Here is a 67,088-nt window from a genome sequence, read left to right on the forward strand (position 1 = left end):
CTATAGCTTGGAAGAATCAGGTGAACTTCATTGAAACTTACAAGATTTTTCAGGGATTTGACAGGATAAATGCAGAGAGTATGTTTCCCCTCATAGAAGAGTCGAGGACCAGGTGGCATAGTCGCAGAATAAAGAGGTGCCAATCGAAGACTGAGATGAGGAGGAATTTCTTCCCTCAGATGGTTGAGTGTCTTCAGATCTCCTTACCACAGACAGTTGTGTGGGGCAAAGTTCATATCCATATTTAGGATTGAGATAGATACAATTCCTGATTGTAGGGTTATGGGGAAAGGGCAGGAAAGTGGATGTTAGGAATATCAGATCAGCCACAATCTGTTGAATGGCAGAGAAGGCTTCCTACTTGTTATTGCCTTTTGGTCTTTATCATTGATTCAATTAGAAAAGCAAAATAAGTGCGTTGAGACAATCAAGTAGAACAATTTAGAAACTGCTTTTGAATTTAAACCTTAATTCAATTTGATTAGATAAACAAGACAATTAAATTGATGTCAAAATATTTGTGAAATATAAATTAATGAATATGGATCTTAATTTTATTGAAGTATTAAGATTACAGCTAAATACAAATGGGGGGAAATGAGTTCAAAGTAAAACATGCATTTTTAAAAAGGAATTTGAATGTTACATAGAATGGTAAATACTGAATGTTCAGGAAAAGAGATTAGACCACAAATAAAATAATTGGATTGTTTAAAAAGCTAGAAAAGAACTTGAATTTAAAAAGTGTTAGAGGTTTGTAGCCAATGGTACATGTTGCAATATTGTATTAAAGAAAATGCAGCAGTTAATTTGCACATAAAGGACCCACAAATAACTGCGATAATAGCCATTAGTGCTAAGTGTTATCTGAGGATTGAATTCCAGCTAGGACAACAGGAAGAATTCGGAGTTCTGATTGAAGGGTCCCTGGACTGGAAACATTAACTGTTTCACTTTTCACAGATGCTACAAACCTGCTGAGTTTTTCTAGCAATATCTGTTTTTGCGTGTTTCAGATTGCCAGCATCCGTAGTCCTCTGAAACACAGAACATTGAACAATGCAGTTCATCCTCAGCACCTATTAGGAAACAGTGAGGTCTGCAGATACTGGAGATCAGAGTTGAGAGTGTGTTGCTGGAAAAGCACAGCAGGTCAGGCAGCATCTGAAGAGCAGGAAAATCATCGTTTCGGGCTGGAGCCCTTCATCAGGAATGAGCATTTCTGATGAATGGCTCCGACCCAAAACGTCGATTTTCCTGCTTCTTCTGATTTTCCAGCAACACACTCAGTACTTATTATCTTAGGTAACACAGTCAAGTCTCTAGAATGGAATTTGAAATCATGCTCTTCTGACTCAAAGTGAGAAGCAAAAGTAGCACTTTAGATTTAAATGGAAACATGTATTTGAATTGTTCAACACAATCAACATTTTAAATTGAAACACAGAAACAAGAGTTGGCCATTCAGGCCCTCTAACCTGTTCCCTCAATCATTTCAATCTCAAACAGAAAAATAAACTTAATTTAGGAAAAGTACATGATGAACTGAACATAAAGTTTAGAATGGATCAACACAATTATACAGTTTTTGTATCTTAAGCATTATCACCATTAGAACCATAATTCAAGTTCTTTCTAGGAACTTGTAATCAAATATGCACTATAGCAAAAGGGAAATAATTACAAAAAGGAAAAAAAGGAAATCTGACTGTGTTAAATAGGACTTTGAACATACGCTTGAAGCACATTTTAGTTTCATAAGATCAACTCTGGCATGAAGGTTATCCTATGAGAGGCTGAGTCAAATGGGCACACATTCTAGAGTTTTAGAAAAATAAGCATGACCTTGTCAGAAATAATACCACTTTTGTCATTTTAGTCAAAAGCTTTACGTAGGTAAGAATTCATACCATTCACTAATTGAAGTTGGGGATTTTATTACAGGCATTTTACTATAAAATGGCACTTTAACAATGAACAGTATAAATGCAACAACACTGACTAAAATGAAGTATTAAAATCTAACTTCTGTATTATTAAAAAAAGTACACAAGTGACAAACCATTAGAACATGGTCATTCACACAAATGAACAGCAACTTGAAGAAGGTTCTTTTCCCAACAAGTATTACCTTATGTTGAACTCTCTTTAACATAATCGCAAAGAACATTTTTCAAAAATTCAAGTCGCACAAAAGCAATATGTAACTTAAAATTCATGTAGCATCCTTCACACATCTTTTCATGAGGGCTAGAAGTTATGTTACACTTGCATAAAGTTCTGTTTAGACCTTATCTTGAATGCTGTGTTCAATCCTGAATACTGCATCTATATTTGCATAAGGCTATGGCTCAACATTATGTCAGACTATATCCAATACTGGACACTGCATCCCAGTCAGAATACAATGGCCTAAAAAAGCATTCTGAAGACTCACCAGAATGATTCCAAAATTTAATTTATGAGCAGAGGTTGAATAGATTTGTATTGAGTATAATAGTTTAAGGAGTGTTAGAGAAATTTGCCCAACAGGTTAGTGATAACAAAACACAGCTCGAAGTGAAACTGACAAATAGTTTATTACAAGCGATATCACTGGAAGAGAAATCAAATTCTCTGTGCAGACTGTCAGTTCTGTGTCAGCTAGTCTGTTTTCTCCTCCAGTGATATCATTTGCAATAAACTGTTTGTCAATTTCACTTCGAGCTATGTTTTGTGATCTCTAACCTATTGGGCAAATTTCTCCGACAAGGAGTAATCTAAGTGTTTAAGATAAAGGATTTAAAAGGGACAAAGAGAGAAATTATTTACTCTTATAGGAGGATCACATACAAAAAAGGGCATAATCTTGAATTAGAGCTGAGTCATTCAGAAATGATGGTAAAAACAATGCCTGCAGATGCTGGAAACCAAATTCTAAATTAGAGTGGTGCTGGAAAAGCACAGCAGTTCAGGCAGTATCCGAGGAGCAGGAAAATCAACATTTCGGGCAAAAGAATATTCCTGATGAAGGGCGATTTCCTGCTCCTCGGATGCTGCCTGAATTACTGTGCTTTTCCAGCACCACTCTAATCTAGGATCATTCAGAAATGATGTCAGTTAATACATTTTCAGAGTAGTGTACATCTGCAACACATCCAAACTAACAGCATAAGTTAGATCAATTGAAACAGGTAAGATTTTTGTTCGGTAAGGATATTAAAGCATGCAGAAATAAGGAGAGTTAAAAACTAAGAAAAGGTCAGCCTTGATTTAATTGAACTGCAAACATGTTGGAAGGATTGACTGGCCTATTCCTGTTCCTACCCATTTCTACAGGATGTCGCAGAAGGTGTTTACAGCAATCTCTGAACTGCAATTATTTTTCTAACAGGGAAATAAAACACCCAATTTGCAGGCAGCAAGCTACTCCCCAAAACAGCAAAGAGAGAATGATCACATAAAATTAGTTGGCACATATTTATGCACCAAACGATATTCTTTGCTCTTATTCAAAATTGGCATGGTATCTTTCAATTGTACCTGAGGTTTGAGTGAGTGGGGGCCGAGCTGGAAGACAGAAGAAGATAGGTCTTCGTTTAATGTCTTATCCGAAAGACAGTATTTCCAAGAGTGCAGCACTCAATCAGTATAGTATCAAAATGCCTGTCTAAATTGAGAAATCAAGTCTCTGGAATGGGGTTTGAAATCAAAAGCCTTTTGATTCAGAGGCAACAATGCTCAAGCTGAGCCAAAACTACAATGATCAACTATTTAAAATTGCAGGTTTGCATACCTAAAGTGCAGTGACTTTTTAGACAATGGAATCTCCCCATTGTGAATTCCTCCTATTTGCTGGGAAGGGACAGAAGCAGGTGAACCAGTAACTCAATGATCTAATGGCTGGGTTCTGGGTGGCACAGGACAGGGGAATGCCCAGTTATTCTCTTGGCCAGACTGCTGCAGAATTTCGCAGAAACGATTCTTCTAAGAATTAACAGTTCACTTTTTTGCTGTATTTGAGGGCTGGAAAATGTACTGTAAAAAGATAATGCACATCTCAAATCTAGTGTAGAGTACAAGGGACGTAAAAAATGGTTGAAATTTAAGACAACCTGGAAAAACTGATTTTATGCTAGATTTTACATTGAAATGAAACTGATGTAGTTCAGTCAGAAATTAGAATCTCTAATCTAAATGAAGGAAATCATGAAGCTGTGAGGGACAAGTTGACTATAGTGGATTGGGAAACTACATTTAAAACGTACAACAGGAGGCAGGTGATAGCCAAAAATTAAAGAATGAACATGCACTTTACAAAAATACATTCTTTTAAAGCACAAAAACCCAACAAGGAAAATATCCAAACCTAGGCCAACAAAAGAAATTAAGGTTTGTTTTAGATCAAAGGAAAAAGCCTATACTGTTGCCAAAAATTCGTAAGCCTGAGAATTAGGAGGATTTTAGAATTCCAAATGGACAGCCAAGAAAGGGAAAATAAAATTGGAAAAAATAGCGACAACTGTATAAACAATTTGTAAATTGCAAACTGGAAAAGATCAGCCAATTGTGGGTCCATTGCAGGTAAGTTCGGAAGTTATAAAAAGGAATAATTAAATTGGAGAGAAACTAAACAAACACTAAACACCTCCCAAAGATAATGGAGAGTCTGGTAATGTGTAAACAAGAAACTACAAGATTTTAATTAAAAATAACACAATACCAGACATTTAGAGGGACTTAAAGCACATACATTTCCTAAATCTAAAGATTTCCAGCATATTGCTGAAAATGTGGCTACAGAGATATTAGAAAATTCTATATATTCTGGATTGGTCCATCCCTGCAGATTGAAAGTTGGCAAATATAACCCCACTACTCAATAAAGGAGGGAGAAAACAGTAAACTAAATCCTTTGGCCTAACATAAGAAAGGAAAATGAGAATCTATAAGAATGCAAAAACAGAACACAAAATTGGGTGGAGTCAACACAAATTGATGAACAGGAAATCACATTTGACATGTTGGGAGTTTGAGGATGTAAGCAACAGAATAGATATTGGGGGGGGGGGGGGGGGGAGAGGTGTGGAAAGAAATCTAGTGGATTTGGTATGTTTAGATTTTCAGAACACTTATGGTAAGGTTTCAAACAAGACCGAGGGAAACAAAATTAGAGCCCACAGGATGGGAGGAATATATTGGCACAGATTGAGAACTGGTCACAAGATAGGAACAATGTGTAGGAATAAATGGTTCTTTTTCAGGTTCTGTGGTACTGCAAAGATCAGTGCGTGGGCATGGCTATTTACAATGTTTATCCATGATTTGGATATCAGGATTAAATGTAATATTTCAAGTTAGTAGATAACAAAACTAAGGAGTGAGCATAACTTGGCATATAAAATACACTGTGGAGAAACTGGGGTTATCCAGTTTGGTAAGAAAAATAATGTATTTCTTATTAGAAAGCAGCTGGGAAATATCCAACTTCAAAGGGACAGATATGTCCTTGTATGAGTCACTGCGTTAACATGTAGGCAAATGTTATGTTGGCTTTTATTACAATAGAATTTGTGTACATGAGTAAATAAGTCCTTTTGCAATTACTTACAGCCTTAACTAGATCACAGCTGAATCATTGTTTGGTCTCCTCACCAAAGGAGATAGATACTTGCCATAGAGGGAGTGCAAAGGTTCATCAAACTAATTCCTGAAATAGACAAATTGTCATTGAAGATGATTCAATAGAATAAGCCTATATTCTCTGTAGTTTAGAATAACAGGTGCTCTCATTCAAACATAATTCTTACAAATACTGACATGGTTGATGCAGAAGGATGCTTCTGTGGCTGAGGGGACATAGAACCAGCGAACAGAGGCTCAGAACAAGGGTCAGGCCCTTAGGAGTGAGACGAGAAATTTTTTTCAGAGGGAGTGGTAAAGTTTTGCAATTCTCTGCACCAGAATCCAGTCATTCAGTATGTTCAAGACTGAAGTTGATTAATTTCCATGTTAGAAACATTGGTTTCTTCCTAGACACCAATAAACTTGCATTGAGCACTCACTTTCAGTATTAGCCAAATGACAAAAGAATGTAAGTTATAGATTATAAATGGTGTCCTTGTGAACATCGGTTTTCATGCACAAAATTCCAAAGATACAATTTTTTGAGGGAAGTTTTAAATATACAATGAACTATGCCAAACACATTCAGATGCAACAGTAGTCTTCCTACGTGACGGTCTTGTTGATGTTAGAAAAGCCAACACCAATGCAAGTCATTAGCACTTTATCTCCACCTTTCTGTTCTTCCATGGGCTGGGCTTCAATTTTGAAGATTATTCGGAAATAACTTTTCAGATGCCGCAGAAACTCAATCCTTTAAAAAATAAAAATAGTACACATTTTCAGGAAATGCAAAATGCAGTATAAGTAACATTTCATTATTTCACTCAAAATACCTAACAGATATCATGCCCTCAGAACAAACACTTTCTAGATTACACAAATGCAAATCACAGCATTAAATGAGAAACTACAACATTCAGTATTAAAGTAAAATCCCCTTAAACTTTCAGCTTCTATTACTTTTTATAAATATACTAAATATTTTATTGTGAAAAGTTGCGTTCATTCAATTCGATAGAAATAGCTACCGAAAGGTGTAATTAATGCATTTTATAGCAATTAGCTGTAAATGCCAAAATGAGTTCATAGAATAAAACCAAACCCATCTGAGTTGTCTGTGGTCAAAAAATAAATAAAATCTCCATGAGGACAACTTGTGGCAGGTGCGAATAAAAAATGTTCCAATAGCAAAGAAATAGAAAGGTGCAAACACACTACTTCAAAACAAAAATACTATAGGTCAAAATAGATTACATCTGTTCAAATATTCAAATCATCTATGCAAAAACAAAAGAAAGTTTGCTGCAAAATAGAGATGTCCTGCAAACAATAAAATACACATCAGCATACAAAGTAAAAGCCTTCATTAAAACTGATCAAAATTAGGAGAATACACGGAGTACATTTAGGAAAAGCAGGATTGCAAAGGGTGGTGAGGGAAACAAAATCTACAGGCAGTCATATTGCATAATGCACCAAGATAAAGTGGCATCCCATAATTTGCATATTTTTATATCGGTTTCAAATTGAGACAGTGAATGAAAAAATATTTGAGCAAAGTTAGTAATATACATTGCATGGGCAAAACAATTCACAATATTGTAACTCATTCTGTTCCCCAATGCCTTTAAAATCAAACTTACTGAACTAACCAATACTACAGGAACTCTCACCTAGGGATTCACAGCTTGCTCTGATTTTACAAGATGTTGTTAAGAGGTCTCCAGAAAAGCAAGTTACACAACACACCAGGGGTGCTTAACATCAATGTTTGGATCCAGAATACTGCTACCATCAGGTCACTATCCCAGGAACTGCAGCTACCATGATCTCATTATTCAGTTTAGAGTCCCCAAATCTTCCTCGTTCTGAGCTACCAACCCACAGTTAATTTCCCTTCAGTTGGAGGCTGAAATGACACATCCAGGGAACAAGTGAAACAGACTGAACTGTCACTCATGTTCAAGCATGCTTAAAACATATACCTCTACTGCAAAATCAGAATTTATAGTCATGGGATGATGCAATCCTCATAAATAACCATTTAATCTCCTGAACGTACAGAAAAGAGGAACAATACCCTAAAATCCTAGTAGCCCTTTCGAATCAATATTAAATGCAATGTGATAATTAGTGCAGCTGCACAGAAAGGGAACATGCCAAGGGAAAAATAAAGAAAGCATTTGATCCTTCTCGGAACTATGAACTTTAAAAAAAGACAGTGACAGAATCGGAGGCGCACAGTGCAATGCTGCATCAGAATTGGGGGGAGACAACTGAAAAATGGTGCCAATAAATGTTTCAAGGAACAAATCCAAAAGTGGACACCAAACTCTTTCCAGACAGAGACAAACTATTGAAATAGCAACAGGATGTTTAGGCACCAGCTGAGAGGTTAGAGTCACCCAAATACAGTAAAATGTCACACTGGTGTTCGCAAAGTGTGCCCATGCTCATTTCCAGTACAAAGAACTGGAAAACTGCAGAGATTTCCCTTTTGCTGTAAGAGGCAGTCTGTCTTCAGATTGATGGGTGGGGTAACACAGGCCAGTTATGTGAATTCAAAGCTAATTCATGAGGTTCACCAACCAGTAACGTAAGACATGGGAGAAACACAGCTCCAAGGCATGCTGCTTTATAGAGGGGTCCTCATCTGGGGGATAAGTTTCCTTCCCAGTAACTCCAAAACATTTTACCAGAGACTTCCCCTCTTTGAAGAGATGAATTCCTGTTTCTTTTTTCATTGCTGAAATCATGCAGAAGGGAATTTTCCAAGACATATCTAGCTCAAAACTTCACAAGTTTGCCATTCAGCATAAGGAATAAATTTCATAAGTAAAATAAAAATATTTTACATTGCATAACTAATTTCTGCACTAAAAAACAGACTTGTATATTTGGGACTCTGAATTTTACTATGAAAGGAGGCAAAAAAAGTCAAGAGCCCTTGCATTACTCAATGCTTAGCTTTCTGATCCAAAAGAAAGTTAACAGAAAATGGTTACTACCTCCAAAATGACAAATGGGGTAGCAGAATGCAACTGATTTGAAAGCAGATTTTTAAAAATACGTATAAGGCACATTAAAAGCATAAATAAATACCCTTTAAAACTTTTGACAAACCACTGAATTTTAAATATTTATTAATTTAAAAATATATCATACATCTTTATTCTTGTCATCTAGGGTAACTTCCACATTGAACTACTCCTTGCCTAAATGCTAAACCAATATTTATACACAATGATTGAATTCATATTCATGATCAATGATTAACATTGAGGTACAAAATGGTTTCTATACAGTGGACTTTTGCTTTTATTTAAAAAAAGGTTAGCCAGTTCATTTTGCTGAACATTCAATCATTTATTCTCTGCTGCAACATTAACAAAACGTTGACGACATGTCAAATTCAAATACGGCATGTTCTCACAATCATACTAGGCTAAGAGGAATCACAATACTCCTGCAGAATAGGAAGCCATTCAGCCCATTACATTCGTCCTGATTCTTTTGAAGAGCTGTACAATTTGTTACTGAGGCCCTGCCCATTCCAGAGTCCCATAAAATTATTAACTTTTCAAATATTTACCGAAGTCTTTTTGAAAGTTGACATTCTGTCCGCTGTCAACACCTATTTGGGCAGTGCACAATAGATCACCTGTATTTGCTGCAAAAATAAAATCTTAGCAAACCCATTTCCTTTATCATGTTATAAATATCAGGAACTACTTGATCTGACAAGGTGTTTACTGGGTTCATAATACTAACGTAGCATATTTTGTTACTTAAGAAGTTTGCCATTATTTCCGCACCTGTAGGAAGCAACTTTTTATAATGAAAAAAAATTACATTTTTGAAGAGAAATTAATTCATACTGCTCCCCGTGATTAAAGCACTGTTATAATGGTGTATTTAATAGCAAAAAGACAACCAAAGTTTTTATAAGTTGTACTCTGTCTTACTGAGCAATTTGCAAAGCACTGCTACTAATATTGCGAATTACTTTCAAGCAGATATGGCTGGTGAGAGAGAGAGACAGACAGACAGACAGACAGACAAAGAAAATGTATGAGGGGAAAGGGAAGAAGAGGTGTGAATCAATATCAAAAGCAAAAAAAAGTTAATTAATTAGTTGGGAAAGGAGAAAAATTAATAAAACAAACAAGATTATCAGAAATCAAAGCAAGTACATCCCACTGGGCACTAACACCAAATCGTGTGACAATAGTAATCTGCAAGATGGATAACAATCAACCTGATCCATTCATGTGACTTTTACCCAATTCAGTTTTATTTCACTTAACTTAATTCATGCCAGAGAGCTTGGGGGGGGGCGGCGTTGGGAAATTGCTTCCTAAACTTCACTAAGAAGTGAGAAATGAGGAAAACTTCAAGTTCAACAGTCTTGTGATGGCACTGCCACTCTTCAGTTATCACAGTACTGTACCTCTTCAAGAAACAGCACCGGTACCGTGATAACTGAAAAAGGACAGTTCAGAGTTCCTGAGCTTCAGATCTCCGGTTATGGCAACATTTAAAAAACTGAATGAGGCATTTAAAATCAAAACATCAGTGAGAAGTAGAGAAATCTGGTCTTTTTGCATCAATTCATTTCACACCATATACATCAGAGGCTTTCGCTTACGTGTATGGCGACAGTGAACCAATCTGAAGTTTTGAAACATCCTGCTGTCCAAGGGCCATGTACAGTAAGGCCAAGCTCTGGTTTACAGAATCTACACAGCCACCCTGCAAAACAAAATCAGATACAAAGTTACAGCTGCCCAACTTTACCTCAGGAAGAAAATTGAAATCAAACTGACACAAAGGGTTAGTTACTAGTACTCCAGAGAGTGTACATCATGTTAAAAATAAAGGCATTTCTACTAGGGCACAGATAAGAATGTTTTTTTCCTCCTGGTTCTGTACGTTTCAGTGGGTAGTAGGACCCAGGCCGAAACTTCAGTGTTGTACTAAGGGAGTGCTGCACTGCCAGATATAATGTACTTGCATTGAGATGTGAAATTGAGGTCTTTGCAGTTGAATGCAAGAGAATAACATGGCACTATTCAAGAAAGTGCAATGGACATGAACTCATCCCTGCATACTACCAATATCTATTTCTCAATTAGCTTAATGATTAGAACAATTCTGGTATGATACCCAGATGGAGGTTAAATTCTGTTCAAGATTTTGAAGGATCATTTTCAATTAGTCTGTTACCATTGAGGCAAAAGATTCAAAGTCACATGCACTTGGTGAAAAATTCAGTGAGCAGGGTCAATTAAAGCCCTATATCCAGCTGCTATCATCTGCAAGATTTGGCTCTCGTGATTTCAGCACATGATTGGAGAGGAGTGTTTTGAAGCATATTAATCAACAAGTGGTGCAATGATATATGCAAACTTCATAAATATTTGAAACTATTATAAACTAAATGCACACACCTCCACTATTCTCAACTAAAATATGCCCTAACAAGTCAAACTAGACTGATTCAACATCTTACAACAGAAATCTGGTATAGAAGCTGGTCAAATATTATACCAGGAATTGGAGCAGACAGGAATTAGAGCCGAACAGAATAATCACAGGCAATGTTTAGTACAGATCAACTAGGTATCACCTATTGGAAGGAAAAATAGCTAAAACACAAACTTGCATGTAAAACACAAACTTGAAGCATTTGAAAGTATTACAATACATGTAGTACACAGTAGGAATATTTGAAAGAGTATCTCAATTGGTCAAAAAACCTCAAATGCAACTTAGCTATAAATTTGTCAAAACTAAAAGTACCAGGCATTTAAATACAAAAAATAGTCCAAAAAATACAATAAAAGGCATTTGATCTTGTCTTCAGCAACTAATCCAGGTAAGCGCAAACTATATCATTTTATATAGTACAATCTCCCAATTCTGCAGATTTGGGGGTGCGAATTGAAATCAATATAAACAGCTTATAAATTCTTGCATTAATACTTATCTACCTATGTATCCAGTTCCTTAATTTTCCTTTCAATCTTTCCAAATATGAGGGACTACTCTTTAGGTGGACCAACATGTAAAAGTCAAAGCTAAAAATGTCAAATGGGCAGTTAGCAGGAGTAGTAAAGTGGCTGGATTACTGAACTAGTGACCAGAGGTCTGAGCTATTAATCGTGTGTTCAAAGTCCATGATGTAAATTTCACTAATTTGAATTGTTTAAAAATGGATCAAGAGGAGCAGATAAGGTAAAACCTCCATGACAGTAATCTGCATTATCTAGAGAAGCAGGCAGTCAGCATCAGCAGGGGAGCAAACAACAAAAGGATCCAGAGACAGGCAGTCAGAGACACAGCTAGATTTATTGAAGTTGACTGAAATAGGTTCTTACTGACCAAGATGGCAGCAGAGTAAGACACTCCAGTTGGAGTTTAGGATTGTTCTCTGTGATAACAACGTCCGCTCCATCACTCCTCACACTGCCCTAACCTACTACTAACATGGCACCTTCTCATGCAATCACGTATAGTGCAACACTTGCCCTTTTATGTCCCCACTCCTTACTGTCCAAGGTCACAAATGCACCTTCCAGGCAAAGCATTTTACTGGCACGTCTTGCAAATTAGTCTACTATATTCACTGCTCACTATGTATTCCCTTTTGCACTGGCGAGACCAAACACAGACAGGGTGACCACCTTGTGGAACACCTCCACTTTGTCCATAAGCGTGACCACAACCTTCCAGGTGCTTGCCATTTCAATAAACAATCATGGTCCCATGCCAACATGTCCGTCTCAGGCCTGCGCAGCGTTCAAGCAATGCTCAACACAAACTGTAGGAACAGCATCTCATTTTCTGCTTAGGGATTTTACAGCTTTCAGGGTTCAACATGGAGTTCAATAATCCTCAGCAAAGCAATCCCATTTTCCTCTTTCTGCAACTATCATTTACAACTATTTTACATCTCAAGTGTTGCATTACCATTACTAGCACTCTTTGTACCCCTTCAGCTGCAAAGAATCTTTGGATTCGGGGCTGTTTCTCTCTCCACAGATGCTGCCAGACCAGAGTTTCCCCAGCACTTTGTTTTTATTCCAGATTTTCAATATATGCAATGCTTTGCTTAGATAAAAGCAAGGATATTGTTGTTAGGCAAGAAAATCAAGAGCTGTCATGAGTAGATGAGAATGTTGAATTCGAAACAAATAGATTAGCCATGATCTTATTGAACGACAGAGGGCCAAATAGTCTACTTCTGCTATTATTTCATATGTTTTTAAGCTATTGAGTTTCTTTCTCAGGGTATCTAAGGATGGGCAGTAAGTGACCATCTTGCTAGGAATGGTTATGCCAAGCACAAATGGAAAATTAAAGCAACATAAAGTCTGTAAATTAAAGCAAATAAAATTCAATAATTTATGCTAGCAAAGATCAACTCAGCTTTAACCAGTGAGTAACATACTCCTTCTGAAATGCAATTTTATTTGCAGAATAATTGAAGTACATTTGATCTGAAAGAGATTTGCTGCCTATTGGGAAATACTATTTTCTTCATGAAGGAAATTATGAAGTTGATATGGACCTGTTATGAGCATATAGTTTTACAAGTTGTTTGGGATAAGGAAGGAACTAAGAGGGTCATGTGATCTGATTGAGTTCTCCACAAGGTGACTGAATAGACTGGTCATCATGGGCCTAAGGAGAGAGAGCTTAAAACTTCACAGAGCAAAATGCAAAAGGTTCACATCTGGGTTCACAAAGGACAAATTGACAGTGGGTCTTACTTTAGGAGTCTGTTAAATTTCTGAAAATTTTCAAAGTACTTTTCAACAGTCACACAGTGTTAGGAATTGACAAAATTGGGATACTTGAACCCACTGGAAACAGCAAGTGAAGTGAATTGATTCTTACAAAGACTGTGACCCTCTGGAGACTATGCTTTATTTATATATAAGATGTGGGGGATTTTCAGTAGTGCTAAAGATTTTTTAATCAGTAGTTTATAGAAACTCCTCTCCATAGTTTACAAGTATTCATTCTCTGCTAGTTGATATCGACAATTTTGTTTTCAATTTATTTGTTACACTAACATAAAATCTGATGTAAGCCAATAACCAGGAATTCAGCTATCTACTTAAGTGATCTTTCTCTACAAGGACTGTAAGCGCCCATTTTTCTGCCTCCAATTTCTTCCACACTCAACCACTGCTCCACTCCCTATTGCAACAGCTCTGAACTTCCTACCATTAAAGACCACAAAATAGTTTAGCAGATACTCACTCTGTAGATTTCTTCTAAAAGAAGCTTTGCACAGCTCTTGCCAAGGTCTTCGGGGAGGACTGGTGACCCTTGACCTTGAGGGTTTGAAACGAGTTCAGCACTGAGAAAGGTTCCATTTGTTGTTTCTGCCACTAAAGAGAGGCCAAATCCTGGTGACCTAAAACATAAATGCGGTTGTTAAAAGAAACTCTTACTACAGTCAGAGTTTATCAATCCTACCTCTGCACTTCTATGGTATTTAGAATGTATAATCCTAGTCGCAGAAAACAATCTGTAGCTATATGCAGCACAGAGTGGTGACATTATAACAGACTGATTCTACTTTCAGTTACTTCAACTTTCTGGGCTTTTCTCCACCCAAATCCCAACATTTCTCCACATACCAAACAACATATGCATCTCTTTAACAACATACTGAGAGAACAATATGTGAAGTTGACAAGAAATTTCCTTTAACAGTTCCAGGCTTGAATCCCAACATAAACATTTGAGTTATAATCCACTAGAGAGAATCATGAGTTCAACATCAGGCAAGCTGGCTGAAAGCTTTTTTCTCCCCTAACTATCACCATTAATGCAGAGACAACAGCCTGGCATTTCAACAGTAGACTGCCATCAAAGACTGGGAAAGAGAAGGGCACAGATTAAAATGATGCACAAATGAAGCAAGGGTGATGTGAGAAAAATCTTTTTCACGCAGCTATTAGTTAAGGCGTTGGTTAGCTCAATTGGCTGGATGGCTGGTTTGTGATGCAGAGTGGAGCCAATAACAAGGGTTCAATTCCAATACTGGCTGAAGTTATCATGAAGGTCCAAACTTCTCAACTTTCTCTAAGCATTGTGGTAAATCACCACCTTTCAGATGCAAGCAGGTATGGTCCTCTGGGACTATAGCAACTTTACCTTACTTAGTTCAGGTGATGAAATGCACCAACTGTAAATGTGGTAGAGACAGGTTCAAGAAAAACAATTAAGTGGGCATTGGATGATGATTTGGACAGAAACGATATGCTGGGATATGGGAAAGGAGATTGCCATTAAGTAATCAAACCATTCAGGGATGATTGTCTCCTACTGTACTGTAACAATAACAGAAATTATAGTGAAAAGCTGGTAACCCACTGTATTAAATTTAAAATGCTGGGCTGCAACTTGAAGCTGCATTGTGCAAAAATAAAACATCCATGTGGACAATTATTTGCTTGAAGTTTCAACTGCAATCCTGGTGAGTGTTCACCAGAGCATTTCATTTGGCTTTGTACAACGTATATTTCAAAATTATTGAAATATTTGAACTCTAACATAAAAATAAGTGGACCTCGAGTTGCCCAGGTCAGACTCACTTTCCTGAATGTGCTCCTTTCATGTGATCAGTGAAGATGTAGATATCTGGTAGGAACTTGTTCAAGATGCTTCTGGCCGAATCAACAATCCTGTTGGCCATCTGTGGAGACACCCTGACAGAGTATCTGCAGTTTTCAGTAAAGGAAAGTCACACAGGTACAAATACATGGACTGGAAACAGCAACTCATGGAACAGATTAGTTTTAAACAAAACTTTCATTCATTTTGCACAGTAAACTTAATCAATTTCTCCACTGTAATGGATAGTTCAATCACAGTGTAAGCTAAGTGAAATCGTGTAGCTGTATCATACAAAGCTAGATGTATTCATGCTATTGTCGCTCTCTTTGTCCTTTCTGCTTGCTTCGAGTCCTGCGGACAACTCACCCCCAACATCACTGCTGTACAATGCAGTGCCACAAGGCTTTTTTAGAAAATATACCCCAACTCTGGAAATAGTACACAACCTTAAGATCCTTTACTTACCTCAGATTACACAACCATGCATTTCTAATCTTAATGGGCTTTTGAACAGAGGAAGCAAGAAGGGAGACGATAAACCATGTTGTGACATTTTAATTTCTATCAATCTTGGCAATGAATTTAATTTAACTATAAGCAGAGGATGCCACAAACCTCATACTTGACACCACTGAGGAAAAACAACTGAATTACTTGGAACAAATTATTTCAGCATTTGTCATTCAGTATTTGATAGCAGTCAGCTTTTGTTCAATGACAGACAAGCAGACAAAACACATCTAGAAACCCGAGCCACTCTCCCCTACATCAAAGACATCTCAGAAATGACAGCCAGACTACTTGGACCTCTTGGCATCATGGTAGCCCACAAAACAACCAACACAATAAAACAGCAGCTAATGAACTTGAAAGACCCCATACAGACAAGCAAAATGAACACCATTTAAAAATACCTTGCAAGAACTGTAACAATCACTACATTCGACAAACAGGCAGAAATCTAGCCACCAGGATACATGAACATCAACTAGCCACAAAAAGACATAACCCAATATCACTTGTAGCATTACAAACAGATGAGGAAGGAAACCACTTCAACTGGGACAATACATCCATCCTAGGACAAGCCAGACAGAGACACGCACGAGAATTCCTAAAAGCATGGCATCAACAAACACATCGACTTGGACCCCATTTATCACCCTCTGAAAAAAAGAACAAGAAATTACATAACTGCAGGAAATGGCATCACTACAGGAAATGACACCACCAACCTAATGAAACCCAAACACAAATAGAACTCGGGTCATAACACCAGTGCTTCACCATTGACTTACTGATGATGTTACCTAGTATGGTGATGAAACATCTGAAAACAAACCCTCCAGCTCAGCGAGCAAACTTACATCCAAAACCTCAACCTGAGCTATAAATCTTCTCAAAATTTGCTAACACATCTCGTTTCTAAAGTCAAAGGTTGTAAATTTGAGCCCATAGATCAGTATACTGTGGTTTGTTAGTCAACAATACGACAGTACTGGGCCATTAATGCACTATAGGAGCTGTTGCCTTTCAGATGACCAGCAGCAAACATTCCTGCAGTACCTGGACTGTAGACTATTGGGTTATTTATTATACATCATAAACAGCAAGAGTCACAGGTCTACAGCACAGAAAAAGGCCCTTCAACCCTCTGCCAAACACCTAACTATTGTAATTGCAATATCTGGCACTTGGCCCATAGCCTAGACATTGCAAGTATATCTATATGTTTCTTAAATATTATGAGCATTTCAGCCTCTACCAGCCTTAGAGACAGTGAGCTCCACATTCCCAATACCCTCTGGGTGAGAAAATCCTTCCTCCACCCCTGTAAACCTCCTGCCCCTTTTCTTAAACCTGTGCCACCTGGTCATTGATCCCTGCCACCATGAGGAGAAGTGTCTCAGGGAGAGATACCAGATGAAGGGAAAAACCATCTAGTGAATACAAAGAAAATTCACCCAAAGCAAGCCAGTTACAGCTTTCTCAGCCCAAGTCTGAGCAAATGCTCTCAGCAGGGAGATCATGATGACTATTCACAGAGGTTTCGGGATTTTGCTGAGGTTAAGGTTAACATGCATCAGCGTCTTTTTATAATGTCTGTAATGAAACTTGCAAACTTTTATTTTTGAGATATACTTTATGTTTTCTTCTTGTTTAATAAAGGTTTCATTCTGATAGAAATACACTAGTAACCACTTCAATATTTGGCCTGTACAGTTCAAAAAGTTTGGATCTAACAAAGCACGCTCTGGAATCTGACTTACCCAACCTTAGCATCAGCTAAGATCAAAAGAATTACAAGTTCTTTATCATCTTTTACAATACAAAATTGTTGCTCTATTTATCCAAATGATCTGTACACTTGCACATGCATAAACTGCCATAATTAGCACGAACCCTGAATGGCAGAATGAAGTACACAGATATGAACAGATGAATTTGCAGGCTACTCAATCCCTTGGGCCTGTTCTGTCAGTCAATGACATTATAGCTGATCAGATTATTCCACATTCACCCCATACATATCAAGCTATTACCTAGGCCTTAGGGGTATTTAGGCTTTCCTTCATTTGCCCTTTGAGGGAGAAACCCACTGTGGTTTCTCTTCCTCTGACAGTTCAGCTATGAAAGGACTGTCAGAATGGAGGTGCAGCTCCACATTTGAGGGACCCCTGAGGGGAATCTCCTCTCAGAAATGTGGAGCTCCTACTTTCATAAAAAAAGGGCAAGTGGCAATCTGCATGAGATTTCTACTTCACAGAGAATCCAGTCCCACATATTTCTAAAAAACACGAAAGGGGAAAGAGGAATGCCAAAGAGGAAAAACAAAATCAAGTTTTAACAAACAGGATGAGCGACACATACAGAATTAGATTGCATACAGACTGGTGAAGGATACGCTATACCTCTGATCCGCTTAATTTTGCCAGGGTCAGTTAACTGGATAGGCTTTAAAAACCTCCGCACTGGGCACGAAAACATAACCTCACCGCCTCCTCCAGGGGCCATGCCTCTCCGGACTACCTTTCAAAGCAATCACAAAATGTGCAATCACAAATAACCATGGTAACACCATGTTTATACAGACAACTTTCCATGATCTGGGTCCCTTGACAGGTTAGGTAAGGTTGTTGTCACATTCAAAGGAGACCAACATTTAATTTGCAGTTAATTAACTATCTGTACTAATTTTATCATACAACTGATTTTGGAAGTGGAGAGAGGTAGTTGAGAAACACTCGACTAATTTACGGCCACTTCTAGCTTAAGAAAAGGATTCTCTTGGAAGGTGGATAGAAAAGTTATAACAAATATAACCTTTACTTAGACCTTAACAGACCTCAATACAAAAGTACATTGTCTTCTATAAAATAATTTTTGCTAACTAATTTTTAAAGCAATCACATTTTTAGATTTTTCAATCATAATGCTTAATGTACCGAAAATAGCACATCTTAATTTTTATATTTAAGCATACCACTGGATTTATTCAGCACCAGATGCAGCTGCTACTATTATCGATAAAAGCCTCCGGTTACCAATGTAATATCAAACCATAATAATTCACTGCTCTCAGAAAAAAAAAACAACAGCATTATGCTGATTCATCAAAAAGTGTAAAAAAAAATGTCTAGAACACTCCATCCACCGTGAAATACCCTGCCTTTTAGCAACTGGCAAGATAGTTGAGTATTTGCATTCAAAATGTTGCAAAATTGTTAGCTGTTATGAGCACTAACCTTTTTTAGACAATGCAGCAATAACCCATGTGATCTAGCTACCATGTGTCTTTTGAAAATCAGGTGCAAGCTTTAACACAGACACAAATGGAGAAGCAGCTGCACAGATTCTTGCCGACCAAAAGCAAGCACTGTTGTGCATTGCAGAACAAAAGGACTGCTGCTGAGTTAATCACAAAATGGAATGGCAATGAGAATGGAATCCCTGTTCAAAAGAACACCAGTGAGTCCTTGCTACTGGAAGTCTACTCAAATATGCTTAGGACAATGAGTGAAGGGGACTTTATTTAAAAGGATACTGGAAGATTGACCCAGCAGGTTAGGGAGCAGACTTTTTAAAAATTCATTCATGAGATGTGGTGTGTCACGAGCTAGGCCAGTATTCACTGTCCATCCTTAATTGCCCAGAGGTTTGAGTAGCGCGAGATGTCCAGGGTTTACTTTGTCTGTACCATAGTGTTTTAATTACCTAGCTTTAATTAATGCTGCTTTCAGTTTGTTTGCACTGTAAAAGCTTTAAAATTTTATATCTTGCCATGCAATTCTTTTGCATCAGTCACTGGGAAATTTGAAAAAGTTATTCACCTCTGCAGGAATCTTAACACAGCAAGAGCTTGCATCAGGTTAGAGACTGCCAGGTGGAGAGTTAAGTTTGCTTACTCCACCTCAGCACCACACGAGAAATTATTCTTGTGAATACTGCTGGAATAATTGGATTAGATGAATTTTTCACTCCAAATTCAATGCAAAGCAAAAATGCAAAGCACTTCATAGGTATATAATCAAATAAAGATTGACACCAAAATAACTTAAACGTTCGATCCAAAACAAAAAAAATCAGGGACGGTCTTAAAATTGAGAATGGTGGAAAGACTGAGATTTAGGGGTTAGATAGCTGAAGGTACAGCGGTTGGGCTGGGGAATGCACAAAAGGCCACAATTGGAAGAAGAGTTCTCAGATACTATGGACTGGATGTAATTACAGAAATAGGAGGCAGGACCACAGAAAAAGATGAATAAGAAAATGCTAAAACCCAAGGAAGCCAGTAAGGTCAGTAAGTGCCGGGTCTGATGGACGAGTGGGATATGGTGAGAGTTAGGTAAGAGTGGCAGAGTTGTGAACAAGCTCAAATTGATAGGATGTGAAATAAGATGACTGACATCAAATTATCAAATATATTTTACTTCTAACCAGAGAATTTGAAGGTTTAAATTCCACCAGTTTGTTCCAGATCTAAATTGAAGTTGCAAAGTAAAGGGAATGTCTTGTTCAACTTCTGTTATAGTCTTTAAGGACAACATTTGAGAACATGCTTAACCATTTTGTAGCAAGTAAGACGTAACATCAGATAATTTAGAAAAAAAAAGCTTCTTTTAAAAAATTGCACAGAAAGTACATTCTACTTGATTTTCTGCACAGCCTTTACAACTTTACACGAAAACTTCATTAAAAAAAAACACTTTGTATTTCTCTAGGTGAATGCGCCTCATAAATAACATTCAAGACAACAGAATTTTTTTTTCCAAAATTAACACCTCAGTTATATTTCATTTGGGCCTAATTTGCTACTTCAGTCTGTAAAAGGAATGGCATTAAATTCTGCCACATCATATAAAGGGAAAATATGTCTTAAAAGCTAGCAACGATTTTCTTACCTTTAGCTCAAGTCCTTCACCATCTATACCAAACCGTTTCATTAAGGGAAGGGCTGTCATCTTAAGAGTATCAACCTTAAACAAGGGATGAAAGGATGGAAGATGATATTAAAGCCAGAATTCATTGGGTGTACAGAATGACCAGATTATATGTTTTCTACACAATAAACTCAATCCATTAGAAATATATTCAAATGTTTCTCCCCTTTAGTTTCTCAAGTAAAAATGAAAAAGGAAAATAGTGTTTTGTTTGGTCAGTGAATGCACAATGCCACCATTAAGTATCTTTGTTAAATTTTCTGACTGATAAAATAACATTTTAAGCTTAGGCAAAACCAAAATGGACATGTCTGAGGGGGACTGGGAGCGGGAGCTGAAATGGTTAGTGACTGCGAAGTCAAACTGGCCCTCTCTGGCCTGGTGAAGATGCTCAGCGAAATGCTCACTTCGATTACATTTGGTCTCACCAATGTAGAGAAGATCACACTGGGAGCATCGGATGCGGTTAACTAGGCTGGAGGAGATGCAGGTGCACCTCTGTTTCACCTGGAAGGACTGGTTGGGGTCCTGGGTGGAGGTAAGGGAGGTAGTGTACTGACAGATGTTGCATCTTTTTCAGATGCCAGGGGCAGGATGGATCGGTAGGGAGTGTGGCACAAACCAAGGAGAGACAAAGGGAACTGTCTTTGTGGAAGGCAGAGAGAAATGGCAAGGGCAAGATGTTCTGGGTAGTAGAGTTTAATCGGAGTTGGCGGAAATGTTTGAGGATGATGCACTGGATGCAGAGGCTGATAAGTTGGAAAGTAAGGAGAAAGGGGACCCTATCTTATGTTTTTTTTGGGGGGTGGCAAGGAGGTTAAGAGGAGTGAAGCAGAGAATGGAGGAGGTGCAGCGGAGGGCTGTCTGGATGACAGTGGGGGAGAAAAATTATTTGAAATTGAAGGACTTCTGGGATACTTGGGAGTAGAACGATTCCTTATCAGAGCAGATGCAAAGACACGGAGGAATTGGGAAAACAGGATGGACTTTTTGCAGGATACAGGGTGGAAGGGAGTGTTGCCCAGATAGCAATGAGTGTATGTGGGTTTATAGTAAATGTTGATCCGTTTTCCATCTGGAGATGGAAATGGAGAGGTCAAGAAAGTGGAAGGAGTCCAAGATAGACCAAGTGAATTTGAGGACAGGATGGAAGCTGCTAGCGAAGTCGAAGAACTGCTCCAGTTCAGCCTGGGTACAGGGTGCAACACTGATGCAATCATCAGGAATTCTTATGAAGCTCTTATGAATTCTTATGAAGTCGATGTTTTGGGCTTATGCCCAAAACATCGACTCTCCTGCTCCTCAGATGCTATCTGATCTGCTGTGTTTTTCCAGCACCACACATTTCAACTCTGATTCTCCAGCATCTGCAGTCCAACTTTCTCCCTGACTGTAGGTGATATTATATCTATCCTGATTAACTGACCTGCCACAGGCCCAGGCTGCATCAAAAAGTACCAACGCTTTAAATTACAACCAGATTTTACAAAGTGTAGTGGTTAGTTCAGTGGACAAATAATTGAAAGACCTGACCAACTAAGAGTTCTACTAAGAGTGCTGTGTAAGATTCTAAATGCAGTTTTAAAAAAACCTGGAAATAAAACTTTAATATAATTAAAAGTGACCTTAAGATTGAGAGATTGTCTTACAAATCCAACTGGACTGATGGAAGGAAGCATTACTCAGTCTGACTAAATGTAAATCCAATCCCATTGAAATGGATTGGTGCTCAACTGCCCTCTGAAGTGGCCTGACAAATCATTTAGCTGTATCCAACCATTACATGAGACAACTAGTCACAGCATTTCAGGGCAACAAATGCCAGTATTGCCAGTGAAAACGGGCGAAAGAAATACATTATATTAGCCATGTTTAAAAAAGCTTTGGCATCCAGATTATGTTATCAATGGATCAAATAATCAACATTGGCATCTCAAATATCTCTATTGCAAGTTGAACTGCAACTTACAGAAGGATCTGTTTGATCATTAGTGATGCCTCTCAGGGTGGCTTTTAATGGTCTCTTCATAAAAGGAGCTAGATAGAGCAAGGCTTCCAGGTAATAGCCAATGGAGCGTTGTGGATGACAGTCATGTTCAATCCTTCCTCCATACAGAAGCCCTGGTTGGAAATTTAATGTAGTACCTGAAGAAACAAAATGATAGTCAAAATGTATATTTCAAACATGAAAAAACACTTTAAATGATCACTCTATGGGAACATCTATACATGGCTTCATCAGAGCAGACAGATTTATGTTTTCCACTTATTGAGTTCACAAATTCATTACTGTCAATTGAAAGCATCAAGCAAATGTCAGGCACAGGCTCATGAAGTATGTGTGTAGAGGAAAAAACAAGAAATCAAGGCACTGTTATTGGCCAACTTGTCCTTAACTTGCAACCAAATTAGACTGGCAACTATGCTCTTTATCAGCTGCTGTACAGTTGAGCCATTAGCCGAGATCCATGACGACTCTAGGTAGGTGTTCATTTAAATAAGGTCAGAAGTCACATGATGCCAGGTTATAGTCCAACAGTTTATCTGAAATCTCCAAAAGCTTGTAACTTTGTCCACTCCAGTCCAACACCAGCACCTCCACTTAATTTATGCAGACTGTATGTGGCCTCTCAGGAACATCCAATTAATGACAAACGTAAAAGCTGCAGCCTTTGTGTAGATGTTAAAGAAAATCACGGTTAATTGAAGAAAGAATTTTAGCCAGCAGCGAAAATTCCTCTTCCTCCTCAAACTTTATCATCCACTTAGGGTACTAATGAGGCAGATGCAGCATCAATTTAATGACATATTGAGCTCTGTACTGAAGGGCCATCCTATGAAACCTGCTCTAGCTGTGGTGTAACTTGAATCCATATTCAGATGAGGACAAAATTGAAGCAAATGCAGAATTAGGATGATCAGAATGAGAAGGGAACTTGAGTCAGAGTTTGAGATTGAGATATGAGTGAAAGCTACTGAAGTGGATAGACTCAATTTGTGGCAATTCAACAGAAAAAGGAATTGAACAGTAAGGTGAGAATGTAAGTTTCAACAATGAAAAACATGACATTTTGACCAAAGTGCCTTTACTGCTTCTTTTAGAATTATAATATGTATCTGTGTTGTGCTCATACCTCTAGTTTTGAGAGGGAGAATTTACTATCCAACCCTTTAGTAATTCGGACCTGATCAGGTGAACTCAAGAACTTTGGGGGATGCTAGGGAAGTGACTGCTGGGTCCCTTTCTGAGATATTGTATCATTAATAGCCACAAGGTGCCGGAAGACTGGAAGTTGGCTAACGTGGTGCCACTATTGAAGAAAGGTGGTAAGGAAAAGCCAGGGAACTATAGACTTGTGAGTCTGACATCGTTGGTGGGCAAGTTGTTGGAGGGATTCCTGCGGGGTAGGATTTACGTGTGTTTGGAAAGGCAAGGACTGATTAGAGATAGTCAACATGGCTTTGTGCGTGGGAAATCTTGTCTCACAAACTTGATTGAGTTTTTTTGAAGAAATAATGAAGAGGATTATGAGGGCAGAGTGGTGGGCATAATCTATATGGACTTCAGTAAGTTGTTCAACAGGTTTCTTCACTGTAAACTGGTTAGCAAGGTTAGATCACACAGGATAGAGGGAAAACTAGCTATTTGGATACAGAATTGGATCAAAGGTAGAAGACAGAGGTTGGTGGTGGAGGGTTGCTTTTCAGACTGGAGGCCTCTGACCAGCAGTGTGCCACATGGATCAGTGCTGGGCCCACTGATTTTTATCATTTATATAAAGGATTTGGATGTGAACATAGAAGTATGGTCAGTAAGTTTGCAGATGACACCAAAATTGGAGGTGTACTGGACAGCCAAGAAGGTTACCACAGAATACACCAGGACCTCAATTAGTTGGGCCAATGAGCTGAGGAGTGGCAGAATGAGATTAATTTAGATAAATGCGAGGCGCTGCATTTTGGGAAAGCAAACCTTAGCAGGACTTATACATTTAATAGTAAGGTCCTAGGGAGTGTTGCTGAACAGAGAGACCTTGGAGTGCAGGTTCATAGTTCCTTGAAAGTGGAGTCACAGGTAGGTAGGATAGTGAAGGCGGCTCTGATAGAGTGTCATCTAGACTCGAATACTAGCTTGCTCGATCTCCATGGATGCTATGTGACCTGCTGTGATCTCCAGCATTTGTTGTTTTCAGTAGTGAAAGTGGTGTTTGGTATGCTTGCCTTTAATGGTCAGCGCATTGAATATAGGAGTTGGGAGGTCATGTTGCAGCTGTACAGGACATATTTAGGCCACTTATGGAATACTGCGTGTCATTCCCATCTCCCTGTTATAGGAAGAATGCTGTAAAACTTGAAAGGGTTCAGAAAAGATTTACAAGGATGTTGCCAGTGCTGGAGGGTTTGAGTTATCGGGAGAGGCTGAATAGGATGGGACTGTTTTCGCTGGAGCATCGGAGAGTCTTAGAGGTTTATAAAAATCATTAGGAGCATAGATCGGTTGAATAGTCAAGGTCTTTTCCCTGGGGTGGAGGAGCCCTAAACTAGAGGGCATAGGTTTAGGGTGAGAGAGGAAAGATATAAAAGGGACCTAAGGTGCAACATTTTCATGCAGGGGTGGTGCATGTTTGGAATGAGCTGCCAGAGGAAGTGGAGGTAGCTGGTACAATTACAACATCTAAAAAGGCATCTGGATGGGCGTATGAACAGGAAGGGGTTGGAGGACCAAATGCTGGCAAATAGGACTAGATTTATTTAGGATGCCTGGTTGGCATGGACTAGTTGGATCGAACGGCCTGTTTCCATGTTGTATATCTCTATGACTAATTTTAACATAGAAGCCTTGCAGAATATGCAGGACATAGATTATAAACATTGTCCCTGAGCTTTACTAAGTCAATTACATAAACAGCCAAAACTTTAAAGTAACTATGGTAGAATTTTGATTTAGTTATTTGGTGCTAAGCTTGTAATTATGCCTTGTACTATAGCCTCCTAAGAATATTACTGCAGATTTTATAACATTTATCATGCATCCTGCATAGAACGTTTCCAATCAAGCCCAGGCATTACACACAGGGAATAATGATTAACTATACTCCTTGGGTGAAAATGGATGTGGCGGCAGAGATGCAAGCAGTCAAGAACAGATATTAATCTGTTAAAAATATATTTTCGGCCTCATTTTAAAATTGCAGGACCAGATTTTGTTATAGTGGGCATCTAGCAGCGTCTGCTCTTAGTTAATTTGCCCATTCAGTTCAAAACTATTTCCCAAAAAATGCTGAAAGCTTCATTAATGTTAGTGAGTGAAACAGGGCACCTGGCCATTAGTGAATGGGTTAAAGAAAACTGCATTATCTTAAACATTCAAATAAACAGGAGGAGAACCAAAGAGGGGGGGGCAAGTGTGTAAATTTCATGTCCAATCAGGAACAGAAAGAGGGAAAAAAAAGGGGGATAAAGAGCAGAAAAAAAGGACATATTTAAATTTGGCCATTCTTAAAACCTTCTGAAGGACTGAGACTCATCCCTAAGAGTTCATTTTTGCCACCAAAGAGGTTGATGAGCAGTAATCACTATGTATCACATCATGAAGTGAATTATGGTACTGATGGTTAATCTAAAATATCTGCACTGGGTTTCATCCATACCAACTGCACTGAAATAGTTTGAATACTCAACACACCTCAACAGTGGTGTGGTTGGCAAAAGGTTTCTTGCTGAGCTAAATACACATGTTAAAAATAGCAGTGATAGCATGCTGTCAAAGTTTTCAAAAAATTTAAGAGTCAAACTCTGTTTGCAGCAGAGATGTCAGCCCTTTGGTCCATCAGACCTACACCAATTAAGTATCATCTATTCCGATCCTTTTTTTCCAGCATTTGGCTCAGTTTTCTATGCTATGATATTTTAAGTGCACATCTCAATACACATGCCTGGAGGATTCCTGCTCTACTACTCTTACAGGCAACAAGTTCCTGATACTCATCAGCCTCTGGGTGAAATGTTTTCCTCAAATCCTCTTTAAACCTCCCACTCATCTTAGAACTGTGTCCCCTGGTTACTGATCTCTCTCGACCAAAGGGAAATATTCCTGTATATGTCTGTCCCTCATACCTTTGCACACCATACGATCCTTCCTCAGCCTTCACTGCCCTAAGGAAAACAACCCAGCATATCTCCTCTCTGTGCAAAACTGAATTGCTCTTATACCAGCAACATTTTGGTGAATCACATCCTTCCTATAGTGTAGTAAGGAGAAATGCATACAGTACTCCAGCTGTGGCCTAACCATCATCATACACAGCTGCATCATAACCACTTTGCTCTTATGTTCAATGCCTTAACTAATAAAAGGCACCAGTTGAGAGTGTGGTGCTGGAAAAGCACAGCAAGTCAGGTAGCATCCAAGAAGCAGGAAAATCAACCAGAGTCCTTCATCAGAAATCTTGACAGAGGGCTCCGGTCTGAAACGTCGATTTTCCTGCACTTCGGATGCTGCCTGACCTGCTGTGCTTTTCCAGAAACACTCTCTGGACACTGATCTCCAGCATCTGCAGACCTCACTGTCTCCTAATAAAAGGCACTAATCCTTTTTGCCATTTTCACCACCTCATCCACTGACCTGGTGTCTTCAAGTATTATGTACATGTACATCAAGGTCCCTCTCATCCTTGGCATTTCTTAGGGTTCCACTACACAATGTTTACTCCCCTGCCTTGTTGTTCTCCCAGAATGCATCACCTCTTAGTTTTCAGGATTAAAGTTCCATTTGCCATTGTTCAGCCCATCTGACCAGCCTGTAAATATCATCCAGTAGTCGAAGGTTTTCCTACTTGCTATTTATCAAATCAATTTCCACATGATCTGTGAACTTACTGACCACACCTTCTACATTCATTAATGTATACAAACAGTAAAGGTCCCAGTATCAAACTCTGTGGTATGCCATTGTACAAATGTTTCCAGTCACAAAAACATGTTTCAAACATCACCATCTGCTTCCTGCCACCAAGCCCATTTTGGAGTCAATTTGTCAAATTGTCCTGGATCCTTTGGGCTCTGTTTCTTAACCAGTCAGCCACACAAGACCTTGTCAAAAGCCCTAATGAAGTTCACCTATATTAGAATAACTTCAACATCTTCAGCTGCACACAGTCACCATCTTAACTGTCTTCCATGAATTCATAAATGTATTTGAAAAGGTTAGATAACAAATGTGTTTTTTCTCTGAAGGCACTTGACCCCAATCTGTGTAAAATCTTCCACATTAATGAATCCCAAATCATTCAAGAGATAAGCATTGACACTCTTTAGCTTTAGTTATATGCAAAGAACTCACCAGTTTCATTTATTTCAATCCGGGAACCATTTGTTATTTTGTCCATCAATCTAATGAAGCTTGCTTCATAATCTGGAAGTATGAGGAAAGGAAATCATACATAAACACAGTCAAATAGAAGTTGGAAATTTAACTTAGTCTAGAAATTTTCATTTAAATCCTTCTTTGCCAAATTTGTAGTAAAACACTTCCAGTGCTCTTTGCACAATGCACATAGATAGCAGTGATAACACAAAGCCATGATTGCATGGCTTGCTCCCAATATACACAGTACAAAGAGACGCAAACATAAACTCTTGCACAAGTTTTATTTACTGGTTTCTGTAAAATTTTGGCCAATGAGGAGTGCACACAAATCAGCAAATTTCTTTAGTCAGTCAATTCAGGTCACATGTTTTTGTTAAATAAGGGACAAATAAATGCCACTATTTTGCCTGGTATATGGCAAGACTGGAAAACAATTTCTTGCAAGTTCACTAATACTTATCCAACACAAGATGGTAAGCTTCAGACTGATGTTTTCATACTGACCACAAGATAGGCCATTTGGCCCATCGGGTCTACTTCATCATTCTATCAGGGTTAGTATGTTTCTCAACCCCTGCTCTTCTTTTCGCCATGTAACACTTGATCCCCTGACTAAACAAAAACCAAGCTATCTGTCTTAAATACACACAATGGCTTGTCCTCCACAACCTCCTGCGGCAATGACTTCCACAGATTCACTGCCCTCTGGCTGAAGTAATCCATCACAGCCCTAAATGGACATACCTTCATTCTGAGGTTGCATCCTCAAATCAGAGTTTCACTTATTAGAGGAAACATATTATCCATGTTCACTCTATCCAGGCCTCAGTATTAAGTTTCAAAGAAATTTCCCAGACCCCCTTCATCCTTCTAAACTCAAGAGTTCAGACTCCAAGTCTTCAACCACTCGTCATTTGACAAGTCCTTTATTTTCGGGTTCATTCTTACGAACATCCTCTGGATCTCTTCCAAGGATGGCACACCCTTCCTTAGACATGGAGCCCAAAACTGCTCACAATATTCCAAGCAGGATCTGACCAAAGCCTTACATAGCCCCAATAGTACATTGTGAAAATGAAAACAACTGTGGATGCTGTACCAAAAACGGAAATTGCTAGACAAGCTCAGGTCTGGCAGCATCCAGAGAGAGAAATCAGTTAATGTTTCAGGCTGAGTGTTCCTTTCCCAGTTCTGAGGAAAAGAACATGGGTGAAGGGGGAGAGAGAAGGGAGGGACAGAGGGTAGAAGAAAACGGGGGGGGGGGGCGGGAGATGACCTGAGGAGGATGGGATGGGGGCCATAGGCAGAGAACCTGGGGGCAATGAAGAGATGAGAACCCCAGGGGGTGGGGGGAGATGGGGATGAGAACCCTGGGGGGTGGGGAGAGATGGGGGTGAGAACCCCGATGGGGTGGGGGGAGATGGGGGTGAGAACCTAGGGGGTGGGGGGGGGGATGGGGATGAGAACCTAGGGGGTGGGGGTGGGGGGGGGGGGGGGAAGATGGGGGTGAGAACCTAGGGGGTGGGGGGGGGGGAGATGGGGGTGAGAACCTAGGGGGTGGGGGGGGGAGATGGGGGTGAGAACCTAGGGGGTGGGGGGGGGGGGGAGATGGGGGTGAGAACCTAGGGGGTGGGGGGGGGGGAGATGGGGGTGAGAACATGGGGGGTGGGGAGGGGAGATAGGGGTGAGAACATGGGGGGTGGGGAGGGGGTGGAGGAGAGAAGATGGGTATGAGAACTCAAGGTGGTGATGTGGGGGGGGGGGGGGGGGAGTGAAGAGAGGATGAGAACCCGGGGGGAGGTGACAAGAGCCCAGGGGTGGGGTGAGGAGACAAGAGCCCAGGTCGTGGGGGGAACAAGAGCCCAGGGGGCAGGATGGGGGGAGAGCCCAGGGAGTGGGGGAACAAGAACCTGGGCGTGGGGGTGCGGTGGTGGTGGGTGAGGGACGGGATTTCCTTGTCCCCAAACAGCGGGCCCCGCTCTGGCTCACCCTGCAGCCCCGGGTTCAGTTCCAGGCTCCTTATCCCGGTGATACACACGGTGCGGCCGCTCAGTACCGCCAGCGACAGCCTCATCCGCAGGTAGCCGGCTCCCTCCCAGCGCACGGTCTGCCCGCTGCCACCCGCCATCTTCCTGACCGTCTCCCTCCACACAGACACAGACACGCGCGCCGCGACAGACCCCGCCCCGTGCCTGGGTCATAGGTCAGGCACGCCCGCCGGGTACAAACCCCACCTCCCGGGGGGCTGTCAAGGCTCAGTCCCGCCCCTTAGTGCAAACCCCGCCCCTCTATGGGACGGGTCATGGGTCAGACGCGCCCCCTCAGTACAGACCCCACCCCCAGGAATTAGGTCATAGGTGAGTTTCGCCCCTTAATGGAACACCCCTGGGAGAGGGTCACAGGTCAGCTCCGCCCCCTGCTGCCAACGTGGTGAGGGAGAAGACTAATGTGAGCTCTTACTTCTCAAGTTGAATGGGGGTCCTGTTCAGTTATTAGCCCCCCCCCGACACCTCAAATATATCTAAATGTAGTCTTTTATAAGTAGGGAATGCCTTAGGTTTATTTTTGTCCTGTATACGTAAAGACTGTGCACAGAATCGAATTGCTCTAGTGACAATGTATGTGTATAAAGTGTTTTTTTATGAATAAAGTAAACTTTTGAAATGAGGAAATGTTCTGAAGAGTGGTTACTGAACTCAAAATGTGAACTCTCTTCCTCTCTACAGATGGTGCCAAACTTGCTGAGTTGTGCCCCAGCAATTTCTGTTTTTGTTCCTCAGAGGCTTGGTCTCTGATCTGTCAACATCTGCCTACATTCAATAACCACAGACTAAGGTCCTCCTGATAAAGTATAACTAGGCACCATTAAAATGTCAGCCCCTTGTGGTGCCTCAAAATGAACATCCTTAGTTTCCTGTATAAGTAAAAAATACCATTGTTTTTTACAACAGTAGAGAAGCTCTGAGAAATGTCAAAAAACCCATATGTTATTTGGATCTTTCTCTCTGTGAAGTCTGTACAGATATGATTTAGAAACTTTATATATTTTTTATGAATATCATGTTGAAATCATTTGCACTTTTATTACATCTTCAATAGAATTGAATGTCAGAATAAGTTTTCAGGGAGCATTGCAAAACGAAGTGTGAAAAGGAGAAATTTGGATTGGAAATTCAAGTCTAAAATTGAGACAGCACAGAGGTCATAAGACCATTAAACATTGCAGCTGAATTGGCATTCTCTCAACTGTCACCAGTATATCTTTCCTTAGGTAAAGGGAGCAAAACTATTCACAGTATTCTGGTCTGCTTAGTACCTTGTACAGTTTTAGCAAGATCTCCTTATAATAGTCCAATCTCCTTTAGAATAAGGGCCATGTGGGTATTGCTGGCTAGGTGATCATTTATTGCCCATCCCTAGTTGTCCAGAGGGCAGTTAAAAGTCAACTGCATTGCTTAATGCTAGCAGTGAGTGACTGATGCACTAGGATCTCCAAATTCCTCACTGCTACAGCTTTCTGCAGTCTTTCACCATTTAACTAATATTCAGCTCATCTATTCTTCCTGGCAAAATGCAGAACATGACTTAGCCGTTTGGGTAGGATTGTAGGAATGTACAGCGTATCTGTACTGGGTAAGAAACAGCTATTCTGCTTAATTCCAGTTTCTACCACTTGGACTAGAGTGTTATAGGTTATGATGCTTCAAGTACTCAAATAGATTTTTAAAAATATGCTGAGGGCTTTGGCTGTACCACTCTTTAAGGCAGTGAGTGCCAGATCCCTACCACTCTCTAGAGAGAAAATGTCCTCTTATCCTACCAATTGCTTTGAACCTTTTTACTTTATTTACTTCTTTTTGAGGAAATAGGTGGCAGTGTCATACAGCATCCTATGGAAACAGAGCCTTCAGTCCAACCAGTCCATGCAGAACATAATTCTGAACTAAACTAGTTTGGCCTGCCTGCTCCTGGTCCATATACCTCCAAACCTTTCCTAATTCTTCTTATTCTTTGTATCTAAGCTCCTCAGAAGTTAAACATGTCAATCAAATTTGCTCTCAGCCTTCTCTAATGCAAAGAAAAGAACATAAACCTATCCAATCAGTCTGGCAAAATCTTCATAAATAAGGTTTCTTCTTTGGTGCAGTTATATCCTTGCTACCATGTAATGACCAAAACAATACTCTTGCAGTAAATTTAGCCGTTCTTCTATAAAATTCGTGCATAATCTCCCAGTTCTTGTGTTCAACGGTTCAGCTATAAACAGAAACATGAGGAGCCTGCTTAAATCATGTTATCTACTTGCCCTGCTATCTTCACAGCATGTAAATAAGTACATCAAGGTCCCTCAGTTGTTCTAAATTCTCCTCATCCCACCATTTATTGTATATTCAATGCTTTGTTTGCTCTCCTTAATCATACCTCTGAATATTCAATGTCATTTGTCTCACTTCTGCCCACCAGACCAATGCATTAATGTCTTGCAGTAAATCTGCAGCTTTCCAACTCATTGGGCAAACAAACTTTTTCCTGTCAATATTCATTTAAGTCCAGTCCTTTAATATATAATAAAAAAGGGAGAGATTCGGTAGAGTCCTGCAGATCCTCATTAGAAAAGGCCTTCCAGTCAAAGAAATAACATCAATCATTTCCTTTTGCTTCCCTGTACCGAGCCAACTTTGAATCCAGACTCGCTATGTTCATTTGGATCCCATGATTTTTATTTTTCTCATCGGTGGAACATGTGAACATTGTCAGAATAACTACTGAAATGGTAGACGACATTACACATTCATGTCCTTCCTCAAAAAAAATCAACCAGATAAGTCACAATCTTCCTTTGGTGCTGGCTATCCTTGACTGAATCATGTCTTTCTCAGTGATGATTAAAAATTGTCCCTCCAAACGTTTCCCCACCACACGTGTCAGGCTAACTGATCTGTAGTTTTTTTCAGGCTATCCCTTTCTGTTTTTTTCAAAACATTGATGTGAAAGGCAAATCAAACACATCAGATTCTGACCAAATTGTTAATCTTGGCTAATTTAAACTGAAGACAGTAGAACAATTTATTCTACACTGTTTATGTTGGAAACATTCTGCAAACTTGACCTACTCTTGGGAAATAAGGCAGGGCAGGTGACTGAGGTGTCGTGGGGGAGCACTTTGGGGCCAGCGACCATAATTCTATTCGTTTTAAAATCGTGATGGAAAAGGTTAGACCAGATCTAAAAGTTGAAGTTCTAAATTGGAGAAAGGCCAATTTTGACGGTATTAGGCAAGAACTTTCGAAAGTTGATTGGAGGCAGATGCTCGCAGGTAAAGGGACGGCTGGAAAGTGGGAAGCCTTCAGAAATGAGATAATGAGAATCCAGAGAAAGTATATTCCTGTCAGGGTGAAAGGGAAGGCTTGAAAGTATAGGGAATGCTGGATGTCTAAAGAAATTGAGGGTTTGGTTAAGAAAAAGAAGGAAGCATATGTCAGGAATAGACAGGATAGATCGAGTGAATCCTTAGAAGAGTATAAAGGCGGTGGGAGTATACATAAGAGGGAAATCAGGAGGGCAAAAAGGAGACATGAGATAGCGTTGGCAAATAGAATTAAGGAGAATCCAAAGGGCTTTTACAAATATATTAAGGACAAAAGGGTAACTAGGGAGAGAATAGAGCCTGCAGAATCGACGTTTCAGGCATGAGCCCTTCTTCAGCTCATGTCCGAAACGTCGATTCTCCTGGTCCTTGGATGCTGCCTGACCTGCTGCGCTTTTCCAGCAACACATTTTCAGCTCTGATCTCCAGCATCTGCAGTCCTCACTTTCTCCTAGAGAATAGGGCCCCTCAAAGATCAGCAAGGTGGCCTTTGTGTGGAGCCACAGAAAATGGGGGAGATACTAAATGAATATTTTGCATCAGTCTTTACTGTGGAAAAGGATATGGAAGATATAGACTGTAGGGAAATAGATGTTGACATCATGCAAAATGTCCACATTACAGAGGAGGAAGTGGTGGATGTCTTGAAACGGTTAAAGGTGGATAAATCCCCAGGACCTGATCAGGTGTACCCGAGAACTCTGTGGGAAGCTAGAGAAGTGATTGCTGGGCCTCTTGCTGAGATGTTTGTATCATCGATAGTCACAGGTGAGGTGCCAGAAGACTGGAGGTTGGCAAACGTGGTGCCACTGTTTAAGAAGGGCGGTAAAGACAAGTAAGGGAACTATAGACAAGTGAGCCTAACCTCAGGGTTGGGCAAGTTGTTGGAGGGAATCCTGAGGGACTGGATGTACATGTATTTGGAAAGGCAAGGACTGATTAGGGATAGTCAACATGGCTTTGTGCGTGGGAAATCATGTCTCACAAACTTGATTGCATTTTTTGAAGATGTAACAAAGAGGATTGATGAGGGCAGAGCAGTAGATGTGATCTATATGGACTTCAGTTAGGCGTTCGACAAGGTTCCCCATGGGAGACTGATTAGCAAGGTTAGATCTCATGGAATAAAGGGAGAACTAGCCATTTGGATACAGAACTGGTTCAAAGGTAGAAGACAGAGGGTGGTGGTGGAGGGTTGTTTTTCAGATTGGAGGCCTGTGACCAGTGGAGTGCCACAAGGATCGGTGCTGGGTCCTCTACGTTTTGTCATAAATTATTTGGATGCGAGCATAAGAGGTACAGTTAGTAAGTTTGCAGATGACACCAAAATTGGAGGTGTAGTGGACAGCGAAGAGGGTTACCTCAGATTATAACAGGATCTGGACCAAATGGGCCAATGGGTTGAGACATGGTAGATGGAGTTTAATTCAGATAAATGCAAGGTGCTGCATTTTGGGAAAGCAAATCTTAGCTGGACTTATACACTTAATGGTAAGGTCCTAGGGAGTGTTGCTGAACAAAGAGACCTTGGAGTGCAGGTTCATAGCTCCTTGAAAATGGAATCGCAGGTAGATAGGATAGTGAAGAAGGCATTTGGTATGCTTTCCTTTATTGGTCAGAGTATTGAGCACAGGAGTTGGGAGGTCATGTTGCAGCTGTACAGGATATTGGTTAGGCCACTGTTGGAATATTGCATGCAATTCTGGTCTCCTTCCTATCAGAAAGATGTTGTGAAACTTGAAAGGGTTCAGAAAAGATTTACAAGGATGTTGCCAGGATTGGAGGATTTTAGCTATAGGGAGAGGCTGCTGAAAATGTGTTGCTGGAAAAGCGCAGCAGGTCAGGCAGCATCCAAGGAACAGGAGAATCGAAGTTTCGGGCATAAACCTTCTTCATTCCTGAAACGTCCTGAAATGTGCTTTTCCAGCAACACATTTTCAGCTCTGATCTCCAGCATCTGCTGTCCTCACTTTGTCCCCATAGGGAGAGGCTGAACAGGCTGGGGCTGTTTTCCCTGGAGCATCGGAGACTGAGGGGTGACCTTATAGAAGTTTACAAAATTATGAGGGGCATGGATAGGATAAATAGACAAAGTCTTTTCCCTGGGATTGGGGAGTCCAGAACTAGAGGGCATAGGTTTAGGGTGAGAGGGGAAAGATATAAAAGAAACCTAAGGGACAACTTTTTCACGCAGAGGGTGGTACGTGTATGGAATGAGCTGCCAGAGGATGTGATGGAGGCTGGTACAATTGCAATAATTAAGAGGTATTTGGATGGGTATATGAATAGGAAAGGTTTGGAGGGATATGGGCCGGTTGCTGGCAGGTGGGACTAGATTGGGTTGGGATATCTGGTCGCTGTGTCCAGGTTGGACCGAAGGCTCTGGTTCCATGCTGTACATCTCTATGACTCTATAACGAATTGAAGGCATGTAAATAAGTTTCTGCGCAATTTAAAGGAGAGTGGCAGAGACATTGGCTGTTTTAACATTTCCTCTCAAATTAACTGGCTATCAACTGATAGCCAGTTAATAGTTCACCTGTTCTCTCAACCAGGTATGTGTCCAGAGAGGATTGGAAAATGGAAAACATAACTTCTGCTATTCTTTCCACTGCCTGTCTTAAAATTGTGTGATGTATTATCTAGTCCTGGTAGTTTCTCTAATTGCAAAGATGCTAAATCACTTACTATTTCTACTCTTATTATGTTTATTCTATTGAATATTTGAGACGTTTCCTCCTTAACTCTGCGTCAGGGAAGATTAGATTCCCTATAGCATGGAAACAGGTCCTTCGGCCCAACCAGTCTACACCGACCCTCCAAAGAGTAACCCACCCAAACTCATTGCCCTCTGACTAATACACCTAACACTATGGGTAATTTAGCATGGTCAATTCACCTGACCTGCACATCTTTGGACTGTGCGAGGAAACCGGAGCAACCGGAGGAAACCCAGGCAGACACGGGGAGAATGTGCAAACTCCACACAGACAGTTGCCCAAGGGTGGAATCGAATCCTGGTGCTATGAGGCAGCAGTGCTAACCACTGAGCCACCCCAAAGGACAGAAAATATTCCTTGAGAGTCATGGCCCACATCTTTAACCTTCACATATAAGTTAACTTCATTATTTCTCATCAACCAATCTATATTTTTAGGTCTCCATTTGCTGTTTATGGGTTTACTAAAGATTATTGGATTATCCTTGATTTTACTTGTCAATTTTTTTTTTGCATGATAAATCTTTGATTTCCCAATCGCCTTTATTAATTTCATCGACACTTTCTGTGCTTCTCACAACTTTTGACAAATTATCACATAAGGTTGTTCATAATCTTCAGTGAAGTGATGGAAAGGATCGTCAACAGTGCTTTCGAACAGCATTTGTAAAGGAAGTAACCTGCAAACATGCATGTGACTTGGGAATACTCATCCAACAGAAAGACAGAGAAGCACTTTCCTTTTGAGGCTTTCTCCTTTATCTGATTTGAGAAAAAGAATTTGTACAAAGACAATCTCGAAATATAACCTTGTAAATAGAGAGGTAACTGATCACCAGGACACAATTCACTGGTGGTCTCTAGAGAGACTGAAAATACAGAGAGGCTTGGAATCAACAAAGTTCAATGCGAGTTTTATCAATATCATGTTCTCCAAATTTATGATATTTTTATTGGCATAACTTCCCATTGGCAGTCAGAAACAAAACTCAACTTTGTACTACTGTTAGCTGTTAAAATAATATTGCACTTTTTCTCCAATAAAGGAAACAATATAAGACACCTTAATCTGCTGTATCTTTAGTTCTGTGCAAATGAAGAAGTCACTTATACCTCACATACTGCACAGGAGCTGATTCAGCCCATTATATAGCAATGACTTTCTGAAATATGTAGTTGACTCCTCAGCTCTTCCTTCAACATTCCCTCTCAAATACATATCCAATTTGCCTTTAAAAGTTACCACTGAGTCTTCTGCCAGCAACCTTTCAGACATTCTCTTTAACTTTTTGGACAAAAAGAATCCTCATCACCATGCTCTTTGGATTTATTTTTATTGTGACCTCCGACTACTAACTCAACTGTCAGTGGAATCAAAATCTTGTTTGTGCGGTTAAAAATTGCAAAACGTAGTCCTTCCTGAAGAAACCATGCATAGGTCGTGGTCTAATTCCAGTTCTTCAGATATTCTGCATAAAATCTACTATTCTGGCTCCTAATGACTATTTGCAGAGCAGTTACGTCAAGTTCCAACCTTTTCAATGTACAAGGTCAAAAATTTAAAGTGCTGACTTTACAATTACAAGGTGATTGCATGGGTACTGAAGGCAAATCAGGCATACCAAGTTCTGACCCAATTGTTAACCAAAGTTAATTTAAACTAAGAACAGTCGAACAACTACTGCTACACTGTTTGTAATGGAAATATTCTGCAAACTAACTGAAGATAAGAAAATAATGCAAAAGTACAACCCAATTTAAGCGAGAATGGCCGAGAGATTAGATGTTTTCAAGGAAAATAATTTTGTTTATAGATAACCAGTCAGGTACTTATATATTAAATGCATACAGTATAATTAAAATCAGATAACCACACTCTGAGTTAAGGTAACGTTTAGACACTTGAGATGTATGATTACATGATAGGTTTCTGGTTAAACCAAACTCATAGGATGAGAGTCTGTCCGTTCTGGAATTCTATGTGAAATTAGTCTGGGTAATCTCAATCCATTCCATGTGACACTGGCTCAGATGACAGAACCAGAGAATGACAGAACAACAGGTCAGCTTGCTGCAACAGCAATTTAACTAATTCCACATCCCCACCCTATTCCCATAATATTTTGCATTCAATGCCATGTACACAACGTTAGAAAAAAAAGTGTTCACTTATGTTAGTTAAATCAGTTCCTTCCTGTTCTTGACTCTAATGTGAGATGTGTCATACGGTTTTCCTGAGGCACACAGTTTTGACAGAGACCAGGGACTGGACTCTACATTTCACAGCCTCAGGCCTGCCTTGAAAGCATTTGATGCTGTCACTGAGTTTCAGAACATTCTGCTTCCTATTTATGGTTTTTAGCAAACTCAAATCTATAACGACATATATAGTAATGTTAAGAATCAGCTTTTTGCAGGTCTCTGTTGGAGCTGTCGAAACATAGAATAAAGAATCATGAATACTGAATGGCCTGGACAAAGTGGATGTTGGCAAGATGTTTCCATTGGCTGGAGAGATGAGGACCCAAGGGCACAGCCTTAGAGTAACGGGAAGAACCTTCAGAACAGAGATAAGGAGAAACTTCTTTAGCCAGAGAGTGGTGAATCTGTGGAATTCATTGTCACAGAGGGCTGTGGAGGCCGGGTTGTTAAGTATATTTAAAACAGAGATCGTTAAGTTCTTAATTGCCAAGGGGATCAAAGGTTGCAGGGAGAATGCGGAAAAATTGGTTTGTAAAACCTATCAGGAGAAAGTGAGGGCTGCAGATACTGGAGATCAGAGCTGAAAATGTATTGCTGGAAAAACGCAGCAGGTCAGGCAGCATCCAAGGAACAGGAGAATCGACGTTTTGGGCATAAGCCCTTCTTCAGGAATGAGGAAAGTGTGTCCAGCAGGCTAAGATAAAAGGTAGGGAGGAGGGACTTGGGGGAGGGGCTTTGGAAATGCGATAGGTGGAGGGAGGTCAAGGTGAGGGTGATAGGCCGGAGTGGGGTGGGGGCGGAGAGGTCAGGAAGATGATTGCAGGTTAGGAAGGCAGTGCTGAGTTCGAGGGATTTGACTGAGACAAGGTGGGGGGAGGGGAAATGAGAAAACTGGAGAAATCTGAGTTCATCCCTTGTGGTTGGAGGGTTCCCAGGCAGAAGATGAGGTGCTCTTCCTCCAACCGTCGTGTTGCCATGGTCTGGCGATGGAGGAGTCCAAGGACCTGCATGTCCTTGGTGGAGTGGGAGGGGGAGTTAAAGTGTTGGGCTATGGGGTGGTTGGGTTGGTTGGTCCGGGTGTCCCAGAGGTGTTCTCTGAAACGTTCCGCAAGTAGGCGGCCTGTCTCCCCAATATAGAGGAGGCCACGTCGGGTACAGCGGTGAACTTTCCCTGCCCTCCCTCTATACCAAGTATATTTTGTGTTCGGTAAGGAGACCAAACTGCAAGCAATGATTCAGGTGTGGTCTCAACAATGCAGATGAGGTGCTGAACAGATGCAGAAAAAAACCTTTCTCCTGTACTCAAAGAGTCTTGCAATGAAGGCCAACATTCAGTTACCTTCTTAACTTCCTTCTGCACCCTCATGCTTGATTTCAATGACAGTGTACAAGGCCACCTGGGTCCCTTTGTACTTCAACATTTCCCAATCTATCAACATTTAAATAACAGGCCAGCATTCTGATTTCCTACTGAAGCGGATAACTTCACATTTACCCATGTAATACTGCATCTGCCATGTATTTGCCTATTCACTCAACTTGTCTCAATTGCCTTGAAGCCTCATCACCTCCTCCTCATCACTCATGATTCCTTCTAATTTTCTTTCATCCGCAACCTTAGAAGTATTACATTTGATTTCCTCATTCAAATCATTGATATTTATTGTGAATAGCTTGAGCCCAACACTAGTACCACTAGTCGCCGCCTTCCCATCCAAAAACTATTATATCTACACTTTTCTAGTTTCCTGACTGCCAACTAATTTTCAATCCATGCCAGTATATTAACGCCAACCCATGTACTTAAATCTTGCACGACCTTTAAGCGGCAATTGGATAGGTACATGGATGGGTGCTTAAGCTAGGACAAATGTTCGGCACAACATCGTGGGCTGAAGGGCCTGTTCTGTGCTGTATTGTTCTATGTTCTATGTTCTAACTCTTATGTGGAGATGTAAGTAAAACAGTTTAGCAATGGCTGCTTGCCATTAAGCATGCATGTCTTTTCTCATCACAGTGTAACAGAAAATAATGTCTACTTGCATGAAATTTCTTCTACATTTGAGAAATTCAGGCCTAAAAAACAGGGTTGTGGTGGAGGGTTGCTTTTCAGACAGAGGCCTGTGACCAGCATTGTGCCATAAGGATTGGTGCTGGGTCCACTGCTTTTCGTCATTTATATACATGATTTGGATGTGTGGTTAATAAGTTTGCAGATGACACCAAATTGGTGGTGTAGTGAACAGCCAAGAAGATTACCTCAGAATACAACAGAACCTTGATCAGATGGGCCGAGGAGTGGCAGGTGGAGCTTAATTTAGATAAATGTGAGGTGCTGCTTTTTGGAAAGGCAAATCAAGGCAGAATTTAATGGTAAGGTCCTGGGAAATGTTGCTGGACAAAGAGACCTTGGAGTGCAGATTCATAGTTCCTTGAAAGTGGAGTCACAGGTAGACAGGATAGTGAAGAAAGCATTTCGTATGCTTGCCTTTATTGGTAAATGCATTGAGTATAGCAATTAGGAAATCATGTTGCGGCTGTACAGGACATTGGTTAGGCCTGCTTTTGAAATACAGCATTCAATCTGATCTCCCTGCTGTAGAAAGGATTTTGTGAAACTTGAAAGGATTCAGAAATGATTTACAAGGATGTTGCCAGGGTTGGAGAGTTTGAGCTATAAAGAGAGGCTAAAGTTCAGTGCTGTTCAGAAGGTCATAGTAAAAACAATATCGAAATGTTAAGGAGAAGCACAATAAATGGAGTTGTCTTAAAGAGACTGGGTACATTAACGTAGGAAGATCGGAGAAAGATCCCGTCAGTATCATGTTAATCATTTGCTTCAAACAGAAAATTTAACAAAGGGAGAGCACCTTCCAAACCCATGTTCAAACACCACCTAAAACAACAAGGCCACCAGAGACATGGGAACACCCCACTTTCAAGTACTCCTCAAAGTCACGCAGATCTCCAGTTGGAATTTTGTTGCCATTGCTTGGTTATAGCTAGGTCACAATTCTGGAAATCCCTCTCGAAAAATTCTGTGGTTGTACTTACATCAAATGGACTGCAATGGTTATATGCAAGCATCCAAATTAAGAGCCGGAGTAGACCATTCAGACCCTCAAGCCTGCTGAACCATTTGATAAGATCATGGATGATGTGCTTGTGGTTCTTCTACGGGGCCCCTGAGCGTCCATCCACTACAACCACATCCAAAAAAAAGCCAACATGACCTATCTTGTATCAAGTCCAATTGACTCTTTGTCTCTTTTTTTTCAAACACGTTCTGAGTTCACCAATTCATGAGACTCACTGGACAAGTTATCTGTGCAATGTTTGCTCATGGTGAATTCCTAATCCTGGCTAGACTACAATTACTGAGACAAAGTTATGGCTGACAAAAGAAATAGGGAAAAATCATTTTGGTAAAGTAACCATGTAAGTCATGGAAACATATTTCTATCTTCCTATGTTAATGCACCCAGTCTCTTTAAGACAACTCCATTCACGTGCTTCTCCTTAACATTTCGGTGTTGTTTTTACCATGACCTTCTGAACAGTGCTGAACTCTCTTAGTTTCATGCCTTGTCTTTCATGATTCATCTTCACTTTGTCTTGCTACCTCTTCCTTTGCTGTCATGGAGATAAATGCAGCTGATGGCCAAAAAGATGAGAAAAGTAATTTACAAAATTGAAAAAATGAAATCAATATACAACTGAGAAAAATCACACTTGAAAATATATAGCAAAAACAATAATGTTATTTCATTCTGACCAGTTAATGCACAAATAACACAGTTTCAAAACAAGCTTCAACTTAATATCGTTATTTTCACTTGTTTGAATGATTCAGGTTAAATTGAGATAATTAGAACAATTCTTTTCCCACATTCTATTCAGTAATGATATCTACATAACAAACTGCTCACAAGTTGAACAGATAATCGTTTCTGTAGAATCAAGGCGCAAAAACAATACAAGATTAGGTATTTAGTGACCCCCAGTGGAACAATTAGAAAGTTTTGAAAATGGTCAGGACTGAGCTGGGCCAGGATGCATGAGATTTGGCCAAACAGTTAATAGGAACAATCTATTCATGTGGGAGATTCTCCACCTGGACTTCAGATTTCAAGGTCTGTTATCATCTTCTCACAAAGAGCAAACTCAAATTGCCAGCAGTGCTCATATCATCAGAATTAACGTTTTGCTTATTCTGCATTTTGGACTGTGGATTGTAAGTTTTCAATTTATAAAGGAGTGTTTTGGGATTACACTTGTATTGTGTGTTTAAAATTCTTTGCATTTATGTTATAGGTAGATGGTTTAGTTTACTCTATTTTGTCTTCATTTCTTTTGTTCATAAACTTCTGTTATGTTGCTAAAGCCACATCTGCAACATTGCATGCAATATTTCAGTAAGAGACCATTTCATTAAAACTAGAACAAATCAAATCAGGTTCCTGTCTGGGATATGACTTGTCAGGTAATAACGTCAATTGGGAATATGACAACATGTTCATGATGTGGTGCAGTAACACTGATTGATGGAGCAACCTGAACCAAGAGAGTTACATTGCAAAGGTCAGTGTTACGTGCAAAGATCAATATTACTTACAATACTGTGTAAATAAAATAATTTGTTGTAACTCCTGGGAGTCAGCCAGTAGTCATTCTGTTGCCTACTTGCTGACATCACACTACATCATAAACCAGTCATCCATCCAACTGAGCTAACCAATTTCACACTGACTGGGTTACTATGAAGGAATCTTCTTCTCAACCTGTCCCGTAGCCTGAGGTGTGGTGGCCCTCAGGTTAAAGCACCACCAATCTCTCTTTCTACCTCTCTCCCTTATGAGAGAGTAGACCTATGATACAGTCAGACAATAGCCCCTATACGCCCTTTTACCCTTAAGTCAGGTGTAAGGCAAATATTGAGATTGTAAGGAGATCAGCCAGTTGGACTTCATAGAATATGAGTTCCCTGATTGGGTCAGTTAGTCTGGTAATCTTTCAGACATCCTGAGACTCTGAGAGCTGTCTGAGAGTCAAGGACTTTCCATGTGTAAATAAAGGGTGATTTGGTGATGGGATACAGGCTTCTATAGAGTTTTTTCAATGGTGATGAGGGTAAAGCACATTCCTGAAGAAATTTATCTGCAACTGTCATTTTTGCATTCTGGCATCATGCCATTATTTGGGAAGCTTGACTTTCTTGACCTTGCTGTCAAAGGCTGGGCCCAATATGTGGAAAGAATGCATTAATTCTTCCAGGCAAATGACATTCGGGCAGATGAAAACCAACAGGTAATTCACCTGACAGCTTGCGGCCCCATAGCTTTTTTGGTCATTTGGAGTCTAACTTTCCCTGAGGCACCAGAGTCTGTTACGGACTAGGCCAGACCACTCAAAACATTCTTAAGCAGGCAGTCTGGACCATAATTTAGCAATTTGTTTCAGTAGGTGTACAGTAAAAATTACCCGGATTAAGTTAGTGAGATTGATTACCAGGTTTAAAACAGACAAAAAATCTATTCACAAAATTACATAATGAAACATGAAGAAAAGAATAAAGAACCCCTACAGAACTCAGTCTATCCAAACTAGACTTAAGTATGCTGTTATGAATATACACAACAGTCCCAATAAGCAAACTCCCTTAAAAACCAGTATAAATAGAATACATGCTTACATGTTGAAGTTAAAAGAGAGAGAGAGAGTTTTTACACAGCTCCCTGTTGAACTCCCAACCAGTGCTGAACTGAACTAAACCGCTCAGCTCAGGTAGAGCTGACCGCTCCTCTTTCTTTATGCAAGTCACTTCTAAAACATGCCCACTTTGGTCTGAAGTCTCAGCAGTTTACATATAAACAAAAAGGCCTCTCAATACCCTTTGATCTCTGTACCAAACCAGACTGATCGGAGCCTGGCCTGGTTTAGTACCCCTCTGGAAAACATCAAGGACAGACTATCCTCGAGCCAAGGAACAGCTTTTAGGAAAAAGGATCTAGCTTTGTGACAATACTAAAACCGTTAAAGTTAATTCAGTTAAAGAATATTATGATCGCAAAACACCTCTAATTCTGAGATGCTATCATTTTTACTGAGCAATTCGAGAACCGGGGAATCTGTATCATGATTTTTAACTAGATTAAGATGACTGGCAGAGGCATGTGACTTTGGTTTAACCCTAACGTTTGTGCAAGAACTTGGCTAGTCAAGAACATATACCGGGGAGCCTTTACTGATTAAGGGTACAATGTCCATTCTGGTCTCTTATGAGAAGCAGATGGTTCAGTTACTGCTGGTTGTAGTAAAAGGTTCGGCTCAAGTTTGACCGGCCGAAATTTGTTGACAGAGATTCTCAGGTTGATACTCAACTTGCTTTATGGCAGTATGCACACTTGGCCAAGGATGGGAGTTGCACCCAGGTCTAATGGTGTAGACTACATGAAAGTGAGGACTGCAGATGCTGGAGATCAGAGTCAAGATTAGAGTGGTGCTGGAAAAGCACAGCAGGTCAGGCAGCATGCAAGGAGCAGGAAAATCGACATTTCGGGCCACTTAGAGGCAAGGTCATTACCCATTGTACCACAAGCCTTTCTCTGGCCGAAATAAATGGCTTCAACATGAATCACAATGAATATATTTTGAGATGTCCTGGCAACTCCAACTGTTATTAACTTTACACTAAATCATTTGTTGTTTGTAGATTGGAAGCAGGCTAAATTAGAATATCATGTGATTTTTTTTATTCATTCATGAGATGTAGGGAGATGAGGCAAAATATATTGCCATGCCATAATTGATCTTGACAAGGTGGTGGTGACCCACCTGCTTCATCTGCAGATGTATCCCAACATGTTGCTAAGCAAGAGGATAAACTTTAACCTAGCAACCATGAAGGAACGGGGAAATATTTTCAAGTAAGGACGTTATGTAACTTAGAGGGTAACTTACAAGTGAAAAGGTTTTGGTGTGCATTTGTCAAGTAGTGGAGATGATGGGCTTGGGGAAGATGGTGGTTTAGTGGGAATGTCACTGGGACAGCAATCCAGAAACCCAGGCTAATATTCTGGGAATACGAGTTTAAATCCCAAATTGGCAGCTGGTGGAATTCAAATTCAACCAAAATAGGGAAAATTAAAAAAAACTATTCTCAGTAATATTGACCATGAATTGCAGTAAATCTTTCTGGTTTGCCAATATCCTATAGGTTAAAAATCTGACATCCTGACCTTATCTAATTTATACATGGCTCTGGACTCATAGCAAAGTGGTTGGTTCTGAATGCACTTTGAAATAGCCTTGCAAGCTATTCAGTTCAAGGGCAATTAGAGATTGCAACAAGTGCTGGCCTTGACAGTGACAACCACATTCAGTAAGAGACAAAAAGAAAGTGATGGCAAATCACCCTCTCTTAATTGCAACACTGTGCCAGCGGCAGTGGATAGATACTGATCAAGTGGGTTACTTTGTCCCAGATAATATTGGCTTCCTTGATATTTGTTAGAGCAGCATTCATCCAGGCAATCGGAATGAAATCCATCACACTCTGATCTCCATCTTGGAGATGGTGGACAGACTTTGTGGTATCAACAAGTGAGTTACCCACTGCAGAATTCTTTTCTTTTGGTTAAGTGTCTATATGGCTGGTCCAGTTAAATTTCTGGTCAGGCGTGATTCTTAGCAAGTTGTTTAAATTAAAATAAATACAGGTATAAATCATTGAATAAACCCAAATTAACATAGTCAGGCATAGAGATACTTAATCTTGTTTGCTGAGGTGAAATATCAGGAATTTCACTATATTGATGATAAATAAACCAAAGCCACTGCTGTTAAGCAGAATTTGGTATTTCCTAGCTACATTGATACAGAGTATGAGCTGAAATGTTCACCAAGCAAAAGGTTAGTGCTGCAAAATATCATTGCTGAAGACTCAGAGTCTGGGATAAAGAAGAATACAAGCTACTTTTTTGCAGCACTGTCAAAATGACAGCAAAATGACAGAAGTAAACAGCGGTAGAGAAGTAATTGAACCGGTAGCATGTTATTGTAGTCTGCAGTAAGCAATCTGTTACCGCAAGGATCTGTTTTGGGTTCACTGCTGTTTGTCATTTTATAAATTACCTGGATGAGGGTGTAGAAGGATAGGTTAGTAAATTTGCGGATGACACTAAGGTCGGTGGAGTTGTGGATAGTGCTGAAGGATGTTGTAGGTTATGAGGGACATCGATAAGTGCAGAGTTGGGCTGAGAGGTGGCAAATGGAATTTAATGCAGAAAAGTGTGACGTGATTCACTTTGGAAGGAGTAACAGGAATGCAGAGTATGGGCTAATGGTAAGATTCTTGGCAGTGTAGATGAGCAGAGAGATCTCAATGTCCATGTACATAGATCCCTGAAAGTTGACACTCAGGTTGATAGGGTTGTTCAGAAGGCAGAGGGATTGAGTTTCGGAACCATGAGGTCATGCTGCAGCTGTACAAAACTCTGGTGCAGCTGCATTTGGAGTATTGCATACAGTTCTGGTCACAGCATTATAAGAAGGATGTGGAAGCTTTGGTAAGGTTTAAAGGAGATTTACTAGGATGTTGCCTGGTAGAGAGGGAAGGTCTTACAAGGAAAGGCTAAGGGACTTGAGGTTGTTTTCATTAGAAAGAAGAAGGCTGAGAGGTGACTTAATTGAGACATATATAATAATCAGAGGGTTAGATATGTTGGACAGTGAGAGCCCTTTTCCTCAGATGTTGATGGCTAGCACGAGGAGACATAGCTTTAAATTGAGGGGTGATAGATAAAGACAGATGTCAGAGGTAGTTTCTTTACTCAGAGAGTAGTAGGGGCAAGGAACGCACTGCCTGCAACAATAGTAGACTCACCAACTTTAAGGGTATTTAAATGATCATTGGATAAACATATGGACGAGAATGGAATAGTGTAGGTTAGATGGGCTTCAGATTGGTTTCTCAGGTCGGGGCAACATCAAGGGCCGAAGGGCCTGTACTGTGCTGTAATGTTCTATTAATTTGGTTATTAGTTTGCAAAGCAAGAAGGGGGATATTTTACCCTATGCACTGGGGAGTTGTTACATAAAGGGGTTAACACGTCAAAAAGACCAACATGTTATAAATCTGACATGACTCCATTGATTTCTGTATTTAACCAGTGTGTGTTTGGAGGCAGAAAGATCAACCTTTACAATGTTCAAAGGAGCAAACTCTATGGGAGTCCAATTTACACAGCTGAGAGAAAGATTGAATTTGCTTGACTGATATATTTATATGTAGTCATAATAAGTTTTGCAGTGATCTCTTTTTTCAATGTCTCAACATTTATTTACAACTATTACAATGTGTGAAGAGCTCAAAGCTTCTGTTATTGACAATTTCACTGCTTTGTTTCATTGACACATTTATAAAATTGGAGGAACATTAGTTTTTCTCCCCACGAATTGTGAATGTGTGTTTTATTTTCTACTATACTGGCTGTTAGTATTGGAGTTATCCTTTCTGAAGAAAGTGTGTACTGGGTGAATAGGCATGAAACAGTCATGAACTGGCTTAAAGGTTATGAAAGTCATTGGGGTGAGCAGAATCTTGAGTTGAAAGAGTAAAACCTTTGAACTTACCCTTCAAAAGGTTCCTGAATACAGACAATGGTTCAAAATTCCTCTGAGAAGCATCAAACACAAGTCACAGAGAAACTGCCCAAACACCACAAAACTTGCAGGGAAGTTTATAGGCGCCAAGAATTGGAGTGGAAATACCAGGATATGGTGCTGCCTATACATTTAAATAGCACAAGAGTTCATAGGATCATCATAGAATCCATACACTGTGGAAGCAGGCCATTCAGCCCATTGAGTCCACACTGACCCTCTGAAGAACATCCCTTCCAGACCCCCACACCCTATCCCTGTAATCCTGCATTTCCCATGGTTAATCCACCAGCCTGCATATCCTGAAAACTATGGCCAATTTATCATGGTCAATTCAATGAACCTGCTGATCTTTGGACTGCAGGAGGATACCAGAAATACCTGGCAGAAACCCACACAGATATGAGGTGAATGTACAAACTCATCATAGACAGTCACCTGAGGCTGGAATCAAATATGGGCCCTTGGACCTTTGAGGCAGCAATGTTAACCACTGAGCCACCGTGCTGCCCCATGTTGTTCCCAGTTGAGATGTCCCAGCCAGTTGCTTCATAAAGATCTCCTGGGATAGGCAATGATTCATCCTGCCTCATCCTGAGAAATCAAAGTTGGCTTTTCTCAGCACTTATGCAACTGCAATAAAGTGAGGCTTCATAGGAATTAGCTTTTGCATAAGGGATGATATCGAAGGTTTCTCTGGGCACATCATATTTTGGAGTTAGTTAAGCAAGTGGAGAGATATTGTGGTTCGAAACATGTATAAAAGCCCAAAAGGAACTCCCAACAGATGTTCTAGAATATCAATACCCAGGGTCAAGACTTGAGGACATGGCAAGAACTACAAGACTGAAAGAAGACATACAAATTGGCAATGTCAGTGAATGCAGCTTCACATGATACCTCCTATCTAACACATCACGAGACTCTCATGCTGATCAATGCAATCACCCCATGACTTCACCAGCAACATTCCCTCCCATTCAGGACTCATATCTATCATCCAAATACTCCACCTCATCCTCATAATTATGGGGAAACAGGAAAATGCAGAGAAGCTGATTAATTACCTTTAAGTATTTAATACTCAGCTGTCTTCATGGCAAAAGACAGTAATAGCATTCTAAAACTACTAAATAACCAAGAGGCAAAATGGCAGGAGGAAATAAATGCAATAACTATCACTATAGAAAAAGTGCTAGGGAAACCATTGGGGCTAAAGATTGATAGTGCCCTGTACTTGATGGATGCATCCCAAGATATTACAACAAGTAGTTATCGAGATCATAGAAAAATGCCAGAAGATTGAAAAGCTATCAATGTACTACCTTAATTCAAAAAGGAAGTGAGGCAAAAAAATTGACAACTATATGTGAGTTTTCATTATACATGTTAATGGGAAAATATTAGAGTCTATTATAAAGGATTTAATAGAGCATTTAGTAGATCATCCAGAGTCAATATGGCTTCAGGAAGTGGAAATCATCTCTGACAAATCTACTCAAATTCTTTTAGGAGGTAACAAGCAAGATAGATAAAAGGGAAGTAGTGGATGTAACATATTTAGATTTATGTAGATGTTTGCAAATTATCACACATGGGGCTACCTAATAAGAGACAATGATGTTTGGTGTAGTATATAATCAAGGATAGTGGACTGGCTAACTAATACAAGACAGCAAGTTGTGATAAAGATGGCATTTTCAGGATGGCAGCCCATAACTAGTGGAGTGCCACAGGAATCAGTGCCAGGGCCACAATTATTTCCAATGTATATTAATAATTTTGATGAGGAAAGTGAATATATTATTGCTAACTTTGGGGATGAGACAAAAGTAGGTGAGAAGGCACAAGGGATGACAAAAAGAGTTTGCAGAGGAATATCATCAGGTCAAACAAGTGTACAAAAACTTTGTCAATGGAATACAATGTGGAAAAATGTGAGGTAATAAATAAGAAAGTGGAGAGAAGCTGAATACTATTAAAATGGAGAAAGACTGCAGAAAGCTCTAGAACACACAGATTTGGGAGTCCTCGTGCATTAATCAGAAAAAGCTTACATCCAAGTTCTGTAGTTAATTGGAAATGCTAAGAAAATGTTGGACTTTATTTCAAAGGGAATGGAGTATAAAAATAGTGAAGTCTTTAAAAACAATCACAAAGCATTAATTAGATTGCATCACAAAACTGTGAAGTTTTTGGTCCCTTATTTAAGGAAAGATATACAGATATTGGAGGCATTCCAGAGACGGTTCACTATGTTGATCCTGGCAATGGAGATATTTTCTTTTGAGGAGAGGTTGAGTTGGTTGGGCCTGCAAACATTGGAATTCAGAAGAATGAGGGGAGACCTTATTAAAATGTACAAGGTGCTAAGGAGACTTGACAAGATAGATGTGGGGAGGATGTTTCTCCTTGTAGAAGAGTAGAGAGCTAAAGGGCACAATTTCAGAATAATTCATCTAATTTCACAATTAGGTCAGATGTGAGAAGGAATTTCTTCTTTCAGTATGTAGCCAATCTTTACCACAGAGGGCTGTAGTGGTTGGGTAATTCAAAAGATTCAAAGCTGATGTTTAATTAGTAAGTGCTATTTAGAAAAAGCAGGAATGTGGATTTTAAGATTATCAGATGAGCTAGAATCTTATTGAGTGCCAGAGCAGACATAATGGGCTGAATATTTTACTTCTATTCCTATATTTTAATGTCTTATTAACGTGGAGGCACTTATAGAGATTAGATTAGATTACTTACAGTGTGGAAACAGGCCTTTCGGCCCAACCAGTCCACACCAACCCTCTGAAGAGCAACCCACCCAGACCCATTCCACTACATTTACCCCTTCACCTAACACTATGGGCAATTTAGCCTGGCCAATTCACCTAACCTGCAAATTTTTGGACTGTGGGAGGAAACCCACGCAGACACAAGGAGAATGTGCAAACTCCACACGCACAGTTGCCTGAGGCGGGAATTGAACCCGGGTCTCTAGCGCTGTGAGGCAGCAGTGCTAACCACTGTGCCACCGTGTCCCCCACTAGTGGAAATTGTACTTAGAAAGTCTTTGTGGTACTTCGGAGGAAAGGTTCTTTGGCAATTCATTGTAAGTTAAGGTGATGGACAAATACTTTTGCAGATGATTCAGATGAGGATCTCAATGCAGCAGGATACAGAAGAGTGCTAAAAAGCGTAAGGACCATACCTTTTTATTTTTCATCTTTTTAAAAGCTGTGTATTGAAATGAGAAAGAACTGTTTTGAAACCCAAGGATTTACAAGGATGGCTGAATATTTTGAAAGCAAAGAATTTGATACCTTTTGTGAATGCTGTGTGGCTGAAGGTTCCAACAATGTGCAGACATATTGGAGCTGTGGCATGTTTACAAGGGAAGTTGATTGATTTGTGGACTAGGAACCAGTTATCATTGATTAAGGTTCTCTGTTTGCCAATAAGGCAATCATTTGTCAAGTAACTGAACAGTTTGGGCTATGTGCAAGTTAGTCAAAAGCTGCTCAGACCAGAAGAAAAACAACAGATCTGAATGAGCCAAAAAGTCTGTTCAACATTCTCTGCAGTAAGACACCTTAAACCTGAAGGGAATCAGCTTATCTTTCCTTCTGAAGATCTTTCAAGTTGTGGCTTTGAATCAGACAAGTGAGAGACCTTTCTAAAGTGAGCCAGTCACACTGTACCTCTTGCAAACCAGAGGAAGTATTCAGAAAAAGAGAGATTGAGGGGAAACCTTCAGATCAACAAGAACAAGCCCAAACAAATCTTGTTGACAAACTGTTTTACCAATTTTTCCATAATCAATTGTTTCCATATTTATGATGGTCTGTCTGTACCTGTAAGTGGTGAGTTTATAATTGGTCAGAGTTTTCATTTGTAAAGTTTCCTTAATTTAGTTTAATTTTTCCTCGATAATTTTTTACCCATGCCTAGAATCTAATGTCCTGTGAAAAATAATGATTTCTTGTTAAGCTTCCTGTTGACGTAAGTCTGAAAATCCGGTAGTTTGAGAATTTTGTATATTTCTTTTAAAAGTTTTAACATTTGTGGCAAATTCAGGAATCGCGGGACTTGATTTTCACTGTGCCACACCAGTGAGTCATAACAAAGTTTGGGGGCTCTTGTCTGGATTGAATTGGATTGGATCGGATCAGATCGGATCAGATCAGATTGAATTGAATTGGATTGGATCAGATCAGATCAGATCGGATTGGATTGGATTGGATCAGATGGTTGAGTTAGCAAGTAAACTGGAAGTAGCATTGCCTGGCAGAACTAAAAAAGCAGAAGTAATTGGGGTACCAGCATAGCTTTTGGGTTTATGGTAATACAGAGGAGGCTGAATAATGAAACGTTAGAACTAGGTGATTCACAGTTATAATGAAAAGCTGCTGGAGCATAAGGAGAGAATGAAAAAAAATCTACAGATGGCAGAAAAAGACAAAGAAAGAGCATAGGATGATAAGGAGAGGGGAGACAAAGATAAAGGGAGAGCTGAGAAAACTAAGGAGAGAAGGAAATGTATGCTTCACCATCAGAGGAGATTTCTTGGGATTATAAACCTATAAAGTCAGTGACATTGGCTGCATACAAGTTAGGGCCTGAGGAATACAGGAAAGTTTCTGGAATTTAAGGAAACAGCCTGGCCAAACCTATCTTAAATTTAAGAGGGTTAAACAAGATAATTTTGATAGGTGGTTAAGACTATTAGAAGCTGAAATTCTGTATGAAGTTCTGAAAGAAATTATTCTCTTAGTGGAATTTGAAAAAACACAATCTGTCATAAGAATTCATGTTAAGAATCAAAGGGTTGTAACTGCTAGATGGGTGACAATAATGACTATAAGTTAATTTATTAAATGCAACCATTTTTCCATCATACTCATAAATTTGAAAATGGGACTGACAGGAAAGCAAGTGGCCAAGAAAAGGAACAAATAGTTAATAATTCGCCAAGGTCTCCTGCTCTGATCAGAAAGGAGGGTAGAGGTGAAAATTAGAAGCCAACATGTTTCCATTTGGACGTATTCTTTTGCAGTAGAAACAGACGCTTCAGTCCAACCCATCTGCACTGACCAGATATCCTAAACTGATCTATTCCCATTTACCAGCGTTTGACCCATATCCTTCTAAACTCTTCCTTTTCATGCACCTGTCCAGATGCCTTTTAAACATTGCAAATATACCAGCATCCACCACTTCCTCTGGCAGCTCATTCCATGCACACACCACCATCTACGTGAAAACGTTGCCCCTCAGATTCCTTTTAAATCTTTCCCCTCTCATCTTAAATCTATGCCTCTTGTTGTGAACTTGTTTACCCAGGAAAAAGACCTTGGCTACCTATCCTAGCCATGCCCCTCATGATTTTATAAACCTCTATAAAGTCACCCCTCAGCCTCCAACGCTGCAGGGAAAATAGCCCCAGCCTATTCAACCTCTCCCTGTAGCTCAAACTCTCCAATCTTGGCAACATCCTTGTCAATATTTTCTGAACTCTCTCAAGTTTAACAACATCTTTCCTATAACAGCTAAACCATAAATGAATACAGTATTCTAAAAATAGCCTCATCAACATCCATTGAGCTACAACATGACATCCCAACTCCAATACTCAATGCACTGATCAATGAAAGCAAGCATACCAAGCACCTTCTTCATCACCCTGTCTACCTGCAACTCCACTTTCAAGGAACTATGCACCTGCACCCCTAGGTCTCTGTTTGGCAACATTCCGCAGGACATTCCTGTTTGCAGTAGAAGTCCTGCCCTGGCTTGCCTTACCAAAGAGCAACACCTCGCATTTACCTCAATCAAACTCCATCTGCCACTCCTTGACCCATTGACACAAGTGATCAAGTTCCAGGAAATCATTAGCAGTTTGAGTATAAAATGATTGAAGTCAACTGTGGATCATCTGCAGACACAGGGAGAAACAACAGAGAATACTGAAGAAACTCAGCACGTCACGACTGTTCTGAAGAAGAGTTATTCTGAACTCGATACCTTAATGAGTCAATGAGAAGAACCTCACAAGTTCACGGATGCATGGGTAGTGAATCAGTAGGTAACTCAGAGTAAGTGTATGATATTAGCTAGACATGATATGGACTTTGGAGAGTTAGGACCAGGAGAGTATCATCATTGGTGGAACTGAAATTGAAATTAAAACAGAGATTCAGTACATGCTAGAAAATCACTTGATTGAATCTAGTCTAAGCAGCTAGAGTTCAGCAATGGTATAGGTCCCTTAACTGGATGGATCAACTAGACTTTGTGTAGATTATAGAAAGCAGTCATAAAGAGAGATTCATACTGAATTCCAGAGCTAGAAGACTGCATTGAAATGGCATCATTCCTTTCCAGATTAATCTATTGAAGACCTAAATGAATATCCATTTTTGTTGCAGCAAATGGGCTATATCAATGTTGAGTGATGCCACTTGTGTTAAAGAATGCCCCAGCTACACTCTACAGGCTCATGAATTAAGTCTTAGCTAGAGTTCAAAACAGTGTAGAGTATTTGATTTGTTTGATTTGTTATTATGTTAAAAGCTTTGTTTTGCGTGCAGTATAGGTAGATCATACCATAGTAGTATGTGCTGATACATGGGAAAATCACACGAGACAAGTGGAAGACCCATTTAAGCAATTACTGTTGGTTGATTTATTAATAAGGAAAAAGTGAGGACATTCCTGACGAAGGGCTTACGCCTGAAATGTCAAGTCTCCAGCTCCTCAGATGCTGTCTGACGTGTTATGCTTTTCCTGCCACACTTTTTGACTCTGGTTTATTAATAAATTTAGCCAAGATGGAATTTGGAAAAGCAGGAACAACTTGCCTGGAAATATTGTTGAAAGTGAGGACTGCAGATGCTGGAGATCAGAGCTGAAAAATGTGTTGCTGGGAAAGCACAGCAGGTCAGGCAGCATCAAAGGAGTAGGAGAACTTTTTGCCTGAAACATCGATTCTCCTGCTCCTCTGATGCTGCCCGACCTGCTGCGCTTTTCCAGCAACACATTTTTCAGCTCTTGAAATACTGTTGGACAAACACTTGTGTTGCCAAGGGTAGCAAATGCGTAAACTCTAATAGAACTTTCTGTTCCTAAAATTAAACAAAATGTCATGAGGATTTTAGGATGGTGTGGACTTCGCAGGAAATTCGTGTATAATTTTAATACATTAAGCATGCCTTTTTCAAAACTTAACATGAAATAATCAAAAATAAAATGGTCAGAAAAATGTCAAGTAGCCCTTGAGAAGCTGACGGCAGTCATAATAAATGAGCCAGTGTTGGGTGTACCTGATTTTCCCAGACCTCTCAAAGTGGCGATTCCAGTGACTTAGGAGCAGGTACTGTATTGTTACAGGATGATGAGTCAGGAATAGAGAATCCAATGGGTACTTCTGTAATAAATTTAATTAATACCAGAAAATACAATCTACTGTGGACAAAGGAAATTCGGAATTATTGTTAGTTTTTCAATAATTCAAAGTTTAAATCCAGTGCCATATGATGCTAATTTACACTGATTGTAATCCACTAACCTTCATTGAAAAGTTTAAAAATTGGAATATGGGACAAGTTAGATGGAATCTTTTGTTACAACAATTTAATATAAAAATATTCTTATTACAGGAAAAGAGAATGTAACTGCAGATGCACTGTCCTGAATGTAAAATGTTGGAATAAATGAAATAAATAAATGTTAAGATTGCTTAGGGTTGCACATGGGCCAAGACGAATGAATGAATTTAAATCTTGTTTTTGTCACAGAGTCATAGAATCCTACAGCTTAGAGACAGGTCAAAACTGGTCCATGCTGACCGAAATGTCTGTTCACACTAACCGCATTTCCCTGCACCTGGTCCATATCCTTTGTTTACTCCATGTTTTGTAATGAAATGCATTTTTGAAATGGCATTTTAAAACTGGTGGACTAAAATCAGAAAGACCTGGTTTTAAACCCAAGAATTTATAAAAATGGCTGCACTCTCTCTCCTGTAGTTAGAATCTACTGCCTGTAATAAATAATGATGTCTTGTTAAGTACAGAAACCTGGTCCTTGCTTTCTATCAACCTCAGTCCGAAAATCAGGTAGTCTGGGCATTTTGTGTGTTTCTTTTAATATCTTTAACTTTTGTGACAGAATAATGGTGCTTCATTTCCCATGTGCTACTTCAGTGAGTCATGACAATAGCATGTACAGTAAGATACTGGGTGTGCAGACTAGACTGTTACAGCCTTGTATCACCGCTAATGAGCTTGAAATAAACTCCTTCCAAACTAGCAGGGGGTATTGAGCATGGCATTTGTTCAGCCCTGCTCAACCTCCCTGTAAGGGTGCAGGTTCAGTGTATCTGCTGTTGTTGTCCCCATACACTACTGCAGTCTTTTGTGTGAATAGAACATTTATTCCTCCTTGCCCTCTCCCCACAATTGCCACCAATCATGAGGATGCAGGAAACCCAGGTACTCACTAATAAACCACATGTAATAGCTGAAAGATTGATACAGCCTATCATCAACCAGAAGACAACACCTTCAAAAAAGGAGGAACAAAATGAAAAATAGAAAACAATTTTAAAAGCCCATTGACAAACCTTATTCATTTGGTAATCCACAGAGGGGGTTTTTTCTGTCAAGCTTTTTTTTGAGGTTTTACTTTGTAAACTAAATGTGGCATATCCCTGATGATTTATCCAAAGATAATATAAATGTATTCAAAAAGAGGTTACTTACCAATAAGCAGGCCTTTTTCCATTATGCAGCCAAACTGGTTGGCATGTTAAAGGGAACAGCTGATTTCCATATTATGTGTTATCAGCAAATAAATAAAGCTATAATTGCTGTCAACATTTTGAATGATTGGTTGCTTCAGGTAAGATGGATGCACGTGAAGTATCCCTGAAGACCATGTTGCTAATATTTTATCTTCATGAAAGACAACTTGTCTCCGGCATGATTGATACTTGTGTGTTGTCACTTTACTCTCCAGCAGTAATTTCCACAAACTTGAAATTAACCATGGTCTTAGATTTCTATTGCTATCCTCTCCCTGTGGCAATGTTTACTTGTTAAAAACAAGCAAACTTAGTAATGAATTAATAGCAGTTCAGATGGTATATGAGCATAGCGTTTCTTAAAGGGAGGATACTGGCCATAGAAGGAAATATTTTGCATCTAGACGATGTTCCGAACTGCTTTGTGGCCAATTAATTATTTTGGAAGAATAATCAGTCTTGTAAAATAATCAGTTGACCATAAAGCAGTTCGGAACATCGTCTGGATGTAAAATATTTTCTTCTATAGCCAGCATCCCCCTTTAAGAAACCCTGTGCTCATATACCATCAGAGCTGCTATTGTAAAATATTATACACAACTAGCACACAGAAAGCTCACAAAAAGAACAATGTGATACGACAGAGGATTAGTCTGGAGTGATATAATGTGTTAATGTTTCAAGGCTGGTATGGCCCTTGTGTTTTGAAGAAGAGTCATTTCACACTTGAAGCATTAACTCTGTTTCTCTCTGCCCAGATACGCCCAGATCTGCTGAGTTTCTCTAGTATTCTCAGTTTTTGTTTCATATTTGCAGCATCTGCAGTCCTTTTCTTTAATATCACTGCATTGTGGCTAACACCCTTAATACTCCATTGTTATCTAACAGCAAAGAAAATCTTACTGAGGCAAACACATGTAACTACAAAAAGTATGATTTCATAACATAGAATTCCTGGATCGTAGTGTGTTCTGTCATAGATGCTTTGCAGGTAATCTTATATCGGGAAATTGAACTTTTGTTAGCACTATAGTATTGAAAAGCTGTGCAATCTTTATTTTCTTTCTGCAGTTAAACTGTGCATTATTGAATGATGGTGATTAGGTTTGTCTCTATGTCTGTGTCCTAGCCATGACTGAGATGTGATTGAATTGATGTGTTAAATATCCTGCAATAGCAGGTGGAAACATTCAAGACATTACACGATATCTAGAGCACAAAGTCCTTGTAATGTAGAACTGGAATTTATAGTGATTTACTTATCAAATACCATTAACTCTTAAGAAGAAAATGGGAGTTTGCACCAGCATCCAACAAGCATTTATCCCTCAACGAAGATCTCTAAAACCAGGTTATCTGGACATGAATTCATTATTGGTTGTGGGGAACTTGCTGTGTTAATTCTATGTTAGGTCTGACTACACTTCAAATGTACTTCATTAGTTACAGTGTGCCTAGGAACAACTTAGATATGTGAAAGGGTGCTATATAAATGCAAGTTTATTCTTTCTTCAATACGACTGTACTTATTGGTTACAGAAGTAGTCAACTCGACTGCATTGCAGAATTGACAGACCAGCAGACCTCACTTTCAACCAGCTCCACTGACAGCCTTATTGCCGGTCACACTGCAACATTAATCGAACCAGCTAACAATTGTATTTTTCATGCCAACAGAAGTGCATTTCTTTGGCAAATTAATTGCTATACCAGCGCAAAAGATATAACATCAATTTGTCGACCTCCTGTTGAAAACTGAGATTTGAAAGAAAAGGCTGTATTCGAGGGAACAATTCGCTGGCTAACACATTTCAGTCCTAAAAATAGCAATGAGTGTAACTGATGAGGAAAGCAGGAAAGTATCCCCTCACTCATATTTTGCTGTTGCAGCCTTTCTTCACAGCTTCTTGCATTACCTGGCAGATTTTTACAGCAAGCAGGCTGTGGTTTGCACAAAGCTTCAATAAAAATGTGACCTGAGAAATACACATGCATTTTACAGTGAACACATTTTCTAGCCTGAATACGCTGCAGCCAACCTAGTTGACAGAAAGTGAAATTGCAGGGATGAGATTGATTTATGTCACACTTAAAAATAACAATTTGTACTTATGCACTGCCTTCCATGGAATAAAAAATAACCCCAAGGCACTTTGCTGGAATTTTATAAAGCAAGATTTGACTCCAAGCCTCAGATGACATTAGAGCAGATGACCAAAAGCTTAGCCAATGAAATAAGTTTAAGGTATGTCTTCAATGGAGAAACAGGGAAAAGGAAGCTGAGAGGTTTAAGGAGGGAGTTCCAGAGCTCTGTCTCACCAACAGAACAGACTCAGCAAAGGTGGTAGTACACGTATACACAGTGGGGATGGGGTTGACCCTCAACATTGACTTTTGACCCTATGAAATCTAATAGCATCAGGTCAAACAAGGACAAAGGAAGCTCCTGTTGATGATTGAGTACTGCCACCTCCTCTCCCCAGGGATTAATCAGTTCTCCATCAGGTTGATGCCATTTGTTTGTAGGACTGGGTAGGGATTTTCAATGTCCATTATCAAGAGTAGCAGAGCAACCGACTGAATGCTAAAGATACAGCTGCTGGAATGGGTCTCTGGCAGGTGATGAGGGAACTAACAAGTGAATCATAGAATCGCTACATTTGGCCCATCGAGCACACAAACCCTCCAAAAAGCAACCCATCCAGACCTAGCCCGCTGTGCTATCCCTGTTACCCTGCATTTTCCATGGCTAATCCAGCTAGCATGCACACCCCTGGACACCACAGGCAATTTAACATGGCCAATCCACCTTAACCTGTGCATGTTTGACCTGTGGGAGGAAACCAGAGCACCTGGAGAAACCCATGCAGACATGGGGAGAATATACAAACTTCACACAGACAATCACCCGAGGGTAGAATTGAGTCCAGGTCCCTGGCACCGTGAGGCAACAGTGTTAACCACTGAGCAACTGTGCCACCCAGTGGGAAAAAAAACATATTTGACCTCAACTTCAACCTCAACCCTCTACCTGCAGCAGATGCATCTATCTATCAAGTATTGGTTACAGTGGCCATCAAACAGTCCTTGTGGATATTAAATCCCACCTTTACATTATAGATAACCCTTATTAGTAACTCAACACGAGGCATCCATGAGGTGCTATGGACCATCAGCAACAGCAGAATCATCCTCAAACACAATATATAATTGCATGGCCCAGCATATCCCCCACTTTGCATCATTATCAGGCTAGGGAAACAACCCTGGGTCAATGAATAGTATAGGTCAGTATGCCAGGACCAGCATAAGGTATACCTAAAACTAAAGTGTCAGCCTGATGAAGCTTCAACAGAGGACTATTTGCAAGCTAAACAGTGTAAGCAGCCTGCGATATACTGAGCTGGTTCTGTGGGAGCTTGACCCCATCCCTTCATGCTACTCCTATTGTTCACACTTTAAAAAAAACCCAAGGCCTCACTAGCTGTTTACTTCATTGGCTTGGAATAGACCACTCAGTACCTCTGTCTCAACCTCTCTTCATTAAAAAACTAGGACAAAATACACTTCTTAAAACCATCGTATCATCACACTTCCCAATCCATTTATATCCTCTTGTAACCTAAGACCTTCTCCTCAATGACAACCACATGGCCAATCTTCATTCTCAAACTTACTTATTATCCCTCACATTCTCATCTACATCATTTATATATATCATGAACTATAACAGACCCAGTGCTGAACCCTGTGTTATGCCACTGCACATTGAGCTGCAGTCACACTAACAGCTTTCTACACCACTCTCTGTCTTCAGCTACTGTGCCAATCTTGGATCCATCTTGCTAAGTTACCCTTAATCCAAGTGTTTTTACCTTCTTTATCAGTCTTACATGTGAAATCTTATAAAAGTCTTTGCAGAAATCTATATAAGTCACAACAACTGCACTAGCCTCAGTGAGTTGCTCAGTCACCTCCTTGAAAATCTAACCAGGCTATTTAGGTTTGAGGAAAAGTGTGGCGCTGGAAAAGCACAGCAGCTCAGGCAGCATCCAAGGAGCAGGAGAATCAATGTTTCAGGCATAAGCTCTTCATCTGGAATGTGGGGATTGGGGGGGGGGGGGGGGGGGGGGGGGTTGGTGGGGGAAGCGGAGGGGGCTGAGAGATAAATAAGAGGGGAGTGTGGGTCTGGGGGGAGGTAGATGGGTAGGTGTTAGATGGATGCAGGTGGGGAGGGGTAGAACAGTTCAAGAAGGCGGTGCCCAGTTGAAGGGTTGGATCTGGAATGAGATGGGGGGAAGGGAGATGAGGAAACTGGTGAAATTGACTTTGATGCCGTTTGGTTGGAGGGTCCCAAGGTGGAAGATGAGGTGTTCTTCCTCCAGGCGTCAGGTGGCTAGGATTTGGTGGTGGAGGAAGTGAGGGACTTGCATGTGTCCGTTGTTCTCGATGTGATCTGCTCGACACCAGGGACACAGGACGCCAACTCACGGAACATTTTGGAGAACATCTCTGGGACACAAGCACTAAAAAACCTCACTGTTCTGTGGCCAACCACTTCACCTCCCCCTCCCACTCCGCCAAGGACATACAAGTCCTGGGCCTCCTCCACTGCTAAACCCTAGCCACCTGATGCCTGGAGGAAGAACACCTCATCTTTCGCCTTGGGACCCTCTAGCCACACAGCATCAATGTTGATTTCACCAGTTTCCTCATCTCTCTTCCCTCCAACTCATCCCAGATCCAACCCTCCGACTCGGCACTGCTCTCTAGAACTGTCCTACTTGTCCATCTTCCTTCCCACCTATCTGCTCCACCCTCCACTTTGACCTACTACCATCACCTCCCACCTTCATCTGCCTATTGCCTTTCCAGCTACCTTTCCCCCAGACCTAAGCCCCTCCTATTTACCTCTCAACCCCCTTCTGCCACCCCCCATCAACACATTCCTGTTGAAGGTCTTATGCTTGAAACTAGGAGAAAGTGAGGACTGCAGATGCTGGAGATCAGACTCAAAAAGTGAGGTGCTGGAAAAGCATAGCAGGTCAGACAGCATCCGAGGAACAGTAACTCTTCATTCCAGATGAAGAGCTCATGCTCGAAATGACGATTCTCCTGCTCCTCGGATGCTGGTGTTTTTCCAGCACCACATTTTTTGACCCTTATGCCCGAAATGTCAATTCTCCTGCTCCTCAGATGCTGCCTGACCCGCTGTGCTTTTCCAGCTCCACACTTTTCGACTCTAATTTCCAGCATCTGCAGTCCTCACTTTCTCCTATTTAGGTATAATCTCCTTCTAATAATGCCATGATGACTATCCTGATTAAACTTTGCCTCTGTAAATGGAGGTTAATGACATCCTTCACTATTTTCTCCAATAGTTTCCCAACTACTGATGTGAGCTTCACTGGTCTGTAATTCCCTGCTTTATCTCTACCATCCTTCTTGAAACGTGGAACCACATTAGCTGTCCTTCAGTCCTCTAGCACCTCTCCTGTGGCCAGAGAGAAATTAAAAATTTCGGTTAGAACCTCTATGATTTCAGCCATCAACACCTGTGGCATCATGGGTAGAATTCTTCTGGACCTGGGGATTTGTCCACTTTTATACCAGCCAATGTTTCCTCACTCCTCATGTTAACCTGCTCAAGAATGTCATAGTCCACTCTCCCTAATTCTGTACCTCGATCCTGCTTCTCCAAGTTGAAGACATATACGAAGTATTTGTTTAACACTCTATGAATATCCTCCTGTTTTTGCATGAACAACATGCAGGCACTTATCCACTTCCTGAACAGGAGGAAGAGGTACCCAATCTATGGCAAGTACATCAATTTTCTAATTTCCACCCATGGTCTTTTGGAGATGAGATTTCTTAGCATTTCTGGAAGATTTGTCACCATGTATACACTTGGACAATGAATCTTTGTTTGTGACATGTAGTTGTCTGCATAACTTCCAGCTCTGAATGCTTACCATCTGGCCTGCTTGATTGGAGTTCTCAAGTATACTCCAATACCTTTTCTAATTTTCATATGGAGATTGCAAAAATAAATTTGTTAACTTCTAGGATGTTGCTCAGTACTGTTTACTTGTAAACAGGGCTTTTCCTGATTTCACCATCACCAGTACTTACAGAACACTCACTGAATCGCATCCTGACAAACAGTGAAATCCAATGATAGCCATGTCAACCAAAGACATCTCTACCAATTAAAGGTGTGATGACAACCAACTGTACACTGGGAGGTGATGGCCTAATGGTATTATTGCTAAACTAGTATTCTGGCCACCAAGGTAATGTTCTGGGGACCTAGATTTGAATCCCACCAAGGCAGACAGTGGAATTTGAATTCAATAAATATCTGTAATAAAGATCTGGATGACCATGAAACCATTGCCAATTGTCAGCAAAAGCCCTTCATTATGTCCTTTAGGGACGGGAACTGCTATTCTTACCTAGTCTGGCCTACATGTGACTCCAGGTCCACAGCAATGTGGTTGCCCCTTAATGCCGTCTGGGATGTACTTCGGGATGGGCAATGAATGCTGGCCTAGCCAGTGATGACCACATCTTATGAATGATTTAAAACAAAGTGTTCTTTTCTTCTCTTGGGTGAGAATAGAGCTTAGCAACAATGGCCTTGTAAGAACAAACGACTGTCTGTGTCAGGACGGTTTATGATATCAATGATTTGTCTCATAGCCTAATAGTATCTTTTATAACAGAATTGTCACTGCAAGACAGATATTTTATTAATGACCTAGGCCTGAATGTAGGAGGTATGGAGTAAGTTCACAGAAGGCATGAAAATTGATGGTTTGTTGAATAGCAAAGATGAAGGCCTTGGAATACAGGATGACATAGATGGGCTAGTCAGATGGGTGGAACAGTCGCAGATAGAACTTTAGTCCTGAAAAGTGTGAGGTGGTGAATTTTGGGAAGACTAACAAGGAAAGTATAGAGAATTGGAGGGACTCTGTGAGCATGCTCATAGATCCTTGAAGGCAGAGGATTAAGATGGTTAAGAAGGCAGACTTAGTACTTTTGTTTGTTCAAGGCAGTGATTTCAAGGGCAAGAAAATTATGTTGGAGCTGTATATAACATCAGTTAGGCCACAGCTGGAGCACTGTGCACAGTTCTGGTCACCATATTATAGGAAGGATGTAATTGCAAGAGAGACGGTGCAGAAGATTCACCAGAATGTTTCTGTGGCTGGACTGATTCAGCTATGTAGAGAGACTAGATAGGCTGGGGATACCTTCCTTAGGGCAGAGAGGTTGAGGGAAATGTGATTGACATGTATAAAGTTGTGAGGGACATAGACAGGGAGAAATATTTCCTTTATTTAAGATGGGGCCTATTTTAAGGTAAGGACAGGGAGGTTTAGAGGGGATTGAGGAAAAATGTTTTCTCTCAGAGGGCTAAGGGTATCTGGAACTCACTGCCTAAAAGTGGTAGAGGCAAGAACCTTCACGGCATTTATGAACTGTTTAGATGAGCATTTGAAATGCCATAGCATACGGCACTATAGGCCCCGTGTTGGAAAATGCAATGAGAACAGACGAATGTTTGATTAATGGTGGAGACATGATGGTGTGAAGGCCCTCTTTCTGAAAACCTAAATTCTATGAACTCCATTGCTCTGGGATTTTCCAGTCAGGAGAAAAAATTTAAGTTCCTGCAGCTGACTTCTGTCTCCTTTCACCACTCTGACGCTATTGGTCTTCAAAATCACCAAATCCCTACTGTGTGGAATCAGGCCCTTCGGCCCAAAAAGTCTACACCGACCATCCCCCATAACTCTATTTTTAACTCTGAATAATGCACCTAACCTACACATCCCTGAACCCAATGGGCAATTTAGCATGGCCAGTTCACCTAACCTGCACATCTTTGAACTGTGGGAGGAAACCAGAGCAGTCAGAGGAAACCCACATAGACATAGGGAGAATGTGCAAATCCCACAGTCACCCGAGGCTGGATATGAACCAAGGTCACCGGGAGGAGCCACATTCTTGCTGTCGCTAACATTGCCACCGCCTCCAATCGCTGGAGGAGCCGTGTTCACCCCAGTGCTAGCCTCATATGCTGGGAGGAGTTGTGTCCTTACTGCGGTGTCCAATCGCTTGGAGGAACTGCGTCTGCCGCTGCCTCTGACTGCTGGGAAGCTGCTGCTATTCTATGCACGGCCCACTCTCGCTGCTGATGTTGCACTGCCACTGCCTTCGGTTGTCAAAAGGAGCTTGGGAGGCACTGTGTCTATCACAACAGCCTCCAATTGCAAAGAGGAACCACATTTACTGCAACTGCCTCTGATCCCTTTGATGAAGCACAACCGCTGCCTCAATTGCTAGGAGGAACTGCGTCAGCTGTCGCCACCACCTCAGACTGCCAGGAGACTGCCACCATTCCACACATGGTTCACTATTGTTGCTGTGCTGAAGCTGCTGATTAACCCACTGCAAAAGGCTTTAAATGAAAGATAAATGAAAGAAAAAACAACAAAAGCAGATGGAAGCGGGGTGACTCCTGGACTTAAGAGTCCACACGCAGCCCTGTTGGCTCCATTGCCATAACTGGTGATGCCAATACCAAAAAAGATAGGAATATAGCAGCTTTTATTGCCGTTACTACATTTCAAACATTTTTGACGATGAAGTATATTGAAATGTTGTGGAAGTTGTGAAAGGTGCTATATAAATGCAACTTTACTTATTTCATTCTAATCACCAAAAAGTTCAAACTTTCTATACAAAATAAAACATAAATAAAATGGACTTATGTTCACAGATCTAAAACCCTAAATTAACTTGCTAATTAAGGCGCATTAAGGGGTCATTTCTCAGAAAAATAGAATCAAAATGTTCCGGATGCTGGCATCTGAAATAAAAGCAGAAAGTTATGTAGGAATTCAGCGGGTCTGCTAGCATCTGTGGAGAGCCAAATAAAGCTAATACTTTGAGTTGGATTATATTGAACTTGAAATGTTAACTTTGGCTCTCTCTCACCAATTGCTGTCAGGCCTGTTGAGTTTCTCCAGCTGTTTCTGCTTTTGTCATTTGTCACAATCTTTTGCATGTCAGATTTTCCAACATTTGGATGAGAGATTCTTATTCTGACTCTTTTAGCAGGTCACAAAAGGTCGCTTCCTCCCTCTCTTTGTGGGGGTTAGCCAGGGCACGTCAATACTTGTATCTGACCCATGTCGCTTATCTAATCATTTGTTTAATTGCTGTTTGTGAAGTCTTGCTGTATGCAAACTGCCTGTAATGTTTATTCACACTGCAAATGTGTGCAGTCACAAGAGCCAGTTTCATGCCTGTGAAGTGCTTTGGGATGACAGAAAATTGCAAACTCCTTGTCGATAACTCAGCATCATTTAAATTTACAAATTACAATGTACCAGCTGAAATATATTTAACCAGGACCAAAAATCACTTGAGTGGCTGATTAGCTATTTCGGCGAGATGGCCAGCATGTGGCTTACAATAATGACAACAACCCATATTTGAATCAAGTTTGCCTCTTCACTCTGCCCTTGAGAGTGGAAGGCACTGGGAAAAATAACCACCAAGAAAATGGCTCGAGATTAAGCATCAATGTACAACAGAGCAAGGGCCAGGCTTCAGGCAAAACACAGGCTTCAGGCAGACTGATGGAAGGATCTACATAGAATAGCATAGCACAGAAACAGGTCCTTCAGCCCAACATGTCTGTGTGAACCATGATGTCATTCTAAACTAATCCCATCTGCCTGTACATGGTCCATATCCCTTTATTCCCTGCCATTCATGCCTCTTAAATATTGTTATCATATCCACTCCTAACACCTTCTTTCCCTGGCAGCACGTTTCAGGCATCTACTACCATCTGTGCTCACACATCTCCTTTAATCTTTTCTACTCTCACCTTAAACCTATGCCCAGTATTTGACATTGCCATCCTGTGAAAAAGACTCCAACTATCCACCCTGTTCATGCCTCTCATAATTTCATTTCCTTCTAACAGGTTTCCCTTCGCCTCCAATGCTCAAGTAAAATCAGCCTATGTTCGTCCAACCTCTCCTTATAGCTAACACACTCCATCCAGGCTACATCCTGGTAACTCTCTTTTGCATCTTCTCCAAACCCTCCACATCCTTCCTATAATGTGGGGGCCAGACTGCACACAATACTCCAAACGTGGCCTAACTCTAGACATCCGTAACAAGATTTGCTAACGTTTATTCTCAATGCCTGACAATTGAAGGCAAGCATGCCATATGCTTTATTTAGCACCTTATTCACTT

General features: G+C 40.3%; 1 protein-coding gene across 2 annotated transcripts; it reads right to left on the reverse strand.

Moving 5' to 3' along the window:
* Nucleotides 1-1,386: 1,386 nt before the first annotated feature.
* rcl1 (RNA terminal phosphate cyclase-like 1) lies at nt 1,387-30,205 on the reverse strand. Of its 2 annotated transcripts, none has more exons than XM_043720844.2 (9): nt 30,043-30,202; nt 28,027-28,098; nt 22,654-22,829; nt 20,646-20,720; nt 18,149-18,273; nt 15,222-15,347; nt 13,879-14,035; nt 10,256-10,359; nt 1,387-6,358 (listed from the first exon to the last, which is right to left on the reverse strand). In XM_043720844.2, exons 1-9 carry the CDS (start codon nt 30,179-30,181, stop codon nt 6,211-6,213), a joined length of 1,122 nt encoding a protein of 373 aa, XP_043576779.1. In that variant the 5' UTR covers nt 30,182-30,202; the 3' UTR covers nt 1,387-6,210. The 2 variants fall into 2 exon arrangements, with proteins under 2 accessions (XP_043576779.1, XP_087851339.1); XM_087995213.1 differs by lacking the exon at nt 1,387-6,358 and adding an exon at nt 6,370-9,277 and having other exon boundaries at nt 30,043-30,205.
* Between the last annotated feature and the right edge of the window lie 36,883 nt (nt 30,206-67,088).

Source organism: Chiloscyllium plagiosum, unplaced genomic scaffold (assembly GCF_037043375.1).
Source record: "Chiloscyllium plagiosum isolate Xiang-an unplaced genomic scaffold, Cpla_swu_hap1 HiC_scaffold_2, whole genome shotgun sequence".
NCBI lineage: Eukaryota > Metazoa > Chordata > Chondrichthyes > Orectolobiformes > Hemiscylliidae > Chiloscyllium > Chiloscyllium plagiosum.

Bases quoted from the DNA above. Each gene is read 5' to 3' on its own strand.
- rcl1 (XM_043720844.2), bottom strand. From the start codon at position 30,181: ATGGCGGGTGGCAGCGGGCAGACCGTGCGCTGGGAGGGAGCCGGCTAC. The intron at 18,274-20,645 runs GTAAGAAAATCG...TTGCTTTGAAAG, and splicing joins GTGAAGGACTTGAGCTAAAG to GTAGTCCGGAGAGGCATGGC. The intron at 10,360-13,878 runs GTGAGTATCTGC...TTTGTTTTGCAG, and splicing joins TTTTAGAAGAAATCTACAGA to GGTGGCTGTGTAGATTCTGT.